Genomic DNA, 72,089 nt, shown 5'->3' with positions numbered 1-72,089 from the left:
TAAACACGTACAACAGTATGGCGAGCCGGGCTTTGGCCCCGCCTTTAGCCCCTAAGACTCATGGGAAATGGGGAATCGCGGATTTAAATTTCCTCATCATAACTGAGGGATGTAATGTTGATTATATGGTTACTGTTTGTAATTTTATGTATGATACCTAGATTGTCAATAAGTAAAAAAAAAAAAATGAAATAAAAAAACCATAACTGAGGAACTTGTGAACAGAATAGAGGTCCATGCTGTTTGACAGATGTTGTTATACTCAAATACATGCGCCTGAGGCAAAGCTGTCTCCACCCACTGTGTGCTAATGAATCACACTTACTCTGGGAGTCAGGACGTGATCTATCAGGATGACAATGTTGCCTAACACATGCGGCTTGTGAATGTATAAAATTAATTAAACACGTGAAAATGGGAGGGCGCGGCTTGTAATTGGGTGCGCTTTATAGTCCGGAATTTACGGTAAATAAATTACAAAGCGATTTAGACATTTTGTATATTGAAAAAGCTAAAGGTGCATTTGTAAGATCACGAGCTCGCTGGATTGAAGAGGGAGAAAAAAACACCTAATATTTTTTTTAATCTTGGAAAACAAATGCAATTAAAAAAGCAAATTAACAAATTATCAGTAAAAAATTTGTTTATGTAGACCAAAGGGAGATTAACAAAGAAATACACACATTTTACTCCAAGTTATACAAGTCCTATCATTCTGAAGCTGACTGTGAAATTTTATTCGAAAGCATTGGACAAAAGAATATTTTTAGTTTCATGGGGATTGTACTTTTTTTGCATCTATTTCTGTAACTTTGTTTTATCCAAAGCATTCTTATTCAACTGATATTGTCATCCCAATTAGGTATCAATGATTCAAAGGAAGACCTATGATTGTAAAACAAAATAGTTGATCATATTGTTAAATATTGTGTATTGTACTTCATTTAAAAACAATCATAGCTTTTCTGTTGCTTTTTTTATAGAATTTTTTTTATTAAATATTTTTTTATTTAATTATTTTTAATTAGATATTTTTTTTATTTTTTTTTTTTTTTATAGAAATAATTGAAATGCTCCATGGTAAAGCTGCATCTTCACATATGTACATTTAAAGGACTTTCAGTCTCTGTTTACAGTCTTTCAGCTTCTTGGTTGTTTCAATGAGGCTGGAATTCATCCTCTTAATAAGAGCATTCAGTTGCTCAGTCAAATTGTTTTTGTTGTCAGAGATTTCTGACAAATATCTTACTGAGTCACCATCGGAAATGAAATCCGGCCAAAAAAAATCTTTATCAGTGACTTAATCACAGAATGGATGGTGAAACAAGTGCAGTTAGCCAACAGACAGTGCAAAGGTGCACGGACAAGATTGACATTATTCAAGATTCAAGATCAACTTTATAAACCCCCAAAGGGAAATTTGGTTGTAGAAGCAGCACCACGGAAATAAGATAAGAGATAAAAATAAAACACAAGACCCAAAATATACAGGGAAGAAAATAAAAAATAAACAGGCAGAAAATATACAGTCAACTCTAGAGCTCCTAAAAATCTTTTATACATTCAAGTCTGCCAGATGAATTGTGAAGTCTAATGGCTGATGCAGTGGCGGTTTTTGATATGGGCGATGTGGGCGGTCGCCCAGGGCGGCACGTCATTAGGGGGCGACATTTGCCGTGCCTGATGCGTTACACATAATGTGCTACATACTATATTCAAAGGAGGGACCTTAGAGCTTTTACTTTGAAATTGCTTCAGGAGCCGACACTTGACACTTTTATTTTGCCACATCAGACTCTCAAGAATGTCTTCCTCCTATTTCCTCTTCACACTTATGGTGCAAAAAAAAAAAAAAAAAAAAATGAAATACCTCAGAGTGAAACAACGTAAAACAGGCACATGAAAAGGAATTAGGCAGAACAAACATCCGTGCTCAACCCAATTTCGACAAAAGCAGGCAATGGAGATTATTTCCCACAATTCTTTGCTCCGACACAGCAGACCCGATGCGCACGTGACCACCGCTCTCTGCTGCAAGACGCTTGCGGCCAAACCTCTTTGCGGTAATCTTTGGAACATAAGTCAAAAAACTCGAGAGGGGAGCGCAACTCGCCGGTGGCTGGCTGAATCACACTAACAGGTGATTGGGAGTCTTTTTCTATCTGACAATCAACTCTGGGCCGCAGCTGCGCCTCCCGTCATAGAGAGCCGCGTGTGTGAGAGGGAAGGGGAGGGGGAGGGGGGATGAGTGCAGACCATTTTTTATGGATTGAGGGTTTTTGGAGGATTTCTGCTGCTGGTGTTGCACAAATTTAGGGAAATGCCAAATATTTTTGGAGTAATCCCACTGATGAGTTCTATGATTTAGTCTTTAATGTTTTATAAGACCTAAACATATTAATCACAATAAGTTTTTTTAGATCTAATCCCTCTGATATGTTTCACAAAGACACACACAGGACGTCACACATTAAGAAATTATTGCTAAAAATGAAGCAGGAGTCCAGCTCTAAAAAAAAAATGCTCTAAAAAAGGATGAAAGAGCAAAAAAAACAGAATTATTTGATATGTAATTTCTTATTAATATTTCCAGGCTTTCTTTGTTTTGTTCTACAGCATGTTCATATTTATATAATTTTGACAGAATATATTTCTATGGAGAGAAAAATATTACAAGTTATTTAGGGTTTAACTTGTGTTCCTGTTTTTATTCATATTTATGTTCAAAAAGTTCAGTTTTGTCATGTCTCGTCAAGTTTTCTGTTTTATTTTGAAAGTCTAACTTACCTCTCGTTCCAGACCTTCCCCTTCCTGCCTTGCCTGTTCCCCACACCTGAGTCTGTCTCATTATTTCCTGATCATTCCCACCTGTGCTTCCCTTCCTCATGTATTTATAGCCTGTGTTTCCCTTTGTCCTGTGCCTGTTTGTCTTGTGCTTTAACCAGTCAAACTTAGCCTTTCTCTTGAGCCACAGAATTAAAGTCTCTTCGAAACTCTGCATCTGAGTCCAGTCCTGTGTTCTGCCTTGTCAAGTTTAAAAGGTTTAAAAGTTTAGTTTTAGTGTGTTCAGTAAATTGAGGTTTAAATTGAGTTATTCTGGATTAATGTTCCTGTTTTTATTCATATTTATGTTCAAAAAGTTCAGTTTAAAAGGTTTAAAAGTTTAGCTTTAGTGTGTTCAGTAAATGTTTATCTTCTTCGGCCCAAAACCTTAAGCGTGTTTTTTTTTTTTTCTCTTCTTTTTAACTTGTTCTGTCCAACAGCTGAGCAAACAGATTAGAGCTGAAGGCTTTTTGTGTTGGACAGGTTTTACTATCACAAAAAGAGGTTATATAGCTTCAAGAAACTAGAGTGTAGATTTGTATAAACCCCTTTTTGTCGTATTATTTTTTATTTATTTGTTACATTTAGTGTGTGTGGGGAGGGAGAGGGGAAGAATGTGAGGGGAGGGTGGAAGAGAGTAAAAGGAAGAAAGGTGAAAAGGTGGGGGATACAAGCACTGATTTGACTAAGTTATTAATTTAAGCTGTAACAATTATACCAGATCTGCTGGAAAGACGAATGTTACATAAAAGGTCAAAATCTGACACTAAGATGAGCGAAAAAAAAACTGTCCATCAATACACTGTAGGTAAGGAGGAGGGATGAAGCAGACAGGGAGCAGTGTGGCAGTGTGCACGTGCACGTGGGGGTGGAGATACATGCCTGCTGCCGACGTGAACCGTGTGTTCATAAAGGGAGCCAGATCCTACCCAGCCAGACCAGCCAGACCAGGAGAGGGGAGGAGAGCCCCCCAGGCCAGAAGCCTCCCCAGCATCCGGACCCACGCAGCCCGGGAGGGGAGGAGGAGGGGACCGCCCACCCCACCAGCCAGGCACAGAGAGGGCCCCCCTACAGGGGCCCCCCCAATGCCCAGAGGCACAAGCGAACCCAGTGTCCGGCCCCCAGGCCACAAGACAGGAGCGCTTAGCCGTACCAGGCGGCAGCCATGGGGGCCACCGGGCGCCGGACACCGAGACAAAGGCCAGGGACGAAGCCAGGGCCCCGGAACCCATGAGCCGGCCACCACCCGACCGGCGCCCCGTCCCCGCAAGCCAGCCAAGGCACGCGACCCTAGCAACCCAGGGATCGCCACGCACCCGCAGCCACAGCCACCCCCCTAAAACCCGACGCACTACAACCCCCCCCCCCGCCATAATATCTGACCCCCCCTCCCCAACCCTCTCAGTGCCCTCCCCTCTCTGTGATGGGGAGGGAAAGCCCCAGAGGGTCCCAGCGAGCCAGCCCCCAGGTCGGTCCTACCCATGCACTCACACACACATACTCACAATCATCTGGTTACCCTCCCTACCCCCGCCGCCAAGCAGTAACCCCCCCCCCAGCCGGCCGACCCCCAGCGCCGCATGCCCGACCCTTCCCGCAGCCGACAGGACACCCATAAGCCCGGCCGCCCTGAGAGGACCAGGCGGGTGAAGACCGGCCGCCCCCCCCCCGACCCCACCCATGTATGGAGGTGTGGGAGTGCTGTGTGTGTGCTGCAGGTAAAATAGGAGGTCACCAGTGTGGGGGGCTCCACCGCTGCCAAGCCGCAAAGCCCCCCACTCCGGAGTCCCTCTGTGAGTGGTGTGTATTTGCTGTGTGTGTGCTGCTAGCATGCAGTGTGTGTGTCTACAGAGGAAGTTAAAATTGTGGGGGGGCCAGCGAAAGGTGAGCACGGATGTTTCACCGTGCCCCCCTCCACCAGACCCTCTCCACAAGGCCCTAAATGAATCAGAGTGTCTAATATGCAAGTAAAAAGCGGGGAGGAGGGCGGGTGCCAACGAGAACCCAGAGAGGGGCATCCCCAGTGAGCCCCGCCAGCATACCCCTCCCATCCAGATCCCGGGGCCCTATGTGCCTGTGTGCAATATTTGTTTGGGTGAGAGCGGGGAGGAGCGGGCGGATGGGCACAACCGGGGGAGAAGGCTCCCCCGAGCGACCGGCCCCCCAGCCGGCCGCGGTAGGCGCCCCCCCTCCCAGAGCGGCCGGGCAGCCAGAAACGCCAAGCCAGCCGCAGTTGGAGGCCAGAGCCTCGCGGCGCCGAGAGACAGCCAGCAAGGAAGGGTCCCGGTGCCAGAACGGGGGGGCAGGGGGTCCAGCCCCACCATTCATACCCTGGCCCCCCTAAGGACTAGCACACTGCCCCCCCAGCCCCCCCCCCCCAAAAAAAATAAAATAAATAATAATATAATAATAATAATAATGATTAATATAATAATAATAATAATAATAATAATAATAATAATGAAATAAACCCACCCAAGTGAACCCATTAACCCCTGCTGTGACTGCGGCGCCGACCCCCGGGGGGCCAGGCCACGCGCCAACTACCGGCCACGGGCGAAACACCGGCCACGGGCAGACGACCCCAGGCCCCAGAGCCCCAAGCCCCCCCCCCCCCCCCCCCAGCCCCCGCCACGGCGACCAGCCACCCAGCACGGCACCCGGCCGCCGTTCCCGGTCAGCCGCACTGCCTACCCTGCGCCCAGCAGGCACCCGCCCAGGAACCCCTGCCAAGTTGCCGGCAGAGTGTGCGCCCCCACCACCACCCCACCCAGGCAACCAGAGCCCCGAGCCGGGAGAACGACAGGCCCGGCAGAGCCCACCCCCCCAAACCCACCCCGGCCCACCCAACCAGCCAGGACCCGGCTCAACCTATCACCATCCCACCACCACTAGGTGATGTGACTAACCAGCTGGAGCCAGGGAGAGTCTGAAGCCGACAGGTTTTTTGTGGAGGACATTATCTCTGAACTAATATGCTCTGACATGAGGTTTCTGTAGTGGTTGATGCTAAGATTATTTTTAGATTTCCAGTTTAGGAGGATAGTTTTCTTTGCGATACATACAGCGGTGAGAACCATATAAGCCTTGTTAGATTCCATGTTGATGTTATTCAGGTCACCTAATAAGCAGAATTTGGGGCAAGCAGGAATCTTATGATTAAACCAGATTGATAAATCCTCACAAACCTTACGCCAGAATGATTGGACAGGTGGACAGACCCACAGGGCATGCAAATAGTCGTCTATGTTGTTACCTATGCACTGTGTGCATATAGCAGACTGATTGAGACCCATTTTAAATAACCTCTGTCCGGTGTAGTGAGTTCTGTGGAGAATCTTGTATTGAATAAGTTGCAGATTAGGGCTTTTGGTCATATTAAAGGCATTCAAACAGATCTGTAGCCAAAATTGATCACTAGAATTCAATGATAGCTCAGACTCCCATTTTGTCATGGGTAAGTAAATGGTTTCATCTATGTCTGATAACATCTTATAAATTTTGGAGGTGAGTTTGGGATTTTTAAGGTCCATGAAATGTGTTACTGTAAGGGGAGGGTCTAGGTCTATTTGGGTCAGGCAGTATTTAGTGCTTATAGCTGATTTAAGCTGCTGATATTCTAGAAATTTGTTTATATTAATTCCATAGGTTGAGGATAACGTTGACAGGGACATAAATTTTCTATTCTGAATTATATGCTGGAACTGCTGGATTCCTTTGTTCTTCCATGAAGCAAAATGAATCATGTTTTTGTTAATCAAAATGTCAGGGTTATTCCAAATGGGGGTAAGTTTACATGGAAATAATGTGAGGTTGTTTTTTTTAAGAAAATCCCACCAGGCTGTTAAGGATGAGCTGATGTTTAAACTTCTGAAGCATTTGTGTTGTTTAATTTTAGAACTGAAGAAAGGTAAATTAGAAATATCTAGGTTATCACAGAGATTTTGTTCAATGTCTAGCCAGGATTCATCCAGCACACCAGGATTTAGCCATTTTTGTACATAACACAATCTGTTCGCGGAGTAGTAGTCCTGGAAGTCTGGAAGGCCTAGTCCTCCTCTAACTTTAGGTTTTTTAATAGTTTTTAAACTAATCCGTGGGGGTTTACCTTCCCAGAGGTATTGGGAAATGAATGAGTCTAATGATTTGAACCAAGTAGTTGGAGGTTTGGAAGGAATCATTGAAAATAGGTAGTTAATTTTTGGGAGAATCATCATTTTTATGGCTGCAACTCTCCCGATTAGAGAAATGGGTAGAGTTTTCCATCTAGTGAGATCAGCCTCGGTTGTTTTAAGTAGTTGGGTGTGGTTTAGCTTGAGTAGATCAGAAAGCCTAGAGGAGATATTTATACCTAAGTACTTTATGTTGCCTGTTTGTATTTTAATAGATGACGGATTTAGATAATTGCAGTTAATTGGTAAAATTGTGCTTTTAGACCAGTTTATGGAGTATTCTGAAACTGAGGAAAATCTATTAATTAGGGAGATGATTTGGCAGATGGAAGATTGTGAATTAGGAGTAAATAGTAAAACATCATCTGCATAAAGACTTATTTTGTGTTCTAAATTTTTGGTTTGAATGCCTTCAATGTCTCGACTTTGCCTAATAGCAGCAGCTAGAGGTTCAATAAATAGTGCAAATAAAGACGGAGATAGTGGACAGCCTTGTCTGGTTCCTCTTTGTAAATTAAAGCTTGGAGATGTTTGATCATTTGTTCTGATACGAGCATTAGGAGAGGCATATAGTATTTTAATCCAGTTAATAAATGATTTTCCAAAGCCAAATTTGTTCAGGGTGGCTATTAAAAATTTCCAGTTGACCCGATCAAATGCCTTTTCTGCGTCCAGTGACAAAATGGTTGCTTCTCGGTTGTTGATGGTTGTATAATCTATGAGGTTGATTAATCTGCGCATGTTGGTAGATGAATGTCTACCCTTTATAAAACCTGTTTGGTCAGGATGTATTAGAGAGGGAATTACCTTCTCCAGCCTTCCCGCCAAAGCTTTGCAGATTATTTTAAGATCTGCATTAATCAGCGATATGGGTCGATAGCTGGATGGTGATGTGGGATCTTTCCCAGGTTTCAGAAACAAGATTATATTAGCAGAATTCATATTTGGAGGTAGATAATTGTTGTCCTTAATTTCTATTGTCATTCTGAGAAAAATGGGAGCTAAGATTTGCCAAAACTCTTTATAAAATTCTGCTGGGAAGCCGTCTGGTCCTGGGGCTTTTTTACTAGGCATGTTGGTTAATGCTTTATGTAGCTCTTCTTTAGTAAAAGGGGACTCCAGGGCTGTGATTTGTTCCTCTGTTGGTCTAGGCAAATCTATGCTATTGAGAAAACTGTTGATGTCATTGTCAGAAGGATTAATTTGGGATGAGATTGGTAAAAGTTTTTAAAAACTGAATTTATTGCAGCTGGATCATGTGTTGCATTTCCTGTTAGGTCTATGACTGATGAAATAGTTGTCTTCTCTTTGTTTATTTTGAGTTGATTTGCCAAATATTTCCCAGATTTATTACTGTGATCAAACCTCTCCAAGCGTAGTCTCTGTAATAAAAACTGTGTTCTTTGATTAGTTATTTCATTTAATTCGATTCTTACTTTCCTTATTTGTTGTAGAGTTTGTTCATCCGGAGAGTTGCTGTAGGTTTCCTCTAACAGTCTGAGTTTTTGCTCTAAATCCACTAGTTTAGAGTTTTCTTTTCTTTTTTTGTGGGATGAGAAGGCGATTATTTTTCCTCTCATGACTGCTTTCCCGGCCTCCCATAAAAGGCACGAGGAAATACCTGGGTGGTCATTATTTTGAAGATATGAGGACCATTCTTTAGCAAAGAAATCTATAAAGTTAGGGTCTCTGAGCAACGATGTATTGAACCTCCAGCTCCTTAATGAAGGTGGTGATGTTTTGTTTTTAAGAGTCAGGGAAACTGGTGCGTGGTCGCTGATAGTAATGGGGTGGATCTGTGCTTCCGTAGTTATGCTCAACAAGGAGCTGTTAACCAAGAAATAATCTAGCCTGGAGTATGATTGATGAACTGTGGAGAAAAAGGTATAAGTTCTTTTCGTGGGGTGGAATAAACGCCAAACATCACAAAGACCAAAATCCTCCATGTACTGTTTAACAGTGTTTGTGGATTGCCAGATTCTAAGATTTCCTGTGTTATTTAGCCTATCCATCTCTGGATTTAAACACATGTTGAGGTCACCTGCAATGATTAGCGATTTGTCTGTATGTTCAGATAGCGCAGAGAAGAAGGAATGAAAGAATTTAGGGTCATCTACATTGGGGGCGTACACATTAGCTAAACACAGCTGCATATTTTGAGTGGAAAGAGTGACTATTATAAATCTTCCTTCTGGGTCTATGACTGTACTAGTTTCTGTGAATTTAATTTCCCTATTTATCATAATTGTTACTCCTCTCTGTCTAGAATTATAACAGGCTGAATATACGTTGGGAAAATCTGCTGTGGCGAGAATATTCACTGAGGAACTAGACATATGAGTTTCTTGAAGAAACGCAAAATCAGTTTTGAGATCTTTTAATTTGCTCATTACTTTCAGTCTCTTCTCTCTGGTTCCAGCTCCGTGCACATTCCAAGTAACTAACCTTAGGGTGGACATGCTGCTGTTGAGGTGAATGCTAGAAACTGTATGTTATTGATGGAGGCAAAAATGAGTATATATGTACACATAATTGTGTGCTTGATGTTGCTATGAGGCTTAATGTGTAATGCACAGTGCATGTGATGTAATGCTGGACATCCTGAGTGTCTGAGTGTGTTGTGCAGATCAGTACTATTGTAGAGTGGCTGGGTTATGTGGCAGCTTAGGTGAGGGGGAGGGAATAGTGTGTGAAAAAAGAAAAAAGGGAAAGGAGTGCAGAGGGGGGGATAAATAAGGAAAGAGGGAGGGTAGAAACAGAACAAACCTATCATGAACAGGCTTGAAGCTGCTGAGGAGACTGGTGGTGATTTTACCTAAAGTGGAAACCTTTATGCCCCGTGAGTTATGCCCAGTGTGTCACATATAAGCATAAACTAACACCTGTGCAGAGAGTGTAAAGGGTGTGGATACATATCTGATTTAGAAGAGCCAGGGAGTGACGTTTGGGTCGCGATGGAGCTGTCCATTCACGTAGAGTCGGTCCACAGAGATGACAGCGCGGGCCCCTTCATTCAGAAATTTCTTCCTGATGGGGAACAGGATCCTTCGACGCTCCAAGATTTCTTTGGGGAACTGATCATCCATCCTGAAGTCGGTTCCCCGGAGCTCCCTGCCACGGCGCCTCACCTCTTCCTTCTCCTTGTGAAGGACAAACTTGGCCACGATGGGTCTGGGCCTGCGGTTCCCAGGTCTCACTGCTCCCATGCGATGCACACGGTGAAAGTTTATGGTTTTAACTTTTTCCTCTGGAAGCTTTAGCTGGGTTTGAATAAAGTTTTTAATTTTTTCCTCGGCGTTTTCTTCTGGTGTTTCTGGTATTCCCATGACCACCAGGTTATCTCTCATGGATCTTGATTGAAGATCCAGAATGGACTCCTTGATCTTCTTATTTTCTTCAGAGAGTTGGCTCATTCCATCAGTGATGGACTTTACCGACTCCCTCAGCGCTGAATTCTCCGCGGTCAGGGTTTCCACTTGTTTTTGGGAAAATTCTAGAGCATCCTTGATCTCTTGAAATTCCCGGTGAAGAACTTCCAGGAGGGAAAGACGGCTGTCGAAGCTGGATAGTTTTGCATCAATGCTAAGAAGCATATCCCACGCGTTAGATTCAAACTCCGTCTTCGGTGGAGAAGCCCCCGGTGATTCTTCGGGTCGGCTCCGCTTGGTGGGGGCGGCTGGCTTGGCTGACTGGGGGTTTTTCCCATGACGAGACGCTCGTATTGCTCGTCGATGTAACTTGTCAGGCTGTCCAGATCCTCCTCGCTGCTGCAGCTCTCCAGGACGTTCGGAGTTTTTCTTTGGAAAAAAATCGGGGGGGGGGGGGGGGGAATGACACAGGGACGGTGTATTTATCCCAAAAAAGAAGAAAAAGAGAGAAAAAAGATATTCCGCTGGCTTGTTTGTTGTTTTAGTTTCCCAGGATTAAATCATCTTATTTTCCACCAGGTCTCGAGCCGGTCCGCGTCACAGCGTCATGCTAACCCGGAAGCGTAGAGAGTGGCCGGAAGCGTAGAGAGTGGCCGGAAGCGTGTTTTTAACTTAGGCCCCTGTGTGACTGAGTTTGACTCCCCTGTAATACGAGTCTAGAAAATTCATGCATTGTTTGAGTACGATGGCTAAATAGAAGATAGGGAACACTACAGGATGTTGTCAAATTTTGTATGTGTGCGGGGGGGGGGGGGGGGGGGGGGGGGCGCTGGTGGGGTTACTCGCCCAGGGAGTAAGTTAGTGTAGAACCGGCACTGGGCTGATGGCAGGAATGGCTTCCTGTATCGTTCTCTAGCACAGTGTTTGTGTGTGTGTGTGGGGGGGGGGGGGGGGGGGGGGGGTACGTCTGCCGCTAAAGCTGCTTCTCAGTTTGTCCACCTTTTTGAAGAGAGGATGGGAGGGATTGTCCATGATGGTCCCCAGTTTAGCCAGCAGTCTGCCCACCACCACCTGCTCCAACAAGTTGGTATAAGGGTGTGTTCAGACTTGAAAAGTCCAGAACATATCGAATCCTTTCCATGTGCAGAATACTGTTGAGTTCAGAAAGCAACATCTCAAATAGAGGCACAGAGTCAGATTTCCACAATATTAATATAATTTTTTTTGCAATCACCATTCCATAAACAATTGCTTTTTGTTCAGAGGAATTGAAGCACAGAAGAGATGAACTATTTCCCCACAGAGCTACTTTGGGGTCAGGTACCAAGTTGCGCTTGTATAAATCTGAAAACTAGCAAAAAATCTCCTGCCAAAAGTGGTGCAATTTAGGGCAGGTCCAGAACATGTGGGTCAAAGAGCCCTCCGTGGATTTGCAGCGGTCGCATATGGGGGAAATGGTAGGAAAACATTTGTGTAATTTAACCTTTAAGTAACGGAGCCTGTGCAACACTTTAAATTTAAATAATTGAAGTCTTGTTGTAGGAGCTAAAGGCCTACAAACTATTTAGCTAAGTTCTAGCCCCTTTGATACACTGAGATGTGCGACGCCAGAGTTGATTGACGTGCCAAGTGGGCTGTCGTTTCCCTATACGACGAAGAAAAATGAGTCTTTCACTCCGATCAACTTTGCATTACTTTGTCTCTTTTTATTATTAACATTACTGGACGGATTGGACTACTCTTTTGCTTCATTTCCCGCACAAGCGGTCAAAAACCATTTCTCCATCTGGCTCATGCACACCTGTCTGAAGTCAGGTCATCAACCAATTTATAATTGACAGCAAAATATGAAAACAGCGACACCCACAGGACATGTTTCTCAATAGGGACTATTTTATTCATCCCGCTCCCGCCCGCGCCCGCCGAATTTCTGACCAATCCCGCCCGCTCCGCAACGTATGCGTTACACTCCTGCCCGCACCCGCAATATGTATGTCCACTCCCGCCCGCACCCGCAAAACTCTGAGCACAGTAATAGAGATGCATTGATTTTGTATCGTCTCCCGTCCCGCAGAAAAAAAACCCGCATTTGTATTGATATTATTAAAGAGATTCATGTCCCTCCTCCAGCCTCATCTTTTCATGCATTCCTCTTTTGTGTAATGTGCAACTTAATTATTAAACATGTTTTCACAAATCCTGTTCGGTTAAAAGGGCGCGTTTGTCCGCACGCAGACAGACGGCCTAAAGGGCGCTGAACTAGCTGGTAAAGATGCAGGTCAAAGTCATTTGGATTTATGGAGAGAAAAAAACATTTGGTTCAACAGAGCTGAAAATCTATGAATTAATTTTTCCCTGACTGAATTTTTTTTTTTAGCTTTAGCCTTGTCCAGGTTTTTGCAGATCTGAATTCCATGCGTGTCTCACAATGAACCTCGTTTGAGGTTATTTTCTGCTTCATCAATTGACATCATGTCCCTGCCAGGAAACCTGCCTCTTCCTTATCCCGAGCAGTGTTGCCAGATAGAGTCACAGCTCTTTTATCCTTCTGCTGCGCTAGAGCGCCCCGACTACGATGACCGTATTTTGCACGCTCTGTGTAGAATACACTGAGGAGCGCGGGGAAAAACAACTCTCAGCTGCAGAGGATATGAACAGGTGAACAGGTAGAGAGGAAAAGCAGGTAAAGAGGCAGGGGAGGGGGTTTGGCTTCAAATTCTGTCAGAGAGATGCAAACACGGGCGTCAGATTAAGACGCAGCTTTCACTGCGGGAGTTGAAGCAGAGACTTTGTCTGGGATGATTTTATGAACTCAAACATGGAAACATGATTACCAAGTAGAACTGTTCAAAATAATAAACCTGATCTCTCCACATTCTCCGTGTCTACCATGCATTGATGCACACATCACTCCATGCAGCCCGCAGAATTGCACAACATAGTGGAATGCTGAAACGCTGAGGAATGTGAACACGCTGTGTAATGTTAACCCCGCCCATGCTGAGCCCGTCTTCTTCTTTGGTTTTACAAGTTTCCATGTGCAACATTGCCACCTACCGGTTTTTAAGGAGTTTTTCCTTACCGTGAAGGGGGGGGGGTCTAAGGGCAGGAATATCACTTTAGTTAAGGCCTGTTCACACCGGGACGAATTTCGCCGGCGATTTTCGCCGACGTTTAACGCCTCGTGACTAAACAAAGGGCACCAACGAGAGTGTGCACACCGACGCGAAAAAACGCCAGGCGTTAAAGCGTCAAAAAAAAAAAACGCCTCGGGTTCGTTTTTTTTTTTCGACGCGTCGCGTCGAAATCTACTCGACCAATGAGAACGGCGCTTTTGCTCACGTGTCTGGAGCTTCTGAAGTTACAGTAAAACACAACTTGGGGGCGCTCAAACACAAAACTGCCTTGCTGAGCACACATACCAGCGAAGAAGATAGACGCCAAGTAGCGTCTACACAGCCGCGAAGCAATAATGACGGACATTCTAAAACATCCCCGAACCAAGCACCAGTTGGAGCTACTGGTGCTTGAAATATTCATGTTTTTTTTGTATTATTCGGACAAGCGCGTGAATACTTGCTCTCTTCTTCTGAGTGAAAAGCGATTTTAAGAAGCGTAAAGTTGCGCAGCGCCACCTTGTGTACAGGAGTATTTCTGTTTTACATTAAGCGCCATCTAATGTCAGGGAATGAAATTGCATGTTCACTCCACTCATCGTCAGCGAAAATCGCCTGGGTGTGAACACAAAAAACGTGGCGAAAAACGCTGGCGAATAACGCCTGGCGAATATTCGTCCCGGTGTGTACGGGCCTTTAGTCTGTTTTGTTAAAGTTTAGTATTAATCCTAATGCATTCTTTGTATTCATGATCCCTTTTTCATTGTATGTTTACCTTACAATTACCGGTATGAAGCCCATTGAGACGTCTGTAGTTCGAATTTGTGCTAAATAAAAAAAAATATTTAATTGAATTAGAGAATTTATACAGTGATTGCTGTGTTCTTATGCCTTTTATAAGTTTCCATGTGCATGTATTAGGGAGTTAATAAATTTTGTCTGGCCTCACGGACTCAAAAAAATAACTCATTGGATGAACTCAATTTAATTGTGGGCAAGATTTCCATCCAATAAATATGAGTAACCCCACCTCAAAGAAAATTCTTCCATGTAACGAAATATAATTGAGTTAGTCGAACTCAATTTTTTTTCAAGAAAGGCAAGGGAAAAAAACTATGCGCCAATAGTCTGATAGCCTCAAACCCAGAACCTCTGTATGGTAAACCCACTAACTAATCCACTGAGCTAACACTTTTGTGACAAAACAAAGCCGCCGGTGTAAACAAATAGATTCATTAGTTACATAGATGAGGCTCGTCGTGTATCGTCTTATTGGGAGAAGCCGAGTTGAAACTATTTCATGCCACAGTTCGTTTTTTATGTGGAAAAAACGGACAAAAGTTTTCACTTTTGAAAAGTCGAAGGATTTGAAGGACGAAAAGTCATACAGGTAACAAGTGGAGGACAAATGATCATCTTACAGAAGAAGAGACAGGGCTGTCAGAACTAATAATCTTGCTTGTGTATAGATGACAATGTGATTTTTATGTATTTTATTGTTGAGGTTTACTTATGGTAAAAAATTACAGGCCTCTCCTACCTTTGTAACCCTTGTGCTATCTTAGGCACTTTAACATTGGGAGTTGGGTCATCTAGACCCACTGGACAGTGCACTGATCCTTTTTTCTTCAATGATTTGTGATCTCGACTGGTGTCCATGGATTACATGAAATCTTTCCACCTTTATCCACCTTTGTCATGGTAGGGAGAACACATCAATGTAAGGATGGGGTCATCTAAGTTAACTGGGAGAACTTGCAGAATTGGTGGCTGACAAATACTTTTTTGTTCCCCTGTATAACAGATCTTAATTTGACCTTTGGCCATTGCCTGTTCAACCACTTGTTTGACAAGCTTTTTAGAGAAGTTTCAAAACTGCCAGATAGTGAAAAAAGTGTGATTTATGCTGTGCTGCCTAATGTTACCTTATAGAGAAATTTAAAGACAGAAGCACATTAGACCAAGCTCAGAGCCCTGTTTTACACCACGACTAACTGCTGTATGAGGAAGACTTATTTACATGATCAGATAAAAATGTCTTAGAATAGCTTTGAACAGTTCCTGTTAAAGACGCTTTCCAGAATCTGCAGCAAATTTCAAGCAAGATTTTTGATCAAGTGGGTCAAATGAAACACTGAGGCCTAAAAACATTTACAAATGTAATCTAATATTGATCGTACTGAAGTAAAAGTATAAAACAACATAATTAACTGTCCTGTCATCTGCTGCATTACCTCTCACATGCCTGCCTTCCTGCTTCTTCTACGACATTCATAGATGTTTACTGTGGTTTTCTGTATTTAAAAACCCTTTCAATATAAATCCCTATCAACCTTTGCATATCTAGATTGATCTGATGTGTCAAATTTCAGATATTTAAAAACATATTTTATTCTGAGAGGGGCAATAGTTTTGATGGAGCTGATGCTAGAAAACAAAGACGGGTGATGTCAACTGACAGTGATGAAGAAGGAGGGAGGGGATGGCTATAAAGTCATTCTGAGATTTCCTGAAGGACAACGGTTAAGTTCTTTGAGTCCGATAAAACTGACAACTATCTTGAAGAATCAAGTGGGGGACATTAAAATTGCTAAAGTACTAAGAGATGGGAATCTGTTGATTGTTTGTTGAAGTGAGGAGCAGAGGGACAGGGCCTGTAAAATGATAGAAATTGGGAAACATAATGTTGTTAGTATGAGCAAGGAAGGATTGGGAGGTCAGGGGCAGAGGGGAGTGATTTGGGGCACACCTGTGGAGATGTCCATTACAGAACTCAAAGCTAACCTACGAGGGGCAGAAATAAGAGAAGCAAGGAGATTCTGTGTTTTTCGGGATGGTGTGAGGAGGGATTCTGAGGGAATATTGTTGGAATTTATGGGAAGGAGCCTGCCGGACAGAGTGTCCCTGGGATACATGTCATATACTGTGGGAAAATACATTCCTAAACCCATTAGATGTTTTCACTGCCAGAGATTTGGACACACTGCTGCTGTATGTAAAGGTAAGCAGAGGTGTCCCAGGTGTAGAGAAGATCATAGCTATGAGTCCTGTGGAAACAAGTTGAAACCAAAGTGTTGTAACTGTGGGGGGACCATAGTGCTGCATATGCAGGCTGTCAGGTTATGAGGAGAGAAGTCCATGTTCAAAAAAACAGAGTACTACATAGAATCTCATATGCAGATATGGTTAAAATGGTTGGTAAAAGTTCTGATAGACAGGCAGGTGTCAAAAGCACATTAGACCAAGCACAGAGCCCTGTGTTATACCACAACTAACACTGCTGTATGAGGAAGACTAATTTACATGATCAGATAAAAATTTCTTAGAACAGCTTTCAGCAGCTCCCGTTAAAGTCCAGCACGACTGCTTGAGGTTGTGGACAAGTGTCTATTATAGATAACCAGTTCAAACAGGTAACAAGTGGAGGACAACAGATCTTCTAACAGAAGAAGTTACAGGGCTGTCAGAACTAATAATCTTGCTTGTGTACAGATGCCAATGTGATTTTTATGCATTTTACTGTTGAGGTTTACTCATGATAAAAAATTACAGGCCTCTCCTCCTTGATTTTTTTGCATCTTAACCCTTGTGCTATCCTAGGCACTTTAACATTAGGAGTTGGGTCATCTAGACCCACTAGACGGTGCACTGATCCTATTTTCTTCAATGATTTGTGATCTCGACTGGTGTCCATGGATTACATGAAATCCTCTCCACCTTTATCCACCTTTGTCATGGTAGGGAGAACACGTCAAAGTAAGGATGGGGTCATCTAAGTTAACTGGGAGAACTTGCAGAATTGGTGGCTGACAAATACTTTTTTGTTCCCCTGTAAAACAGATCTTAATTTGACCTTTGGCCATTGCCTGTTCAACCACTTGTTTGACAAGCTTTTTAGAGAAGTTTCAAAACTGCCAGATAGTGAAAAAAAGTGTGATTTATGCTAATGTTACCCAATAGAGGCATGCAAAGACAAAAGCACATTAGACCAAGCACAGAGCCCTGTTTTACACCACGACTAACTCTGCTGTATGAGGAAGCCTTATTAACATGATCAGATAAAAATGTGTCACAACAGCTTTGAGCAGTTCCTGTTAAAGACACTTTCCAGAATCTGCAGCATAATTCAAGCAAGATTTTTGATCAAGTGGGTCAAATGAAACACTGAGGCCTAAAAACATTTACAAATGTTATCTAATATTGATCGCACTGAAGTAAAAGTATAAAACAACATAATTAACTTTCTCTTACTGCAAAGTTTTTTCATCCTGTCATCTGCTGCATGCCTGCCTTCCTGCTTCTTCTACGACATTCCTAGATCTTTCCTGTGGTTTTCTGTATTTAAAAACCCCTTCAATCTAAATCCCTATCAACCTTTGCATGTCTAGATTGATCTGATGTGTCAAATTTAAGATATTTAAAAACATATTTTATTCTGATTTTCAAAAGTTAACATGAGTCTGGTATTTGCAATTACACTTAAAAATGTATACATGTGAGAGGAATGGTTCAATCAGATTATTTTTAAATCAGCTTATTTTATTTAACCCTTAGAGTTTTCGAAAACACACTGAAAATTGTTTTCTATGCTGTTAGACTGAAGATAGTCTCAAATAGATGGCAGAAAAACTAAGACCTATTCAAGACCCTAATACTATGAAAGAGTTTTAGAACCAGTTTACAAAAAAAAAATAATTACGACTTTTACGTCATAACTTTACGAGAAAGAAAGTCATAACTGTTAAAAATTACGAGATGTTAAGTCGTGAATTTATGACTTAACAGTCGTGCCCTGCGTGAAGCTAGTGAAGTGTTCGAGGTCTTTAATTATGCGATTCTGTTGCATAATTAATTATAAAAGTAAAAACCAGAAATGCTTTTTCATTTTCAAAATGAAAGCGGCATTGTTTGACTCAGAATTAAAATGAAAATGCAATCCACCAAAATGCTTTTTCATTTTCTTCTTCAACACTGCTTATTCTGTCACTTAATTAAAATGATAATGAAAATGCTATTTGAAATTTCACTTTCAAAAAGTTCTCTGGTAAATGTGTAGCAAAATTCATTTAGAAATGTCTGATTTGACAATTAAAGTAGATTAAAAGAAATACTTTTTAATTTTAAAAATGAAGCTGCATCAAATGACTCATAAATAAAATGAAAAATCAATACTTCAAAATTCTTTTTTTTTTTTTTTTATTAAAACCCACTTATTCTGTCTCATAGTTAAGACGAAAATACAAACAGAAGATTGCATTTGCATTTTAACATCCACCCTGCGAACATTGTCTCAATATTCAATTTGAAAAAGCATTTCCAGCGGGGAGGCAGTGAAAATGACGTCAGTGCCTTCTCTGTGTGTCCGGCTGCTAAGAGGCACAGACATGCTTGGAGCAGTGGAGCATTGTGTTAGCAGCAGAGGAAAGGGCTTTGTGATGGTAGTGAACTTCTGATGATTTTACACAGCTTCTCAGGACTACGTAGCAGCACTGCGGTCCTTTATTCAAGACCTCGAGCACTTCACAAGCTCCACGCAGGGCACTACAGGTCATGACACATCCGTCTCTCTCCCTGTTTTCACTTCCTGTGACACATCCATATAACCCCTAAGCCCCTCCTACTGGGCGTTGCTCTCCCTCAGGCCACAGGTAAGGTCACAGGAAACGGTCTTATACATAAAATAAATAAACCATGTGGGTCTCACCACCAGCTGACGGTGCCACACCGTCACATCATCCCCCTCCTTCCCCAATCCAGTCCAGCAGACCGCCACCGCGCAGTCACCACGCCGATCCCCTATAGGTAGTTCCGCAGACGCCCCTTGTCCAACGTTGTGGCACTGCAGTCCAACAGCCAGGCATCAGCGTGGAAAATGAAAAAGCATTTTGGTGGATTGCATTTTCATTTTAATTTTGGGTCAAAAATTTTGAGTCAAAAAATGCAGCTTCATTTTGAAAATGAAAAAGCTATTCTGGTTTTGACTTTTATTTTTAATTATGCTACAGAATTGCTTCTATAGTGTATCCCTGCTCTCTTAGGAGGAGTGCGAGTTACACCCTTTTGTACTCCATTACAGGCTCACACATATTCACACTTCATAGAAAATTAGAGTCACCATTCAGCTACGAAGCAAGTGTGACGGTGTGGCACCGTCAGCTGGTGGTGGGACCCACATTGTTTATTTATTTTATGTATAAGACTGTTTTCTGTGACCTTACCTGTGGTCTAAGGAGAGCAACGCCCAGTAAGAGGGGCCTAGGGGTTATATGGATGTGTCACAGAAAGTGAAAACAGGGAGAGAGACTGATGTGCTATGACCTGTAGTGCCCTGCGTGGAGCTTGTGAAGTGCTCGAGGTCTTGAATAAAGGAAAGGCCACTCTCACCCTGGCTCCTCTGCATTATTTCCCGGCAGGACCCACAACAATTATGGTGTCAGAAGTGGAATTGCAGATGGCCAGCCACAAAAAGGTGGAGACGCAGAGGTTTGGGGATGAGAAGGATCCTACATCAGGCTCAGCTCCTCCATTGTGCAGTTCATCCTCTGAGGAAGAGGGGGTGGATCCGGGTGGCCTCATCAGTGCATCAGGCCTGGCCAGGAGCCTGGAAAGAGACTTTTCGGCGTCCATGAGCGGTGGACTTCACGGACAGCAAGAGCGGCGGACTGCCGGAGCGCGGAGATGGCCGGAGGCGGGATGGCCAAACCGCCCAGTTCCACTGCAGCCTACGCAAGCGTTGGAGGCGAAGTACAGGGGGCGGGCCCACGCCTACCGGGCCTGAGCGGAGCCCTCCGGGTGAGGCTTGACATCTCGCCAGAGGCTTGTTGTCGGCGGTTCCGATCTGTTGGGGTGCCATCCGGCAAGAGGCCAGCGGGGGGCGTGTCGCCGATTGAAGGGCCATTGCCGGGGCAGGGTCCGACCAGAGCGGCGCACCGAGGAGCAGATCGGAAGGATCGCCATCATGAAGCAGCTGCAGCGAGTGCATCCATCTGACGTATGGACGTGGGTGGAGGAGCACGAGCCAGAGGAGGGCCCCGCTGATGCCTGGCTGTTGGACTGCAGTGCCACAACGTTGGACAAGGGGCGTCTGCGGAACTGCCTGGAGGGAATCGGCGTGGTGACTGCACGGTGGCGGACTGCTGGACTGGATTGCCGCACAGTGTCAATCTCCCAGAGGAGGGGGATGATGTGACGGTGTGGCACCGTCAGCTGGTGGTGAGACCCACATGGTTTATTTATTTTATGTATAAGACTGTATGAAATGAAAGTGCAAACCACTAGATTATCATGCAGTCTGACATGCCACAATTTAATAAAGGTTAAAACAATTGCATTTTTGACTTGAATGTAAAAGAAAAAAAAAACTTGTCACATTTGATCTAATGTGAGGTAAATACTCAAAGAGGAGGCCAAGAATGACGAGTCCAGTCAGAAGAAGAACGCTCAGCATCACCATGAAAGTAATAACACCGAGATAGCATCTCCTGTTGGACTTGATGGAAGCTTTAGACAGAGAATTATGACTGAAATTACAATAGAAAAGTGACCAATTTTGTTTTATCAGTGAGTTCACTCTTATCTGGTGGATTTGACAAAGAAAACTGGCAGACAGGAGCTTTAGGTTCAACATTTTCATAAATGTCTTCCATTATAATGATGTAAAGTCTAAGAACGTGTGAAGTGTGTACCAGACTGACTGAACGCATACTGAACAGCTTTTTCTGTCTGAGGTTTTTACTGAAGTGATGGGAAGTCAATGTCATATGACAGTAGTTGGAGTGTGACAGGAAGCTTGGGTGAGTTGAATGTTGGAAAGTGGGGTGAATAACACAGAATTTCTACTAAGTTAAACTTTTACTGTTTTTCTATATTACCTCTAAGTGTCCAGCAGCTGAGCAAACAAATAAGAGATAATGACCAGATTTGACTATTACAATAGTTGGTTAATAATCTTCAGACAAACAAAGACCATCACATTCTCACCCCAACTCGTTGTAAGGGTTCTGTGTTATTATTATTATTATTTTTTTTTGGTCTTTGGTCATCTTTTGAGTGGTCCTCAGTCACACTGGTCAAGGATCATCATTATCCACAGCTATCCTCATTTTAGTTAATTGCCCTCAGCCTATTTAGTTTTTCAGATTTTCCGTTCGTCCTTGTCAGGTCATCTCTGCTGTGTCACATTTTTGTTGTCTGGGTTTTGTCTTTTTCAGTTTGTTTATTCAATGTTTAATGTTCTGTCTCCATGCCTGGTCTCCTGCATTTAAGGTTCCCTATCACCAGTTCCTGACACTCTTCCAATATGGACACTTGGTAGGGAGCCCCTTCTGCATCACATATAGCTTTGGGTGAGTCCAGCTTGTCATTTTTTGATGTGCTGCCTGCCCCAATTAAATTACTTCAGTAATTTGAGAATGTTGTTATATTTGAAGAAACTAGTCACGTTTGTAGCGGGAGTTATTAATACAACGTAAGTAAAAAACAGAACGAATACAAATCATTGTAAAATTGGCGGCGAACCATTTGGACATCAATGAGTTGACATGGGAAGAGGTTTGGAACAACCTAAGTGCCCAGTCTAGGAGGTGGGAAGTGTGGGATAGTAAATGGTTCTTATACTTCAATGGAATGCAAGGAGCTTATTGGCGAATGGACAGGAATTGAAAAAGTGTATAGATGACTTGGATCAAAAACCGGAAATTATATGTATTCAAGAGACATGGTTGACGCCAAATTTAGAATTTAAAATTTCCCAATATACGGGAATGCGGTGTTAATTACTATATCCATGCAAAAAGTTAGATCTGAGTCTTCTTAAATCAATTATTCATCTGGAAAATGGGTGTGTCATTGTTTGTGGGGATTTTAATGCACATAGCACATTATGGGGGGGGGGAGTGACATATGTTAAAGGTGAGGTAGTGGAGGATTTGATGGATGAATTACACTTGGTGTGTCTCAATGATGGGAGAGGAACAAGAACTGATGTTCGAACAGGGAATATCTCAGCACTATATCTTACTTTTGTTTCAAATGTTTTGGCAGGGTGTTGTAGGTGGGATGTATACAACAGCACAATGGGGAGTGACCATTATCCTGTGTTCTCTAGGGTTGGTGGATATAGAGAACCACCAAGTAATGGAAAGGAAGGAAGATGGCTTTTTCATAAAGCAAAATGGGATGAATTTACTTATATGTGTGAGGAGGAATGTTCAAACATTAGTATGGAGAGTACAGCTGAAGAAATGGAAAAGAAAATTAGAAATGTAATAATTTTTGCGAATTGTCCAAAAGACAATTTCAGGAAGTAAAGCAACTATGACGAGGAGAAATATTCCATGGTAGACTGAAGACTGCATGTTATCAGTTAAAAATAGGAATAAGGGTTTGAAACTCTTAAAACGGACTCACACATATGAAAATCTGTTGAATTATAAGAGACTTTGTGCACAGGTAAGAAGGATTATTAAAAAGGAGAAAAGGGAGTACTGGAAGGGTTTTTGTGATAAATTGGTCGAACAACTCTGGTTAGTACGGTTTGGGGAATGATTAGGAAAATGAAGGGTATAAGGAGGGAGTTACAATATCCAGTATTGAAAATGCGTGATGACCTGGTGATATCGGATTTGGATAAAGCAGAAATGTTGGCTAAAACTTTTGTGAGAAGTCAAAGTAATGAGAACTTGTCAGGATATAGGAAAGGGAGGGGAGATGAAATTAGGGAACTGCACTACAAGGAATTTGATGGTAACACTTATTTGACAACTATGGATGCTCCGTTTAACTTTGAATTGGATTTAGGACTACATAAATCTAAAATGACATCAACTGGTAGGGATGGTATAAGTTATGTTATGTTAAAGCATTTAGGTAGGAAAATGAAGTTGAAATTATTGGACATGTATAATAGAATCTGGTGTGACGGTAAATTGCCAAACGATTGGAAAGAGGCTGCGATAACTCCTATATTAAAACCTGGGAAAGATCCAAGCAGCCCAGAAAATTACAGGCCCATAGCACTTACATCACATGTTGGAAAAGTGATGGAAAGAATGATAAATGAGAGATTGTATTATTACCTGGAAAGTAAAAATTTGCTGTCTCCATATCAAAATGGTTTTATCAAAGGTAGAGGGACAGTGGACCCTGTAATCTGCCTAGAAGCAGACATTAGGAAAGCCCAAGTAGATAAAGAATATTTGGTGGCAGTATTTTTTGATATAGAAAAGGCTTATGATATGGTCTGGAAAGAGGTTTTATTGATAAAATTATTTAGGTTAGGACTTCATGGAAGAATCTATAATTGGATTAAGGGTTTTTTATTTGATATGTTCAAGTTAGGATAGGAAAGTCCTTTTCTAATAGGTATGTGGTGGATAATGGAACCCCACAAGGTAGTGTGATTAGCCCTGTGCTTTTCAATTATGATTAATGATATATTTAATTCAATTGGATGTGAATTTGGGAAAGCATTATTTGCAGATGATGGAGCCTTGTGGAAGAGGGGTATGTGGTATTTCTCTCGGTATGTGGAGAGAAATATACAAGACGCGATTACGGAGGGGAAAACTGGTCTTATGACTGGGGATTCAAATTTTCAGTGACTAAAACTAAATGCATGTTTTTTACTAGGAAACGTGGAACTGTTTTGAACTTAAGGTTATATGGAGAAGCAATTGAATAGGTACATAGTTTTAGGTATCTGGGTGTTATATTGGATACAAAATTGAAATGGAGAGAGAACATTGATAGTATAGTAGGAAGATGTAAGAAAGTCATAAATATAAGGAGATGCTTGAAAGGGACTGGGTGGGGAGCTAGTGCACAGGCTTTAAAACAAATATATATATATATATATACACACATGTATATTGTAATATATATTACAATGATTAGGTCAGTCACAGATTATGGAATTATTGTTTACAATACAGCGTGCAAAACGCTGTTACATAAGATAGAAGTCATCCAAAATCAGGCTTTGAGAATATGCACTAGGGCTATGAGGTCAACTCCTGCTGTGTCATTACAAGTTGAACTGGGGGATCTACCATTGAAACTAAGAATTAAACAGCTGCTACTTAACTATTGGGTGAAAATACAGGGTTGTGTAGGTGTAAAGAACATGGTTAGGAGAGCTACTGATCCTTGTTGGGAAAGTGATAATGGGACAAACGAAAGTGCTGCTTGGAAATTAGCTAGGTTAGGGAGAAAAGCAAATATTCATGTAAAACCCTAGTTAAGACGTTTTTGTACCCGACCACTCCAAGTGGATTTGTATCTCCATAGAACAACGGAGGATAGAAAAGGGAAGGGAAACTGGGATGAGATAACAGCAGACAGATTAGACACAGTCCATGCTTCCTTTATACCCATATGTACAGATGGATCTAAAGACCCAGACACAATGAGAACTGGTTTTTCTTTCTGTATCCCTACATTGGACAAATATGTTGGAGTTAAGACGTCAAAGGATCTTTCAGTTTTTGCAGTTGAAATATTGGCAATATCATATAGTTTACACTGGTTAGAACAGAACAGAATTGGAGATGGTACAATTTGTTCAGATTCATTGTCAGCTTTGATATCTCTGAAGTCTTACTATTCTGAGAGCAGATCAAATATGTTATATGAAATTTAGGCGAGTTTGTTCAGGTTGGCAAACTTGAAAATGAACGTTAGATTTATGTGGGTACCAGCACATAGGAGGTGGAGGGAAATGAAATGGCTGATTTCCTGGCAAAAAGGGCATTGAAACGGGGTATGGAGATAAAAATTCCATTAGGTAGAATGGAAATTAGGGCAATTATTAGGAGGCCTATTGTGGAAGAATGGCAGACACAATGGGAAAGGGAGAGAAAAGGTCGACATTTATTTAGTATTCAGGACAAAGTAGGGACAGGTATGAATGTCAGGGTAAACACCAGAGATCACAGCATAATATCAAGGTTGAGGATGGGACACACTGGTTTAAATAATACATTGCATCTGATAAGGAAACATCCAACTGGTTTGTGCGAGTGTGAGAAAGGGGAAGAGTCAGTGGAGCATGCTCAATGTCATTGTGAACTGTATAGGGAGGAAAGACGACAACTGGAAAGTAGGGTACGGATGAAAGAGGGTGAACGGCTGACTTTAGAGAAGCTTTTGGGAGGGGAGGAGATATTAAATGGTGTAATTATAGTTTTTTTTAAAAGAACTAGGTTGTTGAGGAGAATTTAGGGGTGTTTTTGTTTTCTTTTTTGTTAGTTAAATTTGATTAGGTAATCCTCACTCTGACCCACACTCCAACACAGTAGGTTGCGGTAATGCACCTTCACGTTGGTGCCTCCCGCCAATAAAATCACAAGAAGAAGAAGAAGAAGCCTCTTGTGCTGGTCCATACCAATGAGTTATATCACTAGACGAGACATCACGTGGTTCCTCATGGGAGAAGAGCACCGCCATCTTGGTGAGGTCAAGTTACTACTGCAGTGAATGCATGTGAACACATATTTTGCATAATACCAGTTCATTGTGCGGGTTTCAACTGCTAAAATCAGAGAACTGAGTCCATGAAGGAGGAAGGTATATCATTTCACAGGTAAGTACTATAATTTTTTTCTTTTTATGCTGCAGGGGCTTCATTAATCATACACATGTTGACATGCATGTTGCTGCAGGGCTGTTATCAACATGCTGCATGATGTACATATAATTTGCTGTCAGCATAAATGTACATTTTATTTTGCTAAACCTGTATACAGCATACTAGGACTAGGCTATTATAATAATATAGATTTATACATTTCTGACTCATTGAATTAACTTTTCTTGCAGGTTTCCAATGGATTCAGACTTAAGGAAAAAGTTGGCTTTAGCAATAAAAAGAGCTAACCCAGAGGGGATCACTGTGGTACCAACTAGCAATACAGTCTGGCTATGTTCAGAACATTTGTGGAAACACATTTAGATAAGAGGCCAGACTGTTTGCTTGAAACCCAACACCATAACATCTGTGTTACATTGATCACTCACATGAATCAGTATAAATCTATTGTTTTTCTTTGTTGTTGTTTTTTTATGGTAAATCTATTGTTCACTTTTGGACTTCTTTTGAATATTTATTTTATTATTATTATTATTATTAACAGACTTATTTTTTATTGTTTTTTTTTACTTATTAATTATTTATTGTTATTTATTGTATGTATTGACTTACTGTTGATTTATTATTATTATTATTATTATTATTGACTTATTGTTGGGTTTTTCTAAATTATTTAAATTACATGTCAAAAAAGTCTAAAACTTCTAAATGTTTAGAAATTATTTTTAAAAATTCTTTGTAATAATTTTTTTATTTGTAAGAAGTCCTGCAACAATGCATTTTCATTAAAGTTTGAGCTTTTAAGGCTGACTGTTTCTCTGCTTTAACAACAACAAATGATGTATCTATATATATTATATGTATAAATATAATATATTTACATATATGTATAGATATATATAAAAGGAAAAATATATATAGTATATAAAAGCAACTTAGACACCACTAAAAGCAATAGAAATCATTGTCATGTGGGCGTCATCGACTTCACCAAGATGGCGTCGCGCTCCGCCACCGTCGGCCAGGCTTCTAAAGCGGGCGTGTCTCTTCTAGTGATATAACTCATTGGTCCATACCATCATCTGCTTGGTTGTCTTCTCCCATGTCTATCTAGTTTTCACAAGAGTTGTGTTTGTTTGTTTTTCCTTGATCCTCAGCACTTTTTGTTTATAGGATTAAAACCTTCTATACTTTGAACCACCTGCCTCCTGTCTCTGCATTTTGGGTCCTACGGCAACCTCCCCACCTGACAGTTACATGACATGTGAAACATACCAATAATTTCTGAAATGATGTGAAAGTGTTTTCTGATGACAATCAAAAAGCTATCAATTTCCTTTATTTGATCAGCAATGTGTAGCGATGATCACTGGAATAAGGTGATAAAATATTCTGCTGAATGTCACTGAATATTCCATGTCTGTTAAATGCAGTACCATTCACTTATCATTGCATTTAATTAATCTAATGTGATGTGTGTACTATATATTCAAAAAAATGGATTACTTGATATCTGTATCTGTAAAAAATGTTCTGTTGCATTAGTTAGTTATTTTTTATTGCTTGAAATAATCAAATCAAATAAGCCTTTTAAAAGTTTAGGTTGAAGAATACTTCCATATCTGGTAGAGAAGAACTGGAGAAAGCATGAAAGCTGAAGGTCAAGGACAGTGGTGGCCGTGGTAATTGGAGCACGGCCCCAAGCTGGAGGAGGGCCCACAGCAGATCCCTTGAAAGACCTCAGACATCTCATTCCATAAAAGTGCAATGCTTCCCCCGACTGGGTGGCGATGGAACTACACTTGAGCAGAAACACCTCTTCCTGCATGGCTGGGTTCCTCTCTCCCTCTCCCCTCCATTACAGACATCTGCAACCCATTAATTAAACACTCTCTGAGTATATGGGTTCAGTTTAGGAAGCATTATGATCTGTGCGATTTCTCACTCTTGAGCCCTATTGCTTCGAATCATTAGCCGCGGTTACATGGGCAGAATATCTTGATCGGATCAATGGTTGGGTTAAAATTCACCCGTGCACATGGGATCAGAAAACCTTTTTCCGATTAGAACAAATGTTCCCATGGCTCACACTTTCGTTCGGAATGAATCATCTGGACATGCGCAGTAGTGTAAAATCACCCGGATGCGGAACTAGGTCCCGTTGTAAACAAACCACTGCCACAGACAGACAGCATGTGCTGCAGTTCCGTAATACGAGACGATCTTCCAAACGGGCTTTTATTAATGTCATGAATATTATGAAGCGCCTGTTTGCTCATCGTTATATTTAATCCGTGTGATCAGTGCTGTTTTATGAATGAAACAGAGCTGGAAGAAGGCTTAGGACAGGCTAACACGGGCTAACAACATTAGCCTTGATGGACACAAAATCCAGGACCGTGCGAGAAACGCAGCAAACTGCATCTTAGCTGCACATAAATGTATGGAAATAACATCAGCCTTTATTTTGTCGGGACACAACTGGAAACACAAATCCACGTGACACCACGCGACATTTATTTCTGCTCTGAAAAGTTCACACGGGCCGCCCCAAAGCGACTCTGTGAGCTAGCGGCCTGAGCTCTGTTCGAACACGGTTCCTCCCGAGTCCTGCAGCCGCTAACCCAGAGCGGCGGGCGGCTCGCAGTCTGGATTCTCCCACACATAACAAAACGCACACGTAGCAAAGCATCCTCCCCCCTCGGACACAAAATTATTAATCCAGCTCCTCTGTTCACTCGGGTGCCAGTGGACCGAGTGAGCGTCGGGGGGCACGAAGCGCTCCTTCCCTGCATCCCCTTCGTGAGGGGTGAAAGAGAGGGGAGAGTCAGAGTGGCGAGAGCGGAGCGGCGCTTTTCACGGGGCGTCCGCAGAGCCACACAGCATCTATGCATGACGTAACCCAGAGCAATAGTGACACACGATCGGAATGAGCGTTTACATGCTCCACGATCGGATAAACGATCGGTATAACCCACCTATCTCGATCGGAAAGAAATTCTGATCCGAATGAGTCTGATCGGGGCAGAGTATTCTGAACGCCGCGTTTACATGAAGCATTTTCTTTCCGATCATGCGTTCTGATTACTTTTGCCCATGTAAACGCGGCTATTTTTTCTTACCCTCCCTTCGCCACAAGGAAGGGCATCAAAACATTTTACATTTGAACTGCTAAATAGAGCATTCGGTCTAGTAAAATCTTATTTTTTCAGATACCTGCAAATTAGACAGCATCTCCACTCTCTCAGGCCTGGCATTGCCACTGTGTAATCAGCCAGAAAAGTTCCTAGCTAAGGAGGCTGGCTGTTCACAGAGCACTGTGTCCATGTAGATCAACAGAAAGTTCAATGGAAGAGTAAAATGTGGCAGGAGAAGATGCAGCAGCAGAAGAGACGGCTGTGGACTTCAGTGGATTATCAAAACATTCAAAAAGCTGCAGAAATCCAGAAAGAGTGGAATGAGATGGGGGAACAACTTCAAGAACCACTACACTCCGACACGTTCGGGAGATGGGCTACAACTGCCGTGTTTCTCCGGTCAAACCACTTCTGAGCCTGGATGAACAGAGGAATCATCTCAATGGGGCCAAGGAGAAGAAGAACTGGACTGTTGACCAGATGAACCCAAACTGCTGGAGGTCCAGTAGGAAATTTCCACAGTCAGGATTTGGGCTGCAATGTCCAGCGCTGGTATTGGTCAACTCTGATTTCCTGGTTTGATGCCCATACCATCACAGTGCTTGACTGGCCCACCAACTCAGGGGACCTAAAACCTAAATGTATTATTAAGAAGAAAATGAGGGGCACAAGACGGGGACATCAACAAAATGTGGGCTTCCATAATTGCCACGCGATGACACAAGCTGATGTCATCTGTGCCACGGCACATTGAGGCAGTCATTCAGGCAAAGAGATTCCCAACCAAGTAGACATATTGTTTTGGAAATACTTTAATTTAATTGATGTGATCATAATCTCAGTCTTTGTCTTTTTGCAAAAACTAAGAAGTAAACAGTGATTTCTCAGAGGTACTCTAATTCCCTGAAATCCTGTTTTTTGTGGGTTTTATGAGCTAGGACCCCAATTTTTGTAAAAATAAGTAAATTATTGAAATCAAATAATCAATTGAATAATCTAACCTACCGGTATTGTGGTGTGTAGTTAATACATACCGACTGCAATGTGCTATTATTGTTTGGTCATCACACATGGCTAAAACAGATTCATTGCTAACAGTGTTGGAGTGCTATTTCTTTAAAGATCAACATTTTTATTTGGTTCATCCATTTAGAAGAATAGTTTGTGATTATATAGAATCTGATTTTATTGTGAAAATATTTTAGATAAGGCTTTACAAACATTCAAGAGTTTAGCTGCAAGTATTTTCGTGTTGCATCTATGTTGTGATTGACACTCAAAAAAATAATTTACCCAGTTTGGGAAAACTCAAGTCCAATATTGTCAAGGTTTTTATTACCTTAGCATTGTGTTTTGTGTTGTTTGTTTTTAATAGTCCGGCCCTGAAATGTATAATAAAACAGAAAACTACAATCAATTAACAGAACAGTAAACAGTTTTTATGTTGTTATTCCCTATAACAAATTAAAATTCTAACATGCTTTGCATAGACAGAAGATTGTGGGACGCCACAGAAAACTCAGACAAAGTATGAGCTATGATGTAAAAATGAAAGGAGGTGTTGCATGAAAGGTGACTTAAGCAGAAACCAAAACTGCGTAAGAAGCCATTTGATGTAGAAATCTCATTAAACTGGAGTAAAAAAAAGAGAAAAGAATGTTTTCGATTGGCAATGAAATGTCAAATTTAAAAAAATCTTTAACCACAAAGTAGATATTGATAAAAGAAATGATTGCATTCTTTGAATAAGGAATAATATTCAAAATGTTTATTTCACTTTCAAATTAAGCTGCAGGTATTTTTTACCTTAGAAAAAGAAGCTCATTTTCGGCATTTTTTGTATGTATTCTGACAAACAAAAAAAAAAGGTGAAATATATGAATCTTATTTTAAAGTTGTCAAACAAATAAAGTTGCTTCTTTTTCACAGATCCACCGCAGAGAAGTTCCACATGCAAGATCATTCCAATATCCAAGAGTTTCTCTAATTTCAGCACAGTCTTCCTCTCCGTGAATTTTTCCTCCACCATCACTATCAGGTTGATTCTTTCCCCAGAATCTGTCAGTTCAGAAAATAAAAGAATCTTCTTCAGACACCATACAGACATGCATCCAATTTTTTTAATCTCTTAAGTATAAAAACAAAATGTACCATATACTTACAAATAACCCTTGTGCTATCCTATGACCCCACCCTTACATCGATGTGTTCTCCTTACCATGACAAAGGTGGATAAAGGTGGAAAGATTTCATGTAATCCATTGACACCAGTGAAGATCACAAAACATTGAAGAAAAAAGGTTCAGTGCACTGTCTAGTGGGTCTAGATGACCCAACTCCCAACGTTACAGTGCCCAGGATAACACAAGGGTTTAAAAAGGGTGTAGGTGTGTGTCTGTGTGTGTTAATTTTGTGGGTTTTACCCCACTACATAAAAAAAAATTAGAATCAAATGCAAGCAGCTACAGTAGACCAACCCCCAGCCCACTCTGTGTTTTAGTAGCACTGATCCAGACTGAACACTCACTTCAGATTTAGAGGACTTCCATCTACCCATTTCCAGGTTCCCTCCTCGGCTTTGTCAGTCAGTCCAATCCAAACTGGTTTATCTCTGAATGCAACAAGAAAAGTCTGCAAAAAATTGAAAAATGTGTTTAAATCAATAACAGAGGCTAATAATTTAAACACATTTAGATTTAAATAGGATATCATCAAAAAATTGAACAAAAAATAAAAAAATAAATAAATAAACTATTATCTTAAGTTACGAAACAAGCATAAGCACAATACAGATGATATCAACAAACTAATTAATCCTTTACAAACAAGCTTCTGTCCATCAACATTTTATTGAAGGATTCCTGTGGATCAACCTTCTAGAATGATCAATTTGTCTAAGTAACAATGAGTTTTTAACAATCGTGTTTGATTCTTTTTGGATCCATTTTCAATTTACAGTACAATGTTAACTTATCCTCATTAAAATGAAAAAAGGAAAAAACTTTCAGTGGAACAGTCAGAAGTAAGAGCTCTGCCTCCCCCTCTGGTCACCAGCGGGTATGAGGTGCTGTGTAGGACATTATTCAGAATTAGCATTCATAAACACATATGAAAACTCTCACACACTAGTGAAATGCTTGTATACATACAACTGAAAATATATTCATTCACATACACATGTGAAAATCCTCTCACACACACTACCGAAATCCTCTCACACACACTACTGAAATCCTCTCACACACACTACTGAAATCCTCTCACACTCACTACCGAAAATGCTCTCACACTCACTACCGAAAATGCTCTCACACACTACTGAAAATGCTCTCACACACTACCGAAATCCTCTCACACACACTACGGAAATCCGCACACACACACTACTGAAATCCTCTCACACACACTACTGAAATCCTCTCACACACACTAGTGAAATCCTCTCACACACACTACTGAAATCCTCTCACACTCACTACCGAAAATGCTCTCACACTCACTACCGAAAATGCTCTCACACACTACTGAAAATGCTCTCACACACTACCGAAAATGCTCTCACACACTACCGAAATCCTCTCACACACACTACGGAAATCCGCACACACACACTACCGAAATCCTATCACACACACTACGGAAATCCGCACACACACACTACTGAAATCCTCTCACACACACCACTGAAATCCTCTCACGCTCACTACCGAAAATGCTCTCACACACACTACCGAAAATGCTCTCACACACACTACCGAAAATCCTCTCACACACACTACAAAAATGCTCTCACACACACTACCGAAAATGCACTCACACACACTACTGAAATCCTCTCACACACACTACCGAAAACCCTCTCACACACACTACCGAAAATGCTCTCACACTCACTACGGAAATCCGCACACACACACTACTGAAATCCTCTCACACACACTACTGAAATCCTCTCACACACACTACTGAAATCCTCTCACACACACTACTGAAATCCTCTCACACTCACTACCGAAAATGCTCTCACACTCACTACCGAAAATGCTCTCACACACTACTGAAAATGCTCTCACACACTACCGAAAATGCTCTCACACACTACCGAAATCCTCTCACACACACTACGGAAATCCGCACACACACACTACCGAAATCCTCTCACACACACTACGGAAATCCGCACACACACACTACTGAAATCCTCTCACACACACCACTGAAATCCTCTCACACACACCACTGAAATCCTCTCACGCTCACTACCGAAAATGCTCTCACACACACTACCGAAAATGCTCTCACACACACTACCGAAAATCCTCTCACACACACTACAAAAATGCTCTCACACACACTACCGAAAATGCTCTCACACACACTACTGAAATCCTCTCACACACACTACCGAAAACCCTCTCACACACACTACCGAAAATGCTCTCACACTCACTACTCAAAATCCTCTCACACATACTACTGAAAATTTTGATAGAAACGGAAGGCATTTCAGTAGAAACGGAAGTTGGCTGATTATCGCGAGATTTAATGGCAGTCAAAAGCGTTGCTATGGTGATGTGTATCGGCAGCCTAAAACAACTCGGACCAAAGTAACAACTTTAAACTATAATAGATTGTTTGCACCTGAGGGAAAACTGGTCTGGGTGACATTTTTGTTTTTCTTTTATACATTTTTATTTTCGACTTCCAGAGTCCACTCCGCGTCATGAGCAGGCTCAGCGGACTGCTCCACCAACACATCCATCATGTTCTGAGAAAGATGTGCAGATAACACTTACAATGAACAGTCTTACCTAAAGGCTTAGAAACAGGTAAACAATGCGCCTGTAATCGCAGCTACAGTTGCAAAACGTCCTGGAATCTTTTACTACCACATTATCACACTGATACTGATTATACCGTAACTGGAGATAGTACCCCGTTAACTACACAGCTGTCAAAACACGGGCTGTGTCCGAATTCCTACCCTAATCCCTAACTACTAAAACCTTGTAGTGCAGCACTATATAGTTCTCTATTTAGTTCTCTGAATTTTGAAAGCAATGCGGACACCCATGCTCACTACTTTTTTCTTTCGGGTGTTGTTTATAAGGCGCTTGACACGAAAACAAAGTGGCGCATTTCCGCCACCACCTGCTCTGGAGGCAAACTACTTCTATTTAATGCGGAGAATGACACCTATTTGTCAGAGTAAAAACATAATAAATATGAACATTTTATGAAGACTATTAACAAATCTGCTGTGTTCTGATCATGGAAAACGTGGCTGATTTATAAATAATTAACTTACAAACACATTGGTGTTGATTTAATGTATTTGTTCATAATTAAACCCCCAAGTTATTAGTCCATGCCAATATTTATTTTTTATTTTTGTGCCAGTGAACGATTTACGGGCTCTTGTGAGGAGGCATATTTTTCTGCAGTTTTCTTACACCTTACTGAAAATGGCTTTGAATATGAATCTCCTGTTGGCAATAATTCAACCGTTTTCGTGAGATCAAACCGAAAACAAGCAGATATGCAGCATCACAGGGCTGCAAGGAGAAGCAGACGTCTCAGAAGATTTCCTCTGGATGCTCTGGCCAGATACAAACAACTTATGAGTTAAACCCTAACCCTAACTTAAAGTTTTTTTTTTAGTTAGACTTAAGCATTTGTTGCTAATTGTGCTCAAGGTTAGAGTTTAACATTCTTTTTCCAACATTGGATTATAAGTCGTATAGTCTAATTACATGAAACACTTGTGAGTTCAACGTTTAGTATTTTTTATTCAGAGTCAAACCATATCACTTGTTTTATAAAAAAAATACTTTCATTTGTAAAAATTTAAATGAAAATCCAAAAATCCGGCCAAAAAAAAAAACCATGATATTTTCCAGTATTCATAAATATTTCATAAACTAAAATGTAAGACATCAAAATAAATAGAACCATTCAAAAAATTACACTTAATTTCTTCAATGAAATTGTAGCCACAAAATTATTTAAAATATGGAATTGACATTATGATTAAATTCTGTGTCAAAAACATTTGTTCCCATAACACTGTAAAGTCCTATTTCCGATTTCCTCAGGAAATGTCATTCAGAAATGTGTTGTTATTTTTTATGTTTTTTTGTATTAAGGACACGTCAGCTGTAAGTCATGTGACTGACGGTAACGGGGACTGATTTGATAAAGGGGACCAAAGTAAGGGGGGGGGAGGCAGCGCATCCTGTCGTGACGGGGGAAAAACTTCAGGGAGTCTACGAGAGACGTGAGGAGAAAAAGAAAAAAGAAGCGCATCTAACGCCCGAGGCACTGGATTCCGTTTTGGGGATTTATTTATGTTTGGACAAACTTGGACAGTCAACCCTTGGGTGAGAGGATTCCTTTTTTTCGTTTGGCTATCGTTTCATTGGGAAGAATGCCTACGTGTCGGGGGTGGGAGTGACCGTGAACTTTGAAAAGGAAGACGCTACAGCACGGACATTAACGGGACATTTAAAGAAAACAAATCGGTTTTGAGAGACTAAGGATTATTATATTATTTGGGTTTTTCTATTGTTTGGTTTACTTGTGTTATATAAAAAAATCTGAATAACAAAGAGAAAAAACTGTTGTGTGTAAATATATCAATTTAAAGAATCTAATTACCCTAAACAACGTAATGAGCACTATAAATAAATAGATGATCGTTACAAAATAGTTAATGTTCTATCTTCAGAGTCTTCCACGTCTGAGAGGATTTCGGTAGTGTGTGTGAGAGGATTTCGGTAGTGTGTGTGAGAGGATTTCGGTAGTGTGTGTGAGAGGATTTCGGTAGTGAGTGTGAGAGGATTTTGGTAGTGAGTGTAAGAGGATTTCGGTAGTGTGTGTGAGAGGATTTCGGTAGTGAGTGTGAGAGGATTTCGGTAGTGTGTGTGAGAGGATTTCGGTAGTGAGTGTGAGAGGATTTCGGTAGTGTGTGTGAGAGGATTTCGGTAGTGTGTGTGAGAGGATTTCGGTAGTGTGTGTGAGAGGATTTCGGTAGTGAGTGTGAGAGGATTTCGGTAGTGAGTGTAAGAGGATTTCGGTAGTGTGTGTGAGAGGATTTCGGTAGTGTGTGTGAGAGGATTTCGGTAGTGAGTGTAAGAGGATTTCGGTACTGAGTGTGAGAGGATTTCAGTAGTGTGTGAGAGGATTTCGGTAGTGAGTGTGAGAGGATTTCGGTACTGAGTGTGAGAGGATTTTTTGGTAGTGTGTGTGAGAGGATTTTGGTAGTGTGTGTGAGAGCATTTTCACATGTGTATGTGAGAGATTTCACATGTGTATGTGAATGAATATATTTTCAGTTGTATGTATACAAGCATTTCACTAGTGTGTGTGAGAGATTTCATATGTGTTTATGAATGCTAATTCTGAATAATGTCCTACACAGCACCTCATAAGCGGGAGCCGTCCCCAGAGTTCTACACACTTCCGGATGCTCCACACCCAGACTTTCATCTATTCAATCATCCACAGCGTAACCTTTGTACTATCCTAGGCACTTTACCATTGGGAGTTGGGTCATCTAGACCCTAGACCAGGGACACTCACACTTTTTTGGCGTGTGAGCTACTTCTTTTGAATCGACAATGTCTTGAATCTACCTATAGTGTGTGTATATATATATATATATATATATATATATATATATATATATATATATATATATATATATATATATATATATATATATATATATATATATATATATATACACATATACATATATACATATATATGATCGGCTTGGTAGCTCGGTTGGTAAGGTGCAGGACTGTCATGCAGGAAACCCGGGTTCGATTCCCAGGGCGGAATGAACAATTAATGGTAATGGAAAAAATGGCAACGGAAATGGGGCAATTATCATGGAAATGAGGCAATTACCATAACAATGGCGGGCAATTAACATCACCCAGTGAGGGTCCTTGGGCAAGACCCTTAACGCTGATGCCTACCTCACAACATGAGAGACAATGAACCACATGTCATGCCGGCTCAGACGTCGCCCGGCCAAACAAGGTCTGCGTCAGGTGCTGAGGGACCAGAGCACCCTGATGGAAAGTGGGCTACTGGAACAAGACGGAAATGGACTAGATGTGAAAACAAGGTTCTGTTAGAATGCTACTACTCGAGTAATCCCACCCAGAGGGGTTACATGCAGAGAATGTGGAATGAATGGATGCTTCGAAACCCACAATCAAGGCTAACTGCCAAACAACTGGTAGCCCAGCGTCCACAAACGGCAACTCCTATCACAACTTGAGATTGAAGCGATACAATACAATGCCACAGGAGAGCCAGAACATTTCAGATAGGAGGTTATACCACACTCCCACCCTGAGATTGGGTACACAGCCCCAAATACCACAATTCCGCTGAGCAAGGCAGCAACTGACCTGAAAGACAAGATCATGTCTACAATGAAGACTAGGCAAGCCCGACACCAGCTACAACGGTTAAGTGATGTACCGCCTGAAAGTCTACTGGAAACTGTGAATGAAGCATTGAGGGCAATTCCTACCACAACCATCACAGAAACCAATGAACTGGTTTACACTTCAGCAGCAGTGATCCTTGAGATGCTTGGCTATAAGAGCAACCATGGAAGAAAACAGTACCCACCATGGAAGCAACGGTTAGAGGCTAAAATCAAGGCAACTCGGAAGGATGTGAGTAGGCTGACAGAGGCTCAAACAGGTACAATGTGAAAGCAAGTACCTAAGAGATACAGCCAGATGCCCATACCTGAAGCACTGGAAACTGCCAAACAAAGGCTCCTAGCCTTGAGCAGCCGCCTAAAGAGGTACACAAGAGACAATGAAGCCAGACGAATAAACAGGCTCTTCGCAACTCAACCTGCAAAAGTGTACGCTCAGTGGCAGGGTCAAAACAGCCGAGCAGACCCACCAAGGCTGGAAACTGAACAGTACTGGAAAAGTATATGGGAGAAAGAGACAGCACATAACAGCAATGCCCAGTGGCTGGTCTCTCTGAGAAAAGAACATAGCAACCTCCCTGAACAGAATCCAGTAACCATCACAGTGGCAGACATCCAAGAAAGAGTCTCAGGTATGAAGAACTGGACAGCACCGGGCCCTGACATGATACATGCGTACTGGCTAAAGAAGCTTACCGCACTCCACGAGCGCCTGGCAGCACAAATGAACCAGCTGCTAAGAGATGGCACTCACCCCGAATGGCTAACGGAAGGGCGAACGATCCTGATCCAGAAGGATCCCTTAAAGGGTGCAGTCCCATCAAACTACCGGCCAATAACCTGTCTCTCCACAACATGGAAGCTCATGTCTGGCATCATTGCAACCAAGATAAATAAGCACATGGATCAATTCATGAGCAACACACAGAAGGGCATTGGTAGAGACTCCAGAGGAGCCAAACACCAACTCCTGGTCGACAGAACAGTCGCTCAAGACTGCAAGTCACGACACACCAACCTGTGCACAGCCTGGATTGATTACAAGAAGGCCTATGACTCAATGCCACACACATGGATCACTGAATGCTTGGAGCTGTACAACATCAACAGGTCTCTAAGAGCCTTCATAGGAAACTCAATGAAGCTGTGGAAAACCACCCTTGAAGCCAATGGGAAGCCACTTGCACAAGTGTCCATCAAATGTGGGATATACCAAGGTGATGCTCTGTCCCCACTGCTGTTCTGCATAGGTCTGAACCCCCTCAGCCAAATAATCAACAAGACTGGCTATGGATACCGACTCAGAAATGGGGCCAACATCAGTCACCTCCTCTACATGGATGACATCAAGCTATATGCAAAGAGCGAGCGTGACATTGACTCCCTGATCCACACCACCAGGATCTACAGTACTGACATTGGGATGTCATTCGGGCTCGAGAAATGCAGCCGGATGGTGACAAAAAGAGGCAAGGTAGTCCACACAGGAGGGGTCTCACTCCCAGAAGGAACAATAGCAGACATTGAGGACAGCTACAAGTACCTTGGAATTCCACAGGCAAATGGCAACCTTGAGCAGGCAACAAGGAAAGCTGCAACAGCTAAATACCTACAACGAGCGAGGCAAGTCCTGAGAAGCCAGCTCAATGGCAAAAATAAGGCCCGGGCAATAAACAGCTACGCACTGCCAGTTATCAAATACCCTGCAGGAATAATAAGATGGCCAAAGGAAGAGATACAGACCACGGATGTTAAAACACGAAAGCTCCTCACCATGCATGGAGGGTTCCACCCCAAATCCAGCACCCTGAGACTGTATGCGAGCCGCAAGGAAGGAGGCCGAGGACTAGTGAGCGTAGAAGCCACTATCCAGGATGAAACATCCAAGATGCATGAGTACATCAAGCTCAAGGACCCAACTGACAGTGTGCTCAGTGAATGTCTCAGGCAATGGAGAGCAGAGGATACAGTGCTTGAGGACAGATCCTCATGGGAGGACAAACCCCTGCATGGGATGTACCACCGGACCATAACTGAAGTGGCTGATATAAAGAAGTCCTACTAATGGCTAGAAAGGGCTGGCCTACAGGACAGCACTGAAGCGCTCATCCTGGCAGCTCAGGAACAAGCCCTGAGCACCAGAGCGATAGAGGCTCAGATCTACCACACCAGACAAGACCCAAGGTGTAGGCTGTGCAAAGAGGCGCCTGAAACAATCCAGCACATAACTGCAGGATGTAAGATGTTGGCAGGTAAAGCTTACATGGAGCGCCACAATCAAGTGGCTGGAATAATATACAGGAACATGTGTGCAGAATATGGAATGGAAACCCCAAGGTCAAAATGGGAAACACCTGCGAAGGTGGTAGAGAATGAGAGGGCTAAGATCCTGTGGGACTTCCAGATCCAGACTGATAGGATGGTAATGGCGAACCAAACAGACATTGTAGTGGTGGATAAAGAACAGAGGAAAGCCGTTGTGGTGGATGTGGCAGTGCCAAGCGATGGGAACATCAGGAAGAAGGAACATGAGAAACTGGAGAAATACCAGGGACTCAGAGAAGAACTGGAGAAAGCCTGGAAAGTGAAGGTGACAGTGGTGCCTGTGGTAAGTGGGGCACTTGGGGCAGTAACCCCCAAGCTGGAGGAGTGGCTACAACAGATACCTGGAAAGACATCAGACCTCTCAGTCCAGAAAAGCGCAGTGCTAGGAACAGCTAAGATACTGCACAGGACCCTCAAACTCCCAGGCCTCTGGTAGAGGATACATATACACATATGTATATGTGTATATATACATATACACATATATATACATATACACATATATAAATCGATCGAAATTAAGTCACAGTCTCAAACTTCGGATTAAAAAATGGAATTGTCGATGCTGCCATGCCCCCATGTTGCGTCCGGTTACTTGCCAAGCGGAAAAAAACACTTGTGTTGAAGTGCTGCAAGTCAACCTCCTCTAACAAAAAAACATCAACATCAAAAACATAGATTTATTTATTTATCTGTTAAACCAGTGCTTCTCAAATAGTGGGGCCATGCCGGGGGTGGGCGTAGTAGTAGCGGTCTTAGGCATAGCCGGCAAAGGTGCACAAATTTAACGGGGGTCGGCGGTGACAGCAGCTCAGTGCTTGGAAAAAATCTGATCCACTGTTGTTTTCTTATATTCTCTTACATCACAGAGTTTTTAACAGCCTGAACCAGTGAACTTCCGTCCCTGCAGGTGCGTGCTCCCGTCTCCAGTCACACGCGGCTCGCGTGTGAGAGAGAATGAAAGGGGAGGGGTGGTGGGCTGATCAGAATCACCGCGTGCCTTTTGGATTCTTCAGCTCATGCTAAAAATGTCATTCTTTATGAACTATTGTAGACATTTTGGTGACGTGTCTTTATTTTCCATATTCTTTGTCTGCCTGTTTAGTTGGTGTCAGTATTTGACATAAAGACAGCAGGTAATGCAGGTAACTGCACTTTATAAATAAACAATCATCATTTAGAAACAAAATCAGAACAAAGTTTTTTACCTATTTCTTCAGACTAAAAACGTTAAATATATTGGTGCTGCTGTGTTAATGTTTCAGATAAATTTACATTTAATATTATTTATTGATTTAATTATTTTTCTCTGCATCAAATGGTTTAAGACACTTGATTTTTCAGAGACTATGGACATGTCTGTTTTATTTATTTATTTATTTTAACTTGTCCTGTCCAACAGCTGGGCAGGCAGATGAGAGCTGAGGGCCTCTTGTGCTGGACATATTTTACTTTAACAATAGGGGTTATGAATCTTCATACAAACCAGAGGTATGTCTGAATAAACCCCTTTTGTAATTGAGGCCAAACTTTATTAATTCCAACCATGTTTGAAAATCTTGGGTGTTGGGCCGGACGGAAAAGGAAAGAAGGGAAGAAGAGGGAGGGATGTTAGAGAGAGAGGGGGGTAGGAGGGTGATAATAGGAGGGGAGGGGGGATAAGACCATGAAGCAGCATAAAGCAACAAGTTTACTGGTTGTTTATCATTACGGTAAGGTTCAAATGTAGTAAAAAAGGGCTGTCCACACACACACTCAAATGTTATCAACACACCTGTTAGCTGCAAAAATGTCCACATGTCGACATGTACACAAAACAGATAGTGTTCACACGCATACTTATGCCTTAAAACCAACTAGTGTGAAATATTTCAGTCATTCAATCATACAAACTGTTAGTACAAAGGTGAGCTAACACCTGTGCTCAGGTGAGTGTTTATGTTCTTCTAAAATGGATGGTGGAACGTGGAAAGAAGAAGGGAGAGTGCCCAGCCACCCCACCCCAAGACCCCCGCCACAGCAGCAGCGGCAGCCGGAATCCCCCCAACGCCACACGGGAACAGGCAGGGAACAACTGCCCCCAGGGTGACCAAGACCGCCACCCAGGCCAGGGCCAGCAGGACCGCCGCGAGGCCCCCAGAGCCAGAGAGCAGGGAAGCACGGAGGGAAAGAGAGCGCCGCCCCAGCCCAACCAGGAGAGCAGCCCCCCAGCCGCTCCGGGAGGAGCCCAACGCAGGGCCCCACCGGAGAAGGACGCCCACAGCCCCAGACGAGCACCCCATCACCACCCAGGAGTTCCGGGCATCCCCCCGCCCCAACCCCAGGTACGAGCCAGGACCCCCCAAGGGAGACCCGCTCCGCACTCCAGGCAGCCACCCACCCGGCCCACGGTTTGTCCAGGGAGGAGCAAGGCAGGGGCCCGCAGCCCCCAACCAGGAGGGGGGAACCCCGGGGGGAAAAAAAGGGGGCCCACAAGGGGTGTTGTAAATATGGCCCGACCAGGCTCGGCCACAGTTGGAGATTTGGCAGAGCCCAGCGCCCAGGGGCAAGGACCAGGACCCACCCCCCAGGGACACGAACACCCCCGGCTCAGGTGTAATCTGAACCCCCCCACCGTGCGGAGAGAGCACTGCCGGGCCCAGGGAACCGGCACCCAGGGGACACGGCCGCCGTTGCCAAGGGGCCCGCCCCCCCCACCAGGGAAGGGGTAGGGGACAGATGGTCCTAGGTCCCACCTCCCTTGCAAAATGTGTGTGCGTGTATGTGTGTTTGAGAGGTTGTGTGTGTGCATGTGTGTGTGTTTATGTTGGAATGTATATATTTTGGGGGGGGAGGGGTGTGTGTACTAAGGGGGGTGCAGTTAAAATTGGCGGGTAGGGCACTAAGGGGACATCTCCTGATTACTCACAGTGATGTCCCCTCACCCTCCCCACCAAGGGGCCCTAAATGTCTAAGGTGCGGTTAAAATTGGCGGGTAGGGTGCTAGGAGGACATCTGCTGCTTGCTGGCAGTAATGTCCAAGCACCCCCCCTACCAAGGACCCTACATGTTTAAGGTGCAAATAAAACCGAAAGAGGGGGGGCCCACTCCATACGGCAACCCTAGGAGGGGGGCCACTGCCAATTGGCCCCCCCCAGGCGCATCGCAGGCTAAACCCCCCACCCCCTCACCCTAATATGAGGTTATATGAGGAAGGGGGTAAGTTGGGGACAGCTGGTAGACTGTCCCCCGGTGGTCAAACAGCTGTCCCCCAGCCCCCCATGTCTGTTTTGTTGTTTTTGTTTGTTTTGTTGTGAACTTGAATGTCATCTTTTGTAAAGAAGACTGCACTTACAAAAGAGAAAGTGGATGGCAGTGTATTTTAAGTTTTCAATTGACAAAAGCTTTAAGTTATTGTTACATTATGTTGTTAATCAAAGTTTTAAATTTGACCATGTAGTGTGGTACATTGCAAACAAAGGTCAGATATTATATTGCATAAAAGTCTAGTTTAAAAAATGACAATCTGTGCTGTAAAAAGAATAAATGTAAAAATCGAGAATTGAATCGAACTGTGACCTTAGAATCGAAAATGCAATCAAATCGAGGATTTGGAAAATCGTGACATATATATATAAAATACTATTATTAAAAGTTTGTTAGTTATGCTTATTAGTAACATTATTGTTTAAGTACTGATGATTAAAAGCTACACAGTGAGAGTACATTAAGATACTTTTGTCTTAACAGATGAAGCTTTTTATTACAAAGACAGAAAGCAGCAACCATCGTATGTCATGCTCTGCTGTAAACCGTGCAATAGAGGGAACATCATGGCGTTTCAAAGGCGCTGCTGGCTCCGTACGAAGCGCGTGACTCGGACAAAACAGCTTCCTTATGAGCTTGTATTTATCGGGCGAGAACTGCAGAGCTGATAGCAAGAGGAGACACGCGGGCGGCTTCAATAAACACTCCGCTTGCGCGGAGCGGTCTTCTACCGGGAACTTGACGTGACGCGGGGCAGAGAGCAACTTTCTGATGACAGAGAGTTTGCACTCAGTGATTTTAAACACGCGTTTGCAGCGACGTATGCTTCAGAGGATGTCCGATTGGCCGTTCTGCATGTCAATCAAGTCCCGTACTTCTCGGTGATGTGCTGGTGGATTTTTTAGAAGTACTTTTTTTTTTTAATCTTCTCTGTCCCGCAATCTACCCTGATGTCCTTGAAGATCGACCGGTCGATCGCGATCGACGTAATGAGCACCCCTACACACTAGACAGTGCTAAGTAAGGGTGGGCTCATCTAAAATAGCACAAGGGATACCTAAGATTTGCACCGAGTGAAGTTCAGTGTGATGTTTTGTTTGCCTTCCTTACCGAGCGTCATATTTGGACCTGATCTCTTGTCTCCTGACCCTGTGCCTGACTCTACACAGCCTTTTTTTCATTCAAAAGCTGCCTCTGTTAGCTCAAAACTGTCCCAGAGCTCACCTGCTTGGAGACATGGTCCTCCCGGGAGACACGAATCTCCTGAGTCTGGCAGCTCGCTCGCTCATGCAGAGCAGCCCTATGGACTGCTGTCTGAAACAGGAGCGCACACCGTAACAAAGCACTCTCGCCTGCAAACACTGTGCTTTGCACAGAGACGTGGTCCGGTCGCACAGAATAGCTGACCGGTTCTGTTCACGCTCGAAAGCTTTCTCTGGAGCAACACATGACACAAAGCCAGCGCAGTAATGACCTACAATCAGAATAATAAACTGTTTATATGCACCACGATCGTATCAACAACGGCATAACACACTTATCTCAATTGGAAAGAAATTTTGATCCGAACGAGTCTGATAAGGGCAGAGTATTCTGAATGGTGTGTTTACATGATGCATGTTTATTCTGATTATGCGTTTATTCCGATTACTTTCGTCCATTTAAACGCAGGTTTGTCACCTGTAAACAACATCATATATACGAGACTTCTATTCACTCAGGTGCAAGCTCTTTGGTCTGATTTCATGTTGCTGTGACTGTCAGAGTGGATTTCTGAAGAGTACTGCTATGTTGGATTACTGTGAGTTTTTTGTCTTTTTTTTTGTCAGGAGATTTTTGTTGTCTTGTTTGTGGAAGTTGTTCTCAAGATTTGGATTTACTTGACTGCTCACATCTGGACAGATTGAAGTGGATTATGTCGTTTGGAACTAGTTCTTTTTGGAGTTTTGCCTCTTCCTCTTCCCCCTGAGGAAGAACCTCTTAGTCCTACATTTGATTCATGCTGTAAGGATGGCTCTGTCATTTTTATCCCTGCAATTTCTGTTTCCCCTCACTAACTCTATCCTGTGTTTTAGATTTCCTCAATGTGGGGCTGACTGCAGTTATCACTTCCTCATTTGTTTGGACTGATTTGGGTTGTACTCACTAAATAATTATATCATTGTTTTTGTGTAATCTCTGTTGTAAAGATGTTTTTTTTAGTATTATCTTTTAAAAAAAAGTAACCCAAAACAGACACAAACTAAAAAAACAAGTACCTTTTCGTCATTGGTGTTTATCACAACCAGATCAGCTTGTCTGGCTTTGCAGGACTTTCTTGCTTCATCCCAGGACTTAGACTCCACAGAGAAGAAGTAACAAGAGGAACCAAATCTGATCCATCCTGCAGGACATCCTGGTTTCCCTGGAGTACATTTGAAGTGTAAAGCAACTCACAATTAGCACATTACTCAAAACAAGCAGATTTGATTTCTTTTTCATCCACAGATTCTGAATTTGTGCAAAAGCTCAGCAAAAATGTACAGAAAGTAACTTTCTGTTCCTCCTACTTGGTGTCAAGAAATGGTTTTATTACCTATCAGGTATTTTTAAATCAGTTACAACAACATTAGAACCTGGCCTGTTATGTGCTCTAATACCAATTAATAAGGAAGTATTTGTTGACTTTACCAAAGTTGCACATCAAGCTTAAGAGGCTAAAGGTGTTAATTCGCACCTAATGCAGAAAATATGGCAAGATCTTTTTTCTTTACAGTCTCAGTCCCATTCACCCACACAAACACACATTCACACACTGATGGTGGCTCCACTGCCGAACACTGGCGCCAACCACTAAGAACAATGTGGGTTTTGGTGTCTTCTTCGACACATGAGCAGGCAAGGTGGGAACTAAACCTGCAATCCTCAGAACAGAGATTGACTGCTCCATCTATGCACCACAGTGTCAAGTTAAAGTTTTCACAGAATAAAAATTTGAAAAAGCTGTTATTATCAATCAATTTGTTTTCTTACAATTAACTCCATCAACATTATCACACTAAGTAAACCTTTACCATTATTAATGTTCTTAAATGTTTATTTTTTTGGATTCATAGCTTGAGTTCCATGAAATAATAAAAGATGTTGCTTTTATCCATCCATGCATATTCTTCTGCTCATCAACTGGGTGGTGGGGGCAGCACACTGAGCAGAGATGCCCGGACTTCCCTCTCCCCAGTGTCTTCCTCACGCTCTTCTGGGGGGACCCCAGGTGTTTCCAGGCCAGCCAACAGATATAGTCTCTCCAGCGTGTCCTGAGTCTTCCTCTGGCCTTCATCCACTGGAAAATGCCTGGAAAATCCGGACCACATGCCCGAGCCACCTGAACTGGATCCTCAGGATGTGAAGGAGCAACGGTTCTACTCTGAACTCTCTGCAGGTGACCGAGCTTCTCACCCTGTCTCTAAGGGAGTACCCAGCCACCAAACGGAGAAAGCTCATTTCAGAGACTTGTATTAGGGACCTGGTCCTTTCAGTCATGACCCAGAGCTCATGACCATAGGTGAGTATTAAAAAGAACGAAGATCGACTGGTAAATTGAGAGTTTTCCGTTCTGGCTCAGCTCTCTCTTCCCCACAACAGACCATAATAACAAACGCATAACAGCAGATGCTGCTCCCATCTGCCCGTCGATCTCATGTTCTGATCTTTCCTCACTCGTGAACAAGACCCTGAGATACTTAAACTCCTCCTATTGTGGCAGGAGCCCTACACCCACCCAGAAAGGACCAACTACCTGTCTCTGGACATGGACTCAGACTTAGCTGTGCTGTCCCTCATCCCAGCCCCTTCTCACTCTGCAGCAAACCCCAATACATGCTTGTGAAGAATAGTTAGAAACTGCCCTTAACTTTTATTACACTAATGGTTTAAACTGCATTCACTGAGCATGTATTGTCATCTGAAAATTATATTACATTTGAAGACAGCACAACCAAGCTATTGTTTTCACAGTTTATACTCATCCTCCCTTTTTTCTGTGCATATGTGATCTGCTGAGCAGGCCTCAGACTTATCTTCACTTTAGCCTTGGAGCTCCTCTCCAGCAGTAACCTGTGGGCGTGATTTTCACACGAGGTCCATCGGATGATCTTCTGAATATGCAAATGCAGGGTTTATATACCAGGCCCATCCCTGAGCTCGTTGGTTCGGACTTTGAATGCACCATGTTCATCTGTCTGTCCCCTTCGTGTTTGTGCGAAGTAAAACCTCCACAAAAGATAAGTAACTGTCTCTGAGTCGTTATTTATTTATTTCTGTGTGCAAGAAACTGACGGGTACGAACCTAAAATTTAATACAGTCCTTTCTAGAAAATCCAGTTTCTTCACATTTGGTCCTTCGAGCCGGCTGACTGGCGCCCTGGACATCGCTGGAGCCCCTGGGGGGGGGGGGGGGGGGTTGCCCGAAAACCGAGCTCGGTCTGAGATCACAGCCTCAGCATTGAAACATCCGCCTTCAGGATCGGCATCCCCCGCCCTGGATCCAGTTGTGCCCTCAGCGTCGTCGGACCCTCATCAAATAGCGAGGTTCATTGCTTGAAGTGAGTACGCCACACAGAAAGCCTGTCCTCTCTTTACTTGTTAGGGCTTTATGTTGACTGTGTCTGTGTCTTTGTGTGTGCGTGCATCAACGTTGGGGGAAGAATAGAGAAACGGCTGCAGTCCGCTGCGCGAGCACGCTGAACAGAGCACCGCTTGCAGGCTCCGCTTGCAGGCAAGGTGCTGCGCGTGCACGAGTCATCTTGCGCAGACGGGACAAGTGTGGTTCGGCGCGCGAGGCCGTCATTGTAGCCGCCTTCCTTCCGCGGAGGAATGGCAGTGTAGGGATGGAAGTGTAGGCATAAGTGTAGGGAAATAAGTCCTCCAGGGAAGGAGAAGAGGTGTAGGAATGGCAGTGTAGGGATGGAAGTGTAGGCATAAGTGTAGGGAAATAAGTCCTCCAGGGAAGGAGAAGAGGTGTAGGGACGTCAGTGTAGGCCGGAAGTGTAGGCATAAGTGTAGGTGCAGCCGCGGCGAGTGAAGCCGAAGAAAAAGAGCCTTGGGATGGCTGAGTATGACTTTTGAGACGAAACGGAGCTCCGGGGAAACAATGTGTGTGTAACGCTTTTTATGTCTCTCTGTCTGTGTCTGAGTTTGCCCTTTTTCGACAGCCCCTGTGGTGTGTGCTCACTTTGATTAATATAGTTCTAAAACAAAATAGTGACTCAGTTGACAAATAATTAGGTTTCTTTTCTGATTCTCCAAGCTTTTTCTGCTGATTAGATTCAGCGCTGGAGAATCCATAAAACGGGTTACTTGGGTGGGAACTCTGGTTTGTGATTGAAATTGAGAAGCTGGTTCTCAGGACAGCCACGTCCGCAAAGGGCCTAGCCTTTGTAGAAGCTTGACATGGTCGCTGAATTCCTGAGGGCGTTTGTGGCTGATCGTCAATCAAAAACCTCAAAAAGTTGGGTGGGGCTCATTCACAAAATCTCACTAAAAAGAAAGACGGCACATTGCTCAGGTTCAGAAAGCTTTTCATAAAGTTTGGAAGTATGTGGAAAGTCAGGATCAGACATTAATCAAGTATTTGGATAAATGGGTTAAAGATTATGGATTTCATAGAAAGTTAAGCAGATCAGAGTGCAGGGCCGAGCAAAAGGAGGGGGGGGGGCAGCTTCACAGATCAGAGTGCGCGTGCCCGAGCCTGCAGACAGGCTGATGAGGACTCGCAGAAAGGAGGGGTGATTTCTCCATTGTAAGCAGATTTAACGACTTTCTATGCTCTCAGAATAAAACTAGGTCGTGTTTTAGTGTGTATTTTTTGGGGGTATTTTAGTGTTTAGGACATGGACTAGGGTAGATGTTCAGAAAAAGCTATAGAAAGTATCATTTCTTACAAAGCAGACGTGGATCAGTTTGTGCAGAACACACCTCCATCTTGAATAAACATGATCAGACTCAGATGGCTGATGCCGCTTCCCTTTTTTTAGTTCAGTCTCCCCTGCTCATAAAAAGTTTGATTGCAGCCTTCTGACCCCACTGATCAGGTCCCTGCATTTCTGCTTGTAAATCAGGATTGACCCCTTAAAAGCATTCCTGAGGATCTCTTGTTCACTAACTCGCCTTACATTTTTTTTAATGGACATCTCTGCTAATCTTTCTAAGTTTCAACTCTCACGGCAATAAGTGCGGTAAGACTAAACTCCAGCTGGCCCAAACTCAGGTTAAAATTTTTTGGGACATTTAGTTTCTGTTTCTAGCAAAATTATTTCTCTCCCCGGATCTCACCACTTTATCTGATCAGCCCCCCACCTTTACTCACTCGCTGTAAGCTGCAGCTGCTTGCGCGGCTGATAGTTGAAACAATGTGACCTGTGATTCTCTTGTGCGAATTCTCCCTTCCGTCCAAGCTTTCCCATTAGTCAAACTGTTATCAGCCTGTTCATGGTGCTGTTAAAATGAGACGCTGTTCTTGTCTGTTTCACTTTCAATGTGTTTTTTTATCACAATTTTTATTTTTTATTTCATTTATTTATTTATTTTTTTCCTGATTTTTTTCTACTCTCATGCCTGGCTCTACTGACACCATTGATGATTTACATGATTATTTGAAGAAAGCTGTGAGAACAACGGAACACATTGAGTCTGCCTCCAGCTCTCTCCTCCCCACAGACTCTGCATCCCGACCAGAAGGCCTCTGTTGGTGACCTGCTTTACTCGAAGGCCATTCAACGGACTTATTGGTCACACCCGAGGTGGACAGGACCCTTCAAGGTTCTCCTCACCATGCCAACTGCAGTACGAATTGCTGTACGACCCTCCTGGATTCACGTAAGCCACTGTAAATTGCTGAGAGCCTATGAGACTGACATTTTGAGACACATCCCTGGTTAAAGTCCAACTACGAAACCGCTGCAGTGTGACACTACTCCTGGCGAGGGGCGCTCCCTGGTGTGTTTCCTCTAGCACTGCTCTCTTCCAGCTACAGTGAGCTTCGAACCAGCTAACATGGGTCCAGCTGTTGCTCGTGGTTTCATCTTGTACTTTTATTCCCTCTTCCTCTGGAGATCTCACTCACATCATCAGTGAGGTCAAGGCCCTTAAATCACAAATTTCTTCTCAGATGACTGACGCCTACTGGTCTGGGTCCCCACTTTATTGGCTTACTTCTGGTGGAGTGTACTGATAAAACTAGTCACTCCGGTCCTCTGTGTGTTGTTTTTCTTTTTTTCTTTTCGTCATCTGTTTGATTCCATGTGTCAAATGAAATATCGCTGCCAGGCCAACTCTATCAGCATTATGCCTACAATTAACCTAATTCGCATCCGCTCGTGGTTGAAACTGGTCTTTACAGATTTATTTTATTGTTTTTCTTTTGTTCGATTTCAATTTGTTTATTTTCTTTATTTCTTAATATGTTTCTTGTAGTATGTAACTTTAATTAACGAAATTGTGCTGAGGTTTGGACTGGTGATGCATGCGTATCCTTAGTGATGGCTGCTGAAGGGCACAGAGCCGTTGATGAGTTTTGCCCTCCCTGATCGCTCACTGAATGTTTCACACAGATGGTATAAGTTTCGCCCTGGAGGTTTTCGCATAAACACTCATGTATCACCTACCACCTCTGATATGCTCATTTATTCACGTTGATTTTATGTTTTCTTGTGCATTTGCCTGTACCTATACACCTTTGTTTTCGATGCAGAGCCAATATGCTGCCTATACTGAAAATCTTCGTGAATTGGTATATGGTTGATGATGACAGGAGTTCTGCTGACTTTCCATATATAATTTTGATATGACAAACAGGGGGGTATGTGAAGAATACTTAGAAACTGCCCTTAACTTTTATTACACTAATGGTTTAAACTGCATTCACTGAGCATGTATTGTCATCTCAAAATTATATTACATTTGAAGACAGCACAACCAAGCTATTGTTTTCACAGTTTATTCTCATCCTCCCTCTTTTCTGTGCATATGTGATCTGCTGAGCAGGCCTCTGACTTATCTTCACTTTAGCCTTGGAGCTTCTCTCCAGCAGTAACCTGGGGGCGTGATTTTCACACGAGGTCCATCGGACGATCTTCTGAATATGCAAATGCAGGGTTTATATACCAGGCCCATCCCTGAGCTCGTTGGTTCGGACTTTGAATGCACCATGTTCATCTGTCTGTCCCCTTCGTGTTTGTGCGAAGTAAAACCTCCACAAAAGATAAGTAACTGTCTCTGAGTCGTTATTTATTTATTTCTGTGTGCAAGAAACTGACGGGTACGAACCTAAAATTTAATACAGTCCTTTCTAGAAAATCCAGTTTCTTCACAATGCTGGACATCGTGACTCGATGAAGCTAACAGGACAACATCATCTGCAAAGAGCAGAAAGGAAATTCTGTGGTCCCAAAACCAGACTTCCTCCGGCCCCTGGCTGCGCCTAAAAATGATGTCCATAAAGAGTATAAACAGAACCAGTGATCGGGTCAAACTGCCTGCTGGCTGTGAGAACCAAGCTCCTACTCCGGTTATACAGAGACCGGACAGCCCTCAGTAAGGCTCCCCTGACCCCACACTCCCAGAGCACCTTCCACAAGATACCATGGGTTCAAACGTCTTCTCCAAATTCATAAAACACAGAGACTGGAGGAGCAAACTCCCACGAACCCTCTAGCACCCTAAAGAGGGTGTACAGTTGGTCTATATTATCACGACCAGGACAGAAACCATGTCCCTCCAGATGCCTTCATTGCCCACATGGGCATTGAAGACTCTCAGGAGAACAATGAATCTTCACAAAGCAGATTTTTACTTCAGGATTTTCATACTTACTCTGTTTACAGTCCATCAGCTTCTCGGTAGTTTCAATGAGGCTGGAATTCATCCTCTCAATAACAGCATTCAGATGCTCAGTCAAATTTTCTTTGCTGTCAGAGATCTCTGACAAATTTCTTACTGAGTCACCATCTGAAATTAATTCAGGCCAAAAAAATCTTTATCAGTGACTTAATGACATAATGGATAGTGAAACAAGTGCAGTTAGCTAACAGACTATCAGTGTAAAGGTGCACAGACAAGATTGACATTATTACCCAACAAGCTGATATAAGGCAGACTTGAAAAGTCTGTTGGTCTAGAGTAGACTCTAGATTGAGTCCGATTAATTTGGTCGGGATCTCATTGTTGCTCCATTACTCTGTTTACATCCCCTAATGCCAGGCTTTTATGGTTTTGGTTCAGTTGTTCCACTTTGAGCATGGAGCATAGTCAGACTGAGGAAACTCAGAGCGAACTGATTGGAAACAAACCAAGACCACATCAAAGATGGGTCAGAGACCAGGAAGCACTTTGTGCCAGATTATTGGGGTAAACATTTGACTAGTTTATTTTAAACAAATCAAACGTGTCCAGTCTTAATACGCCCTGAGAAATGGGAGCCTAAAGACAGATCTCCATGGAAAACATTTTTCAAAAACATATTATTTTCATTTTTCTCTTCTGAGCTGATATTATTAAAATCATTTGTGAGACTGATTTGTTACACACGTCTTTGTACCACATTTTGTTTGCTTATACAAGGAAACAGTTATTACATTTACAAACAGAGATTTACATGTAGTTTCTTGCAAAGATTGCTTAACGTCCTGCTAAAATAAATGTTAAAAAAGGTCAAACATAATACAGATCTTCATTTGACCTGCCGACCCATCGTTCTTTTCTTAGCTTTTAAACTGAATATAGTCTTGAATGGACAGCAGAAAAAAATGTTGACAAAAATGTATTAAAACTCAGGTTTGAAACATTCATGACCACCTGAAACTCCTGAAAATCATAATTGGCTTCTTTGACCTTGTTGCACAACTGTCCAGTTTGACTGGTTCATCAAAATTACTTATCAATCCCACCTCTTCCTGTTTCTGCTTTCCTTACAATTTTAACCTAAATAGTTCTAGTTCATTTTAAAACAGGAACTATAGTGTGTCCTATACCACTCCATGTTGTGTTATAATTACATACTAAAATTTTCTACAAAGACAGTGAGTGTTACGGGGAGAATAGGAGGTACCCAGGCGCAGAGAGGAGAGGAGGCAGGAGGATGCAGGGAATGGAAGGTTTAATAACATAAACTCGAAACTACAAAACAAAACCACTGCAACAGGCAGGCAAACTCGAAACTCGAAAAACTCTAAACCGGGGAACGACACAATATGGACCAACACAGGAAGAAGGGAAGGACAGGACTTAAATACATACAAGGCAACAAGACACAGGTGGAAACACTCAGGACTGATGGGGAAGGGTAAAACTCGAAACAACAACAGAACAGTAAATACTACAAAATAAAACAGGAAATCAAGGAACAAAACACAAAGAAACCGAAACCGTTACAGTGAGCCAACTAAAAAAAAAAAAAATATTTTAAAAATTAAAAAATCCATAGGCAACACATAAAGCATCCTATAGTCAGACTTATTATCTGCACCACTGCAGGATAAATGTTTTCCTTTTTCAATCCTCCTATGTAGCATGTTTTTGGACTGTGGGAGGAAGAAGAAAACCCGTGTGTGTGCGGGGAGAACATACAAACTACACAGAGAAAGAAAATTCCCAGCTGGGACTTAACTATTTGAAACAAAAGTGTAAACCATCACATTACCATGCAGCCTCCTATTCTACAACTTAGTAAAAGGCAAAAAATGTAATTACATTTTTGACTTGAATGTCAAACAACGACAGAATCTTATTGTCACATTTGGTCTATTGTGAGTTAAATACTCACAGAGGAGGCCAAGAATGACGAGTCCAGCCAGAAGAACACTCAGCATCACCATGAAAGTAATAACACTGAGATAGCATCTCCTGTTGGACTTGATAGAAGCTAAAGGGGAAGAATTATAACTGAAACCACAGTAGACAAACATAAAGTGAATTCAGGTTGTTTTATCTGTGAGTTACTCTTACCTGGATTTGATATGGAAACCTGGCAGACAGGATTTTTGGAATCAAGATTTCCATAAATGGCTTCCATTTTAAGGATACAAAGTCGAAGAACATGTGAAACACTTGGCAGACTGATGTGTTCACTGAACAACTTTTCCTGCCACAGGTTGTCATAGATGCGGTGGAAAGTCATTGTGACAGGAAGCCTCGATGAAGTGAATCCAAGTGGGGTTACTAAAACAGAACAGAAGTTCTGCTTTTACTGTTATTTTAACTTGTCCTGTCCAACAGCTGAGCAAACAAATGTAAGCTGAAAGCTTCTTGTGTTGGACAGATTTTACTGTGACAATAGGGGGTTATGAATCTTCTGACACTTGTATACACAAAGTCAGTGGGGGACCGTGCATTACACTCTTGGGCCTTTAATAGTGCTACGTCTGAATCACTTAACCCTTCATTAAGCATTTTTATGCTTCATGAATGGTTGAGGGGCTCTAAATAAACTGAATAAATTGCTATACAACTGAAAACAACCACATAATTTTGGAATATAATTAATCATATTGATAATTTCACTCACCAAAACATCTGATTATTTGAAGACAAAATCCATCCTCCTCACATTCCACATCCTCTCAGTTTGTTTGTTTCATAAATTTTCTAAGAACTGTCTTTGGATATTGAATGTTAATGGTTTCCCACTGGCTTTGTATAGAAGTTGTGCGGTGTAAAAATCAACAAGGCCATAGCTAAGACTCTAATGTTGTTGCAACAGCTGCATATAAAAATACCTGACAGATGTTAAAACTATTTCCTGACACCAAGCAGGAGGAACAGAAAGTGTCTTTTTGCGAAGTTCTGCAGAACATTGGAATTCAGATTTTGTAGATAAAAAACAAACAAGTTTTGCTTGTTTTAAGTAATGTGTTTAGTGTGTTGTGCCTAACATTTTACGAAATTATCATTATTCTTGTTACTGTTGTTGTCTAAGCTCTGTTATTAAGATTTTTTCTTTTATATTTCCTCTGAAAAAGATGTAATCCAAACGAACATGAACTAAATAAAACAATGTACATTTCCGTCATTTGTGTTTATCACTGCCAGATCAGCCTCTGGCTCTGCAGAACTCTTTTGCTTCATCCCAGGACTTAGACTCCGCAGAGAAGAAGTAGCAAGATGAACCAAATCTAGTCCATTCTGCAGGACATCCTGTTTTTCCTGGAACATATTTAACCCGTGTGCTATCCTAGGAACTTTAACAATAGGAGTTGGGTCATCTAGAGCAGCGGTTCCCAACCTTTTTTGCGCCATGGACCAGTTTGGCGTCTGGCAAAATTCTCATGGACCGGTATATTATATGTGGTGGACACACACTGCAGACACTACAATAGAGACAGAGACACGTGATAAGATGTACTCTGCACTTTTACTTTGACACGCTAAACATTGTACATCGCACAGCTGTCATCATCCTCTCCCCTTCACACACTCATGGTGCTAAAAAGAAGTAAACACAACAGGACGAAATAACTAAGGGTGAAACAACATAACTGCCAAGGGACCCATAGGCAAAAAGAAACACCCGTGCTTAACCCTATCTTGACCAATGCAGGCAGAGGGGATTATTTCCCACAATTCCCTGTGCTGCCAGCTCTGAGAGTAATCTCTGGCTGCAGCCTGAGGAACTCCGACAGCACACCAAACATGCACATGACCGACACTACAGAAGCAAGCACTACAGAAGAAGCAAGTTTATATAATCCCACTCCTATTTTAATTTTAACATGCTTTGCATAGACATAAAATGCCACAGAAAACTCTCACCAAGTATGAGCGATGATTTACAAATGAAATAGGTATTCCATGAAAGGTGACTTTGCTGGCAGAAGCTAACACTGTGTAAGACACCACATGATTTAGGAATCTCATTCAACTGGAGTCAAAAAAGTATTTCTTCGATTGGCTTTGAAATGTCAAATTTAAAAACAAAATCGTCAGACACAAAGTCTATCTATATCTATCTATATACCCAGGCTGTGTCCCACCAAAGTGGGGTAGCCTAGACAGGGCACACATTCTTAACTCCCCCCTTCTCTTCCCCAAACCCTCCTCCTTCAGTGTGTGTGTGTGTGTGACTGATCTAAGGCCTGGTCTAAGCCACACCACACTGCACCAGGGTCAGCTGCACAGTCCAGTGTGGGCACCTCCACAGCAGGGCCTCAGCCAAAGCTGGTTTTCCCTTGCTGCTTCATACCAAGACCAGGGGCCTCATTTATAAACGTTGCGTACGCACAAAAGAAGGCGTACGCCACTCTCTACGCAATAGTTGAGATTTATAAAAAGCAAACTTGACGGGAAAATGTGCGGTCCTTCACACAAGCTCTGACCCAGGCGTACGCACAAAAACGGGTGAAATGAGAAACGGCGACACCGTCGGCAGATGGAAGAAACACGTGAAAGTGACAGTGTGTGCCAAATCGTGCTGGCATGTGCTGTGCTACACAATGTGGCACAGCTTCAAAACGTGCCTCTACCCCCTGGCGCCGATTGCTGTGTTGGCCCCGACCCTGAACCCCATCCCCACGCATTTGAGCCAAATGCTGCTGCTGTGCGCCAGCGTTTGGAAGTGATGCGTCGCTTGTAAAGAACAACAAAAGGTGTGGAAAATATTATTTATTTAAGAATTCCCTCATCGTGCAGTATATTTCAGTCAGGGCGGTCTTGATTTCGCCCAACTCCTTGGCCACCTCTCTGATTGAACTACTGACTTCCCTCTGCATTTCAAGGACTGCATCGGTGAGGACGCGTCCACTGCTGGAGGGTTGAGAGCCGCGTGCCGTGCAGACGCTGGGGCCAGACGGCTGCTCAGCTGCAGCATCGTAACCACTGGCCCCGCTGGAACACCCAGCAACTAAAATAAAATTGTTCTATATTAATAACCTGTAATTGTGTAGCCTGCATACATGTGACTTGACTGCATTCATTTTAGTTATTTCTCTTACCTGTGTCACCTGGCGCGTCGGCGTCCTCCTCCGCCTCAGTCACCACAGTCACCGAGTGACGGAGGGGGAGGAGGACGCCGATGAGGGGGATTTAATAGGGATTGCCCAATAATAGCCGCCAGTCTCTCATCAAGAGGGGTCAGCTCCGGTGTCCCCCCCCGTGGCGGACACACTCTGCCGATGCAGCGCTAGACGTTTTTTTGCCTCGACTTTGATGTCCGATCATTTCTTTTATTTCTTTTTTATTTCGGCCACGGTCCGAGGTTGTGAGGCTACAGCATTTACGGCGTCTGCCACCGTTTGCCGCTCACGTGCCTTTTTGGCATTAGTAATGCCCACACTGTGTCCTCCAAACAACATTTTTCTCCTCTTTTCCACCTCGCCAACGATAACTTCTACTTCACATTGAATGAAGTTACGTTTTTTTGATTCCCTCTCTGTGTTTGCCATGATTTAGCAAGCCATGAATATTAATTTGTGGGCGTTTCACGGACTATTTATGGGCAACTATGGGCGTGTCATGACGCCGCTAAAGCTGCGCTGCATTTAGAATTGGTTGTGATTTATTAAGGGAAAGATGCGTAGGATGTGCGTGCGCACGGTTTTATAAATCTGAATATTTCTGTGCGTACGCACGTCCTGTGTTTCATCCGTACGCCACTTCTGACGCAAATCCTACGCAAAGTTTTATAAATGAGGCCCCAGACCTCTACCACACCCATCCATTCAATCATACACAAACTCTCTTCACCCATCCCTGTCCTGAGCAGCCTCTCTCCCCTGCACCACAGTCATCCCTCTTGCATTTAGCGCTCTTTTTATACCCTCCATGTTTCAGCCCCATATAATGCTGCAGGCACCACCACACCCTCATACAATCTCCTTTTTGCATACTTTTCCAGTGACCTACATTCCAACACTCTCTTCATTCCCCCCCATATCTTTCGTAATCTACCTCTCCCCCTATTCCACCATCCACACAGACATATGAACAAAGTAGATATTGAAATAAGAACTGATTACGTTCTTTAAGTAATATTTTTTAAACATTTATCTCACTTTGTAATTGAGCTGCTGGAATTTATTTTACCTTAAAAAAGAAGAAATATTTTTTTTGCATGGTCTACCAGGCAAAAAATACTCAACTGTCTCTCGTTTGTCTGTATGTATTTCAGTCCTCTTTCCATTCCTCCTGTGCTGGTCCATAGTCTGTTGTAGTCTCATGTTAGTTTTAAGATCCCCAGTTCTTATGTTTTTGGAGTTTTCGAGTTTGCCTGCCTGCTGCAGTGGTGTTTATTTTGGCTTTTGGACTTTGTGAATTAAAGACCTTGTTCTCCTGGAACCACCTGCCTCCTCCTCTCTGCATCTGCATATGGGTACTCCCTCAACCCGCATCGTGACAGATAAGTGTTTAAAACAGATAGATTGTCAGTAAAACAGTGTTAGAAACTGTGTATCATGTTTAAAGTTGTTTTAATGAGCCTGCATTTTTCCGACCACACTTCAATAAGTTGCTGTGTCTCATTCTTGCTCCCTTACTGTAGTAACATCCTGTAATTTCACGCTTTTGTAGTTCTGTTTCAATTCTTCCACTTTGAGCATGGAACATATTCAGACTGAGGAAACTCAGAGCGTTGGGACGCTTCCTTTCGAGTACAGCGCCATGAAAGGAACACACTAGTGGATCTGCTATGTGTGACCCGGCACCATTGACCGTTGGGCCGCGCCCGTTCGAGTACAGCACCGCAAAGGGAGCATACTATCTAGGTAGAACAGAAAAAAAGCCAAGCAGATTAAACATGGAGCCATGTCTGCAAGAGCACTCTAGGGAACTACAAATTGAACCACCAAACACCAACCTGTTAGACGACACAACTTAACGTCCAAATCCGAAGCTTCTACCGGCAAATGATAAAAGCTTAAGTGATATCCATGATTTAGAAGCTTCCATCTGAGTACTATGAACGAGCTTAACGCTATAATTTCGATGCTTCCATCCAGCACACTAGGATACGAGCTTAAGTAACCTCCAATTTCGTGCTCCATTGCATGGCGTAACACAGCTTTAGAACGTCCTAATTTAGAGGCTTCCACCTGGCAATATAGTTTTCAAACATCTATAATCCAAGATTTTGTATGCCATTCTAATGCTAACACATTGGTTGATTCAAGTAAGAAATCTAATTGAAACTCGGAGGAGGTTAACCGCCCCATCACTTTCAGTGCATAAATGGGTACGTGGACAGCAGTCATTGTTGCAGCTCCAGATCAAGGAGTGCAGGGCCAACGATCTGCAGGGAAGCCGCAGGACGACTGTGTAACTTGGAAGGCATTCGACTTTGTCGAGGGTTTTACATCATCCGCCAGAAACTGAATTGCTGACCGGGGAGTATGGGTCGCAGGCTCAGGAAGCAATGCATAGATAAAGACAAAGCAGTATTAGTCTTAGTAATGAATATATAAATAACTGCTTGAGATAAAGGGGATAAAAGTACTTTTAAGAACAATTCTGAGAAGGTAAAATCAAGTAGTGAGTTTTAAAGAGAAGGTTCTATTTGTGTATTCATTGCACCATAGAAAACCATCAGAGCACAGATTCCAACAAGAAATGACAGTTAATATGGAACCTGCTGTAAAATTAACACCAACATTTTTTTAAAGTAACCTTTCGTCATTTCCGGAGGGATGCACCTTCAGAAGGCCATCGAGGAGCAGGCGAATAGAAGGGTAACCAAGGTCCAAGGAGATTCTGTAGATGAGGAAGGTCGCCATCTCACATAGCAATGGACGGCAGCTCGGGTGGGTTTGATGTTTTGTACTTGATATCAGCGGTTCTCAAATAGGTGGACAACAAGAGCACAGATAACTTAAATATGAATTGGCAAAAAAGTGTCTGGACACCGCAATGAAGAACAATTCAAGATCGATGAGGGATCATAGGTTCTGATAGTATTTAAACTGACTGAACCTCATGCATTTAGATGTGGATGACAAAAAGTCTCTACATTGAGATACTCTTAGTCGAGTGTAATCTGCTTAATTCAGGCAGACTGAGGATTGGCTTGCAGACACAAATTTTTTAACTCTTGGAACTGACCTAGAGAGCCTCAGTGATCTAGTTTCTACAGCCAGGATAAAATTAGTTCGTAAAGTTATTTAAACACTAAACCAAGTAAAACCAGCAACATCCGCCTTCCCCAGCCATGCATTGCGTCCGGTGGAATTAATCATGGAGATGGCATGGTCAGCCGAAGTGCAAACAAAAGAACACGAGAAATTAGGCTGCTGATGCCCACAATGGATGAAACGTGAGGCACCAAGAGTTCACACAAATTCGCGTCTGCCAGGTTAAGCAGAAAGGCCATATACAAAAACAGACATATACATAATGAGGCTGATGTTAGTTCCCTGAAGGTTAGGGCTGGACTCCCTGAAGAATATAGAGTGGGGTGGCTGTCCACAAAACAGCCAGCTCCAAGGGAGAAACGGTGGAGCAGAACCAGACAACTGAGCATGCAGTCGTGACAACGCAAGGATCACAGTTTCCGAATTAAGTGAAATAAAATGAGAAGGAGCCACAGATGCTGCACAAAGACACCACTCACAAGTAAAACGTCCGCAGATGAGACAGGTCTATAGATGGACCAATCCAGAACACAGGCTAAACTAACAAATGAACACAGTTTCAACAGAAAGAAACAAAACAGAGATCCACCACAACAAAGCCAGCACAGAATCATGGCCAACAGTCACGTCCGACTCTTAAACAACACACATCAAAAGAGAATAAGCCAGAAACCACAACAATTCATCCAACATGAGAAACTCATCCAGGCGAGGACCTCCAGCCTTCATAACCACGGAAAAAGAACCCACAGCAAAATCCGAACCACTAGACCTGTCCAACAGCTGAGCAAACAAATTTAGCTGAAGGCTTCTTGAGTTTAAATAGGGGGTAATGAATCTACAGACAGAATGTGTATATTTGTATAAAACCCATTTGTATTTTAGGCTAAACTTTATTTATATTAAAACCCTTTAACTGCCTGCTCAACCTAATGGTTGAGCAAACTTTGAATCACCGTATTTTTCTAAGACAAGTTTCTAACTCAACTCAAACTGATTTAGCCATCCCAACCAATAGGTAGAAGCATGCAAAGCCAAAGAAAACCAACAGATGGCACTCTGTCAGTCATTGTTTGCTTGCCCAACATCTTTGACTGAGAAGCAAGTCACAACTTGAAAATGATAATACACACTTTCTTCCTTTTTATCAAAATTTGAAAGGTAGGAATACTTCTCTTACTTGGTATTACTAGTAAAGGCTTTAATGATGAGAGATGAGATATTTTTTAGTGGTTAAAACAAATGTTGTATTGCCTTCCTTTGGAAAGAATAACGTACAATTGGATTTGCTATTGTATTTTCCTTTACCTACAGGTGCCTATAAAGCAGAGTAAAGCTGGTGCTGCATCAAGGAGAAAACATTCTCTATTACAGTGTTATTCAACCAGTGTGCCACTAGTGGTACTCAACGGCACACTAGTCGTGGGAGATGGTCAAGTGTGCCGTGGGAAATTGCCCTCATTAACTGATCTAAAATCATTTCCCATCTCCAGGAAATCAGCTCTTTGTTCATCCAAACAGATTGCTGGGGGGGGGGTGTCGATCAATACAGACCATGAGTTTCTGCTTTATTTTTTTATTTTTTGGATGCTGGTGTGCCGCAAGATATTTGTCAAGGTTAAAGTGTGCCGTGGCTCAAAAAAGGTTGAAAAACGCTGCTCTATTATACTACTTGCAACTGGCAGATGGCCGTACACTACCCGTGTGTAAAAATATTTTCTGTTCAACACTTGGCATTGCCCCCAGAACCATCGGATCATGGTTGAACAGGAACATCAATACAGATCTGCCCAAACCCAAGATCAATAGGACTGGTAAGTAAATCACAAAATAATGATTGTACTTGAAAATTCGATTTCAAATTGCTGTGGGAGAGGGGTTATTATATCCAGTAATGGTGTATTTGCATGATCTTGCTTTAATTACCTTGCAAGTCTATAGTGTATCTCTATTATAATTTCCATGTTTTATTTGTACTTGTTAGGTCCACATGTGCCCATATCAGATGCTGACCTGTCCTTCCTGAAGGATTGGCTCTCTTGTCTGCCTACCATTCCATCCCATTACTGCCGCCATGTTCCCACCTATAAAGACACTAAGTTTCTGGAGCCTGGAACAGTTATTTGTGACCTGTACAAAGAATACTGTAAAGCTGTTGGTGAGAATGGAGCACGGGTTGTGAGTGAGGGGTATTTCCGCAAAGTGCTCCGTGAGTTGAAATACTCTGTGTTCATACCACGGAAAGACCAGTGTGATGTATGTGTTGGTGCCAAGGCAGGAAATGTAGATCAGGATACCCTTAATGCTCATTTGAAATGAAAGGCTGAAGCTCAGGCTGAAAAAGCTAAGGATAAACAGGAATCCAGTGACAAACTCTCAGTGTGGACAAAAGACCTGCAGCGTGTTCTTTTGTGCCCCAAAACCCAAGTGAGCACAATGTATTATAAAACTAAACTGCAGATGAACAACTTTACTTGCTTCAACCTAGGTAACAAATATTGCTATTGTTACCCCTGGGAGGAGCACGAGGACTCCCTCAGCAGTGAGGTTTTTGCCCATCTGCAGTTCAAACACTTCAGTCTTAGAGGCCAACCCAAATATTAAAAAAGTCATAGTCTGGATAGATGGCTGCGGCTATCAGAATCGGTGTTGCACCATTGCAAATGCGTAGCTTGATCTGGCCATGAAGCATGATGTCACAATTTTACAAAAATTTCTGGTTGCAGGGCACACAGAAATGGAGTGTGACTCCATGCATAGCTGCACTGAACGTCGTATCAGGAAAGACATTTACACTCCGCGTGATTACATCGTCATTTTTGAAACTGCACGTTTGAACCCATCCCCGTACAAGGTCACCCAGTTGTACCACAACAACTTCATGAAGTTATCTGGGGCCTACGTCACAACCATCCGGCCAGGTAGAAAACCAGGTGATCCCACAGTCCAGGACCTTCGGGCTCTCCAGTACTTGGAAGATAGTACGATTCGCAATAAGTTAGCGTTTGAGCCAGACTGGGAGGGCCTGCCTCAGCAAGTGACCATCCCCAGAGAACCATTCCCCTGGGTCCCACTCTTTCCTACCCAATTGCCACTTACTCTGAGGTAATTCCGGGACTTGCAGTCAATGAAACTCGTACTACCAAGAGTGGTCCATGACTACTATAACAACCTGCCTCACCAAGGCAAATAAAACAATCTGGGTTAGGTAAGTGAAACATCGTTTCCCATTAGTTAACATTAGGTCTTAACATTGGTTAAGATAATAGTTAAATAACCAGGTTATGTTAAGGCAAGAAACTAGTTTGATGGTTTTTACTTTATTATAAAAACTGCCTAAGTCAAATTGAGTTCCCTGCAAAATTTGCACAAGTCAGTTTTCTATGTTATGCAGTAGCTATTGTCTCTGGTTTTTTTTTATTTCAACGTGTTCACACATCTGGGGGGAGTCACCATTAACATGTAAATAAAAAGTTCTTACAATTTGGTGAAAAAAAGGTGTTTTTTCTTCTCTTCCAAAAACATGAATAAATGATTAAGGCAGATATGCTATTAGGCTGACGATATTCATAAAAGCAAACAACACCTATTTGAGGAAATTTGGGGACCCATTATCAACTATATTCAAAAATTAGACCTAACAGATGATTCAACAGATTTTTGATCTTAACTGCATGGAATTATCTAATAAAGGCTTTTTCTAATGTCTCTGGACTTCATCTTAACATAAAAAAATGGGAATTAATATCTATCAAAAATGATCAAACAGGATCCATATGTGAAATCCCCATCAAAGAAAGTGTAACATATCTAGGGATTACCATTAAATTTAAACATTTAAATTTTAGTCCCGTAATAGAGAAAACCAGAAAACGTTTTAACTTATGGCTTCAAAGAGACCTGAGCCTAAAAGGCAGAGTCCTGCTGTCAAAGGCAGAGAGAATCTCTCGACTCACTTACTCTGCATTATCTCTGTACATAGACAATCAAACATTAAAATCTGTTGACCAAATTTTATTAAACTTTATCTGGAAAAACCGTATACATTATTTAAAAAATCTGTAGTAATAAACTCGTACGAGAATGGAGGACTAAACTTTCTTGATTTTACAACCCTAAATAACACATTTAAAATAAACTGGATCAAATCTTACCTAAAAAATCCTACTTGAATTTGGAATATATTTCCACATTTTATATTTTCAAACTTAGGCAACCTTAACTTTGTCATTACAATGTTGAGAAAATACCAGCTAAACTATCAGCATTCCACAAACAAGCTCTTCTTTCATAGGCACTTCTATACAAACACAATTTCTCTCCCCATAACTTCTGTATTTGGAACAACAAATATGTAATATACAAGAATAAATCTTTATTTTTTCCACATTGGTTTGAGAAAAACATTCTACTGGTGAGCCAACCTTTTCACACGAACGGGCATTTATTAAGGTATACTGAATTCAACACTAAATATAATCTGGTTGTGTCTCCTAAAGAGTATGCCATAGTGTTTGATGCTGTTTCCAAAGAAATATGTCAAATGTTTAAAACAACTGCTACGAATGAAGAAATGCCCTCTATGGATGCAACTGACACCACCACAGGAAAAATTTGTTTTACCCCTACACACAAGAATAACAACAAAAAAATATGTGTTTTGTTTCAAAGGGATGTCATTTCTGTACCGTGTACTAAAACTACTGGAGACGTTTTGTTCCCAACTGTATCTGGAAGAAAGGCTGGAGTGTCACCCAAAAATTCATGATAAATAATAAAATGAAAGAAGTTTCTTTTAAAATAATTCACAAAATTTACCCCACCAATCAATTTATGCTAAAATACATTACAACAATTGACCCTAACTGTACTTTTTGCAAAGAATATCCAGAAACAATTAACCATTTTTTTTGGAATTGTACTATAATTAGAATCTTTTGGAAAAAATGTTTACAATTTATTAGAAATCACATTCACCACAACTTTAATCTAAAGTTTGAATATATAATTTTTGGCCTTCATAATAAAAATTTGGACTCAAATAAAAAACTCATAATTAATCTTATTATTATTTTTGGCAAATTTTATATACATAAATGTACATTTTCTTCATCTTCTATTTTTTCCCCTGTTTTAATCAAACAAATTGAAATGTATATCAGTAACATCTCCAAGAGTCTTAATCAGAAAGCTGTATGTCTATATGAAAGTTGCAGAAACCTGAATGTTTTTATGTAAAATGTATTTAATATGTATGCTACCCTGGCGTATCTGAATTTAATTTTGTAAAATTGTGTTTTGTATTGTACTTCCGTTATACACAATAAAGTTGTTTAAAAAAAACTGCATGGAATTTTGCAACCTCAGCTTGAAAGCTTTTGATAAGGAGTGCCATGATGGCATCATGTAAGAGAAGCAAATTGAGAAGCAATGTTCATTGTTAAGTTTTGCTTTATGTAATTTTTGCTTATGTAATTATGTATTTTTATTTGTTTGAGTGCAGATACTTGTTTTGAGTGAAAAGTCATACCATACACTTTAGTTTTATTTATTATTTTATTTCCTTTTTGCTTTTTGTATTTTTATAAGGAAAATGTAACTGGTAGTATTTAAGTGCCTGTGTTGTCATGACTAATTCTATAAATAAAAAGTTGTGGGGGAAAAAATAGGTCCTTTAAGGTCAGAAACGCCTTGTCAGCAGCCTCATCCCATAAAAACATCCTCTTGGATGATGTGAGGGCGTGCAATGGAGATGCAACCTGACTATAGTCCTTTATAAACCGCCGGTAAAAATTGGCAAAACCGTTGGAGTTGTTTGCAGTTGTCAGGTTTTGGCTAAGGATTGCTTGGACCTTACTCGGGTCCAACTTTACCTTACCCCCCTCAATAACCATGCCCAGGAATGATGTGGTAGAAGCGTGAAATTCACACTTCTCAGCCTTGACGAACAGTCGATTTTGAAGGAGTCGGAGAACCGCACGGACATGCTGAATGTATTCAGCCTTGGAGTGTGAAAATATCAGGATGTCATCTAGGAAGACAAACACAAATTTGTTAATCATATCACCTAGGACATCATTCTCGAGGTTCTGGAAGACAGCAGGTACGTTGGTAAGACAAAAAGACATGACCTGGAATTCGAAATGACCTGAAGGAGTGTTGAAGGCAGTCTTCCATTCGTCTCCATTTCTCATTCTGACTAGGTGGTAAGCATTGCGCAAGTCCAGTTTGGTGAAGATTTTGGTTAGATGACATTAGAGAGTACCTGTTGCGGATAGTGATCTGGTTCAAGCTTCTGTAGTCAATGCAGGGGCTAAGACCTCCATCCTTCTTCTTTACAAAGAAGAAACCAGCAACAGCCGGGGAAGAGGATGGATAGATAAGGCCCGCTGCCAGTGATTCCTTGATGTACTTCTCCATTGCCTCCCTCTCAGGACCTGACCGTGAATATAAATGTCCTCTTGGTGGTGACGTACCTGGTAGCAGGTCGATGGGACAGTCATAAGGACGATGAGGAGGCAATGAAGAGGCCTTTATCTTGTTAAACACTTCCTTCAGATCGTGGTAGACCACAGGAACTCTGGACAGATCAGGTTAGATCTCTATGATGGTGACTTTCTGACCTGGTGAAGGCGTTCCTACAGCACAAAGACAATTAGTAGGACACTCAGACCCCCAACCCAAGACTTTTCCAGACAACCAATCGATCTGAGGATTGTGTTCCTTCAACCAACTTAGGCCCAAAAGAAGGGGATAGTTTGTTTAATGACGTGAAACTTTATTTGCTCAAAATGGTTATCGATCTGCATCCTTATTGGTTCTGTGAGCAGATGACATGAACAGACATGAAGTTACTGTCAGAACTGGAATCGATGAACACAGTCTCTGGGAAAACCTCACCTCCGACATGAAAAAAGGCCAGAGTATGATGATCTGAACCCGAAAAGGAGGACATTGAACGGCTCACACACGTCTCCTCCTTGTATGTGGAGCCTTGTCTTTTGCTTGACACCCATTGATGAGGTGATCTGGAGAACCACAGTAAAAACAAAGTCCTTCGTTAAGGCGTCTCTCTCTCTCTCTCTCTCTCTCCTTCCGGGAGAGGCTGGTGAGACCCAATTGCATCGGCTCCTCCTCCACAGGATGGCGAACCACAGGCGATGTTCTAGTGGAAGAAGGACGTGACTGGAAAAAGAGCTGTGAGAACCAGGTCTTCGCACCCTCTCCTCTCTCCTCTCCTGGATCTGCCGATCAATACGGGAGGCTAGAGCGATGAGGTTGTTGACATCTTGAGGCAGCTCACGAGCTGCCAATTCGTCCTTAACCTGCTCGGACAAACCCTGATAGAACATATCAAACAGGGCATAATTGTTCCATTGGCTGTCAGCCGCCAGTGTTCGAAATCTGATGGCATAATCATTGACAGAGTCTTTTCCTTGGCGTAAATGGGATAACTGGTGTGCTGCGTCCTGCCGGGGTTTCACTGGAACAAAAACCCTACTCAGCTCAGCTGAAAAACTCTGGTATAAGGAACAAACCTTGGAACCCCTTGACCATCAGCAGTAGCCCACTGAGCAGCACGCCCCATCAGTAGGGAAATGACATATGCCACCTTGGCCCTCTCACAGGAAAAAGAGGATGATTGCAGGGAAAGCTGGATTTCACACTGGGTCAAAAAGGTCTGACACGAAGTAGGATTCCCATCATACCTCTCTGGAGGGTGGGTATGAGGTACAGGTGGAGGTTGACTTACTGGTCCAGCCGGTGTCACACAGGCTGCAATACTGGCTTTGTCCAGTCTTCTGGAGATCTCCTTTAATTCTGAGGATAATTCCACCAGCTGTGTCTTGGAGTGTTAGATCGCAGACTGCACTCGTGCCTTCCACTCCTGAGTTGATTTTGGGTCTGTCATGGCCGGAACGTTCTGTCAGGTTTTGTCGAGGAAAGCCAAAAAACAAACCCAAGAGTAAAGGATAAATAGTCTTTTTATTGTCCTGGTCAGAAGTTTGCAGAACTGAAGGAGCATGGAAACCTCCCGCCAGTAGGGGGAGCAGAACTTTGTAGTCTCTCAGCCGTGAGAGGAAGTCAGCAAACAGAACTGGGAGGGGGGTGCGAGTCTTGAAGCCGTGGAGGACTGGAAACACAGGGAAACCTCGGGAGAGGATATCCACTTTATAAAGTCAATAAGAGGCTTGGGCTACGATGAGAATCCAGAAGGATGAAGTGACTTGACCGAGGCAGTGACGAAGCAGTGGAGTGATAAGAACTAAACGATCCGAGCAGAAGCGTGGGAAGTTTAGCTGGAAGGCTGAAATAAACCAGAGAAAACTGACGTTCCGGCAAGGAGTGCAGCACAGGAGTGGACTTATGATGGGGCATGACCAGGTGTCCTTCATAGAGCGTGATTGCTCCAACCGGAAGCCTGGCCAAACAAGATGAGTGCTGCAGCAGACATGACACAGTTGCAACAACATTAGAACCTGGGGGGTATTCCAGAAAGTAGGTTGTGCTTGCCCCCACGGTAAGTTTGAGGCTAAGGAAGTTGATAACCTCACCTTTCAGTTCCAGAAATGGAGGAATGTTTCAGGGTGTGTCAAGTTGCCATGGCAACTCATGCTCTGAACATAACCTGGTCTGGAGTAGGTTTAGTTGAAGGTTAGTTTGTTTTCAGAGAGGTGAGGCAGCATGGCGTGTCCATTTGAAAATGATTTAGTGGATGAAGAAGCTCAGATAATACTTTTTCCACCGTGAGAGGGTGATAAGACCACATATGGATGTTGGAAAAATAAACTTTTTTTACCTTGATCTAACTTAATTATTTGCTTCAGTTAGGATATTTAAAAATATATTTTTTTGTTAAGTCAGTTTAAAAATAACTCGTAGTTTTCAGACAGTTATTTTGCTTTCATTCAAATGAATTCAATTAATTTGGTGTAACTTTGGTGCTACTGTTAGATCGGCACCGCAAGGGATTGTGGGATACCATTCCCTGTGCCTGTCTGGACGGATTTGGGTTTAAGTGTGGCTTTTTGACCAAATGTGTTTAGTTGTTTAGCTGTTTTACTGTGTTTTGCCGAGTTATTTTGCTCTACTTTGCTCAAGTCTCTGCACCATGAGGGAGAAGGAGGGAGAGGATCATGAGTTTATATAGCACCCCTACAATTTAAAGGCAGTATGTCAATGTCAGAAAATTCCTAAGCGAATATACACTCTAAGCTCTCACTTTCTTGTTCTTTTTATTGTTATATAATTGAGTATATCTGCCGGCTCAAACTTAGACATATCAGAGTTCAAGAATTATAATTCATTACGATGGAAAAAATATTAATTGAATTGGAGTAATATGACATTTAGTTAAATAAATATGTAAATTTGAGTTGTATTAGCAATTGTTGAGTTTCATAGACGTAAAAAATTAGATTGAATAAATTTAACTCAATTACTTGTTACCAATAGAAGTAATTCATTTAAGTTGGCAAAATTGGATAAGTTATATATATATATATATATGCATCACAAGGAAAATGGAAATAAGATCATAAACTCGTGCCTTTTCTTCGTTCTTTTACTACAAGCAGAAACTCTTTCTTTTGCTGATGCAGCCGTATTACTTTTTGATGGGCATATAATCTTCATACGGCGTCATTAATCTCCGATTCCTTCTCACTGAAGTGTGGCGATCTCTTTTTTTCACCACGCGTTTCCATGGTGACTCGGGAAATCAGCGATCCATTGAGAATGTGGGCAATGACAGTGGCACCTGGAGGGGCGTGATTGGTAGGAAAGCTCCCCTTGATCTGAACCCGAGTGGTGTTTTGGTATTGGACTTTTGTGCTCGTCATAGTTTGTCCATAACGAACACCATGTCCAAGCACAAGGGTGTCCATCAATACACCTGGCATCAGGACACCCTAGGCAGGAGGTCGATGATCTACTTTGTAGTTGTTTCAGGCGACCTTCGGCCTTGTGTCTTGGACACTCGGGTGAAGAGAGGGAGCTGTCCCCCAATCACTACCTGGTGGTAAGTGGGATTCGCTGGCGGGGAAGGAGGCCGAAAAGACTTGGAAGACCCAAACGTACTCTGAGGGTCTGCTTGGAACTTCCGGCTGAGCCCTCCGTTAGGGAAGTCTTTAACTCCGACATCCGGGAGAACTTCAAACAGGTACCGAGGAAGGTTGGGGACATTGAGTACGAATGGACCATGTTTTCCACCTCCATTGTCTCTGCTGCTGCTCGGAGCTGTGGTCCCAAGGTCTCTGGTGCCTGTCGCGGCGGTAACCCCAGAATCCTGTGGTGGAAACCGGAAGGGATGCCGTCAAGCTGAAGAAAGAGTCCCATCAGGCCTGGCTGGCTTGTGGGACTCCAGAGGCAGCTGACAGGTATCGGCAGTTTAAGCGAGCTGCGGCCCGGGCTGTTGCGGAGGCAAAAACTCGGGCCTGGGAGGAGTTCGGTGAGGCCATGGAGAAGGACTATCGGTTGGCCTCGAAGAAATTGGAAAAATGGTAAATGGCGTATACTTATATAGCGCCTTTCTTCCTACAAGGACAAAGCGCTTTACAGTCACAGACCCATTCACCCAGTCACACACACATTCACTCACACATTCACACACTGAACACTCAAATTCTGGCAAAACAATCCGACGACTCAGGAAGAGAAAGCAGTTCTTAACAGGCACCTTTTCAGTGCAGGTGGGGGGCTGTTGACTTCGACTGGGGACATTGTCGGGCGGTGGAAGGAATACTTCGAGGATCTCCTCAATCCCACTGACACGCCTTCTTTTGAAGAAGCAGAGGGTGAGGACTTTGGCGTGGGTCTGTCTATTACCCGGGCCAAAGTCACTGAGGTATATGACGAGCTCCTCAGTGGCAAGGCCCTGGGAGTGGATGAAGTTCGCCCTGAGTACCTCAAGTCTCTGGATGCTGTGGGAGTGTCTTGGCTGATACGTCTCTGCAGCGTCGCGTGGCAGTCGGGAACTGTACCACTGGACTGGTAGACAGGGGTGGTGGTTCCCCTCTTTAAGAAGGGGGACGGGAGGGTAGGGATGGGTTTCGTTAAGGTTTTAACGGTACTACTACTCTTATCGATACTGCTTATCGATACTTTATGAGGACGAAAAATAAATAAATAAATAACAAATTAAGAACATAAAGTTTTTTATTTCCTCATTATGCAACAGCATTGTTTTTTTAACAAAACATTTTACTTTATACATGAGAATTTACCAGAAAGGATATTTATTTAATTATTTAAACTAATTATTTTTATTCTTTATGAGCGTGATGTTTCCTTTGATCTTTTGTCCATTTTCCACAACCTTGAATAGACTTTTTTCTGTCTGTGAAACACCCAGAGTTAAGTTAAGTTAAGTTAAGTTAAGTGAGGTGAGGGAAACAAATTCACCTTGATACAGACTCCTTTCTGTTTATATTTTTTTTCTTTAAATACAGTAAACCCAATAAATTATATTAATTTTATGGATGAAGAATATCATTAGTTATTAATTATTATCAAGTGTTAGGAAGCAGCCGTTAGTTTGTTGCGGGTCTGGAACCATAAGTGGTGAGTCTAATGCCCGCCTTTCTACCTGTTAGTTGTTTGCTCCGCGTGTAGCCCCCCCCCCCCTCTCTCCTCCCTCGCGCGCGCAGCGTGTTCACAGACAGTGCAACATACGGTCATCTAGCAGGAAGGGGACAGGATGGTAGGGACTCCTTGACGCAAAGTTCATTAAATTTACACGGAAATGGATGATCTTAGTATATAGG

At 42.4% G+C, this 72,089-nt stretch overlaps 1 protein-coding gene and 1 long non-coding RNA gene across 4 annotated transcripts; one reads left to right on the top strand and one right to left on the bottom strand.

Moving 5' to 3' along the window:
* Positions 1–30,311: 30,311 nt before the first annotated feature.
* LOC110014021 (C-type lectin domain family 17, member A-like) lies at positions 30,312–54,379 on the bottom strand. Of its 2 annotated transcripts, XM_023951033.1 has the most exons (6): positions 54,218–54,379; positions 54,036–54,134; positions 52,088–52,222; positions 45,499–45,644; positions 31,730–31,833; positions 30,312–31,260 (listed from the first exon to the last, which is right to left on the bottom strand). In XM_023951033.1, exons 1-6 carry the CDS (start codon positions 54,282–54,284, stop codon positions 31,101–31,103), a joined length of 711 nt encoding a protein of 236 aa, XP_023806801.1. In that variant the 5' UTR covers positions 54,285–54,379; the 3' UTR covers positions 30,312–31,100. The 2 variants fall into 2 exon arrangements, with proteins under 2 accessions (XP_023806801.1, XP_023806802.1); XM_023951034.1 differs by lacking the exon at positions 30,312–31,260 and having other exon boundaries at positions 31,606–31,833.
* On the top strand, positions 47,670–50,257 carry LOC111946771. Of its 2 annotated transcripts, none has more exons than XR_002872521.1 (2): positions 47,670–47,820; positions 49,934–50,257. It is a non-coding gene; the product is annotated as an uncharacterized LOC111946771 (long non-coding RNA). The 2 variants fall into 2 exon arrangements; XR_002872522.1 differs by having other exon boundaries at positions 49,917–50,257.
* Positions 54,380–72,089: the final 17,710 nt, after the last annotated feature.

This window comes from Oryzias latipes, chromosome 21 (assembly GCF_002234675.1).
Source record: "Oryzias latipes chromosome 21, ASM223467v1".
In the NCBI taxonomy this organism is placed as follows: Eukaryota; Metazoa; Chordata; class Actinopteri; order Beloniformes; family Adrianichthyidae; genus Oryzias; species Oryzias latipes.
The sequence above is the reverse complement of the archived record's forward strand: the minus strand, read 5'-3'. Positions and strand labels throughout refer to the sequence as shown.

What these genes read in the sequence shown, in the direction of transcription:
- LOC110014021 (XM_023951033.1), bottom strand. Translation starts at nt 54,284, where the DNA reads ATGGAAGCCATTTATGGAAATCTTGATTCCAAAAATCCTGTCTGCCAG. An exon ending in CGTCATTCTTGGCCTCCTCT is followed by an intron (nt 52,223 to 54,035) that starts GTGAGTATTTAA and finishes AATTAATTTCAG; the next exon opens with ATGGTGACTCAGTAAGAAAT. An exon ending in GGAAGTCCTCTAAATCTGAA is followed by an intron (nt 31,261 to 31,729) that starts GTGAGTGTTCAG and finishes CTGAACTGACAG; the next exon opens with ATTCTGGGGAAAGAATCAAC.